This window comes from Lathamus discolor, chromosome 6 (genome assembly GCF_037157495.1).
Source record: "Lathamus discolor isolate bLatDis1 chromosome 6, bLatDis1.hap1, whole genome shotgun sequence".
Lineage (NCBI taxonomy): Eukaryota > Metazoa > Chordata > Aves > Psittaciformes > Psittacidae > Lathamus > Lathamus discolor.
In genome coordinates, this window is record NC_088889.1 from 64,013,720 (window position 1) to 64,085,808 (window position 72,089).

The 72,089-nt window shown below is 37.5% G+C and overlaps 1 protein-coding gene across 13 annotated transcripts; it reads left to right on the forward strand.

Moving 5' to 3' along the window:
- The first annotated feature begins 1,078 nt into the window (after positions 1 to 1,078).
- DCDC1 (doublecortin domain containing 1) lies at positions 1,079 to 34,313 on the forward strand. 13 transcript variants are annotated; one of them, XM_065685980.1, is made up of 7 exons: positions 2,398 to 2,491; positions 8,052 to 8,150; positions 17,351 to 17,503; positions 18,016 to 18,077; positions 31,356 to 31,514; positions 31,950 to 32,107; positions 33,940 to 34,313. In XM_065685980.1, the coding sequence occupies exons 4-7, from the start codon at positions 18,072 to 18,074 to the stop codon at positions 33,998 to 34,000; spliced, it is 384 nt and encodes a 127-aa protein (XP_065542052.1). In that variant the 5' UTR covers positions 2,398 to 2,491; positions 8,052 to 8,150; positions 17,351 to 17,503; positions 18,016 to 18,071; the 3' UTR covers positions 34,001 to 34,313. The 13 variants fall into 13 exon arrangements, 10 of the variants coding, with proteins under 10 accessions (XP_065542049.1, XP_065542046.1, XP_065542047.1 ...); XM_065685974.1 differs by lacking the exons at positions 2,398 to 2,491; positions 17,351 to 17,503; positions 18,016 to 18,077 and adding exons at positions 1,115 to 1,131; positions 7,626 to 7,748; XM_065685975.1 differs by lacking the exons at positions 2,398 to 2,491; positions 17,351 to 17,503; positions 18,016 to 18,077 and adding exons at positions 1,120 to 1,131; positions 7,630 to 7,748.
- Positions 34,314 to 72,089: the final 37,776 nt, after the last annotated feature.

Consider the following 72,089-nt stretch of genomic DNA (forward strand, 5'->3'; position numbering starts at 1 on the left):
ACAGAATAAGAAAATCAATACGAAGATATAACTCTTTGTATTACTCTGTGTACAATCTGTTCTGGTTATTTCTTCTAAGCCATTAAAACTAATGGTATATGTAATCTCATTTTCTTTCAGTTAGATGTGCAATCACATATGAAAAACGGATTTGGGAAAACAAATGGAGACAGCTGGAAGCATTGGCTCAAACATACTAAGGTCCCAGGATTTTATTTGTGCTTGTACATGTAAAGCTTAAATTTTAAGTATGATACGAAGTTTTCTGTTTCCATACTGAAAAATAACTCCATAATTGTAGTTCTCCGTTAAATTATATATCTGGTGTATGACTGATGAGACTTTGCAATTCTGAAACCTGAAATTTTTGAAATCAAGAGAGTTAAGAGAATTTGGACTGGGTTTTTGCAAGTATCCCTCTTTTGAACATCCTGCTGATATTAGCATCTTCTGAAGGCTAATTTCCTTAGCATTTCTAATGATTTACAGAATTTAACATTATGATGGTGATGATTATGTAGTTTATCTGATCGGCTATTTTTAGCAGCTCCAAGAATGTAAATTCTAAACTGTTATTGTGTGGAATATGAATATTTAACCACTGAAAAGGCTACCTTTTTTTTTTTTTCAAATGACATGTAAGTATGATCTTGATTTCTGAATGCATGGCAGGGATGATTATTACTTTATGTAGACCTCTTCTGTACTTTAGTGATATAAGACATACAAGGATATATACCTGGTTCTCATTTCCACTAGAGGTATAAAATCATACCTATACACCTGTATTAAAAACAGGCTGATGTGCAGAAGTGACACATCTATATTATACATCCTGTCCCATTTGGAACAGTAAACCCCCCCATACTTTCCATAAGTTTGTAAGGAAAAAGTCTGGTAGGTATGGCATCAACATTAGCTCTTTCTGGTAGCTATTGTAACTTAAGCTTTCAGTTGAGGAAAGTTGATTGATGAATTACAAGCATCTGTCCAAAGCTAGAGAGACCACCTCTCTAAACTTGCTCCACTATTATAGGCTAGTTAAGAATACGGGTGCCTTTTGTACTGGTGTATATATAACAGAGCTTCCTCTTAACAGAAACTTTTTTCAGAATCTGTGTGTGAAGCAAGGTATGTTTCATTAGTCTTTTATGGTCTAGTATCTTGATTAAAAAGATCTTGGTTTCTGCTTAGTGACATTGTGTATATGTATTAGATACATATTCTATGAGCTCTGAAATGCATTTGTACAAAGTTAGAGTGTGTTTCTCATCCTTTGGGGTATGGGCTTAGAGCTGGGTTGTAATAGCCTTTAATTTAAAGTTGTTATATACAAATTGTTATTCATTTTGCTAATTAGTTTTAGAAGTCACTAAGTAGACTATGTGTATATATGTGTATACCTAAACTCCTTTTTTGAATGTTAAATTCTATGAAACAAAACAGCAATTCCCAGCAGATTTTCCTGAAATGTTAAAAAGTTTGAGAGCTGCTTGAAGATCTATAGTGTTCCCTCGTCCCTGGCAGAGCATGAGACTCACAAAGTCCTTAGCCAGAATAAACATTACTTAGCAACAACTAAAACCAATCGGTGTTATCAGCTCTGTTCCCAGGCTGAAAGTCGAAACACAGTGCTGCACCAGCTACTAAGAAGGAGAAAAACTGACTGCTACTGCTAAACCCAGGACAATGAGAAAGGATACTAATTCATCTGGCAAAATACGCTTTAAGCTATAAACCTGTTCTAAGCTATTCTCAAGCTTACTTTAACAGACAAATATTCTAAACAATTCTGATCTTTGATCAGTAGTTTATCCACTTTAGATGTGGATATGTACATCCACTGTGACTAGTGGGTAGCCATGTGAGAACTAAAATAGTTTGGCATGGCTTTTACACAGTGAGGTTTGATTTACAGCATCTAAAAAAGCGTTAGGTTCCTGTTATGGAGTCTAACAGGGTCAAATGAAGAGAATAGGAGCACTTTGCTGGGTTTGAGTCGACTTTACGAATGGCTTAGCGGTACTTTTGGACGTTGCTGTTGTAACTTCTTTTTTTCATCTCAGCCTGTCCTTAGTTTTGAGGACTAGAGCTTGCAGTTGTTGCAAGTTAAATATCTTGTTATGTAGTTTGCCTTAGTTCTTCAAGTGCTTATGAAGTGATTGGACTCAGCACCTGGCAGATAAGAAAATATTTGCCTATCAACATACATGTACGTGGCTAACTTTTAAGTTTTTCTGAATTAAAAGTAAGAAAATAAATTCTGACCTTGTATTGCTCAGGTTTGTGCTATGCAAAAGCTTGATTTCCACAGCTGTTCCCAATGTCATGTGATCTAACCAGGCAAGAACCAGGGCACCTGAAGCCTCAGGAATTGCAGCACTTGTGAATGCTTACTGTAGGTGGGGCTCTAGGTGTTGTTGGGGGTTTGGTGAGGAGTTTGAGTTTGTGTATTGTTTTATACCATATGGGAAATTCTGGAACTTTTGAGGTAGGTTTGGATATTTTGGCTACTCCATTTGCTTAAGGTAGTATATTTTTTTAGGTAAGTCATAGTATAGCTAGTGAAAGTAAGCCCACTTTCCTGTTTGGTGGAACTTTATTCCACATGACTTGTAGGTGAGCATATAATCATACATGGCAAGCGTATGTTTACATAATTGTCAGTCAGTTGAGTTCTTGGGCTTTCTCAAGCTTTGATGCTGTTCCTAAATATTTGAAAAAAACAAACAACCTTTTTAGCACTTCCTGGCTATTTTTTTTTTTTTTTTTGCCTAATAACTTATATGGTTTTGAGAGTTACATAAATGCTTTTTACTAACTTGAAGTACATCAATAATTCACTGATAATAATTTTATTACATTAAAAGCAACACTAGCATGTATTGGAGTCTTGGGTATCTATTGCAAAGATAATTGCCAGCTTGTATAAGTCCCTTTAAAAGAAAAAAGGGACTTCCCCCTTCAGTGCATTTTGAACTTTGGAGTGACTGCTGTGTTCAGTGTATCTGAGTTCTGCCAGGGCTAAGTGTGTGGTGAACAGTTTTTTTTCTTTCTTTTTCCCAGAGGACTATTTGTTGTAATTTTAATCGCAAAATTGCAAAAGGAGATTAACTATCAGCAGGTAGATTCAGCAGGCAGAAGCCCTTTTCTTCCCTGGTTTGCTTCCATGAACTATTTTAGTCTTCAGAAAACTTGATGGTGTGTTTTTCTTATTGATCATTTCAAGCAACGTTTCTGATTTTTATTTTAGGATTGCACTCCAAGGTACTGTTGATAGATACGTGGTAATATGCTGAAATACATTTTCATGTTATGTTTAAACCCAGATTTAAACAAATACATTCCACACAAACATCAGCACTTCACTTGTGAAATTATTCATAGATGACAATAGTACTCTGTTAGTGACTTTATTATAAGCAGGAATAGGGCTTGAATAGCTTTTGTTTGAAACAATTGTGTATATGCTCATGTTCAATCAAAACTATACCTCAAATATGTATGTTATAAAAAATGTCTTCCAACAGACTTTTATATTGTAACAGCCTCACCATGAATTTTTTTCAACACTTGTTTTCTGATGAGATTTTTTTCACTTCTTCCATAGAAATTAAGAGCACTTCCTTACAGGTCCCATGTAAGGATTATTCAAGTAGTTAACAACTCACAGGGTCAACTGTTATTAAAAAAAGAGGGGCTGGGGGAAGAAATGTGGCTGCACAAAGAGCTGAGTCGCTAAGTGAGATGCTTATTTATTGGTTCTGATTCAATTTTGACCTCTGATTTATGGTTGCTTTTTATTACATTGTTCTCTAGTTCACAGTTATTTCTTATTACATTGCAAAACAGATACAAGGTAAAAAGTTTACTTGATTGTGCATTCCCCACCCACTCCTGCAGAACCCTGTAAATACCAGTCTAACCACTTAACACAATACCCATTTGGCTATCTATCTATCTATCATTAAATCTTGATATACACATACACATTGTATATGTGTAGACTTACTCTTAATTAAATCACATATGGCTAAATCATACTGTAGGAAAAGCAGCATATTCTGTGTTGGTTTGGGGTTTGTTTTGGTTTTTTTTGGTGGGGTATGTTATTTTTTTGTGGGGGTTTTTTGTTTGTTGGTTGGTTTTGTTTGTTTGGAAATGACTGAGGTAAATGAGGAGTACAACACAACGCGTTCTTGTCATAATTGCTGTGCAGCACAATCTGCCTTAATCCTTTTGTTCTTGCACTCACAGGTTAGATTATTCTGAAGTGCCACTGCTTATTTCTGAGGAATGCCAGGACATGATGTCATATGTCTAAACAGAATCATAGAATCATAGAACAGTTAGGGTTGGAAAGGACCTTAAGATCATTTAGTTCCACCCCCCCTGCCATGGGCAGGGACACCTCACACTAAACCATCTCACCCAAGGCTTCATCCAACCTGGCCTTGAACACCACCAGGGATGGAGCATTCACAACCTCCTTGGGCAATCCATGCCAGTGCCTCACAACCCTAACAGGAAAGAATTTCTTCCTTATATCCTATCTAAACTTCCCCTGTTTAAGTTTGAACCCATTGCCCCTTGTCCTGTCACTACAGTCCCTAATGAAGAGTCCCTCCCCAGCATCCATATAGGCCCCCTTCAGGTACTGGAAGGCTGCTATGAGGTCTCCACACAACCTTCTTTTCTCCAGGCTGAACAGCCCCAACTTTCTCAGCCTAACTTTATACGGCAGGTGCTCCAATCCCCTGAATATAGGCCATGGTTTGTAGACTATGGTTTAGCTTTAATTTGTGTACAAAGTATTTTCCTTTTTATGATATTAAAGGATAGTTATAGCTGCCTACATACTAAAAATGATGCATGTCAGTGTATTCTGCTGGTTTAGGTAAATTCCAAACACCCAGGTGTCACCTGATAAGCTAGTACCAAAACTTAGCTGCTTGTGTAGCAAGCTTGATGCTGGTTATCTGACATATTTCATCAAGAGGTGGCATTATTTCATTGATGGAATTATGCATTGACTGTACATTTTTATTAGTGTTTCTCACCAATGGCCTGATACTCCTCGTAGATTACAGGTGAAAAGTTCAACTTGGAGCTTACAGCTGAATGAATCTACACTTTCAGTTAACAGCAAAGTTCGGTTTCTCTATTTTTATATTTTTTTATTACATAGATAAGACAGGTATGTACAAACATTTGTGTGTACATGTTTGTGTGTGGTAGGTTCTCATTTAAAGCAACAAACTAGAAATTCTCTGCACCTCATTTTCATGCTTTCCATTTCTTAAATACGCTGGAAGTTTGTTAACTGCCCTTCAGGCTTGAATTTTCATTTTAGAGATATTCATCTCTAATTAACGGGTGGTGTGCATATCTGTTTTGTTATATTCCATCAAGTATAGAGACTTTCTGCTGCAGCACTGAGAATTGAATGAAGACCTGTAAGAACTGCAATCCATAGGTGGCAGCTTCCATATGGGTTCAGAACAATGAGATGAACTGGTTTACTTGAGCTAATTTAAGTTTATATGTCTTGGGGAAAAAAAAATACCCAAAAATGTATATTCTAAGGATTTGATCTTAAACTAGATGAGAGTTACACACAAACCTTTTTTAGCAAACTATCCCAATCTGCCCTTAAACAAGTTTTCAATTCGAACAAGTTTGTTCCGTAAGAATGGGATTAAAACACATAGTTGTACTCTGGATTAGGGATGTTTTAAACACTACATGAGGTATTTGAATTGACTTCTGAATCAAAAGGATACTAAAAAACCCTGAACTTTTGTTGTCCTTGTACTATGTGGTCATTAAAAAAAAAGAAAAAAAAAGTCTAAATCTGAATAGATTTAAGATCTGTCTAGCACTGATGGATTCATATTTAGCTAATTTTTTTCTGCCTGGATGTTGCAAAATGAAATTAAAATAGAGATGAAGAAAGAAAAGAGAAATTGGTGAGAATGGGCAAATATTTGTTTCCTCTGTCATAAAAGAATCATTAACTGAAATAATGAAGGTTGGACAGCTCTTTGTGAATTGTTGTAGCAATGACATAGTCAAATTTGACTCAAGTGTTTTGCTTCAAGCTCTCCAAAAGTCCTCTGCATCTAGTTTTTAAGAGCTTATCTTTGCATTTGTTATGCAAAGGGCAGTAAAATATAGGTTCATATTTTATTCCCTCCATCCTTTGAGCTGTTATATATCTCTCTGTTTTTCTGCAACTTGGTAAAGAATTGCCTCAGCTGTAATACAGGAAATGGGTACTTCTCCATTCCTCTTGGTGTGACACCTACTGTGAGACTTGACAGAACTTTTAACAGTTGGTTTAGTGGTGCTGGAAGGAACTACTGTGAACCATGTCGCAGCACTCACTGCCTTCAGGCTTGGCAGCTAGGAGATTGTAGCCGTGCATTATCTCCACTGCTTAGAATAAGAAAGAAAAATAAGTCTTTCTATTAACATTCTCTTTATAGGAGTATAAAATACAAACTGTTGTTACCTTCACTGTTAAGACCTGTGATTTCTATTTTCATTGTCCTTTACTCCTCTAAGAGTAAAAGGATTGGATCAAAAGGAAGTTCTTTTGGCTGTGGCAGACATTAAGAACTTCTGTCCTCTTTGCTTAGGTGTTTTGACAGGATTTCTTCCTTCCCTTTAGACTGTGTTCTTACTAAGCACATTACGGTACTGGCCACCTGCCGCTTTCTACCATCCACAGGTTGCAAAAGCCAGGATGAAAGATCCTTTTTAGTGAAACTAAACCTGTTCTGAGGAAAATATGTTCCCAGTCTCAGAAAAGAATGCTGTCCTTCATATTTTCTCCTTAGAAGGTGTCAGGGTCAGGTAGTTTGGCCAGAATCTTCCCTCTGGTGATGTTCCTTTGGGTTATTTGGTCTCAGCAGCAGAAGATCCTGGATAAGGGTAGTCTTAAGGCTGAGAACAATTGCTGCTTTTCAGCCAGACCACATTCAAGCTGTAAAAGATATGCTACACCAAGGTGTAGTTTTGACTATCTTTGGTACAGTGATGTAAAATAAAATCACTCTTGCGGGCCTAACAGGGTGCGGACAACTGAAATGTTCTATTTCCCGTTTTGGTAGGTTTTTTAAAATAAAGGGGCATAAGGTGAGTGAGCATTGCAGTCATGAAAGTCAGGGCTGTTCATAGTGGTAATCTTTACCTATAGAACATCGAAAAAGTTGCCAGCATTCATATGCTGATAGTTGAAGCTCAGTGCTTCTATAAAACTCTGAATCTTGTGTTGGCCTTACATTGTTTTTATTGTTTTACTGAAAACGCTATTCTGAAGTTCTTTCATACGAAAGAAATAGTTGCTCCGAGTCTATAATATGATGTACATGAGTTAAAATTTGCAAAATATCTGATGGATTTAAGGAATACTAGGCTTTATGTAACTGAGATACTTCAAGAAGTTTTATTCAAGGTTATAACTACCTTATAAATAAGAAGCCTCTTTATTTGGTACATTTTCATACAGCAGTACAGAACTTGGTAAGAGAACTAAATATTAAGAAAGTTTTTAATGTCACCTTTTGCCTTGAGTAGAAATAGCTATGGAATTTTCAAATCCTTCCTTCCTTTCTTCTAAGGCAGAAAGTGTCAAAGCAATGCCAGGAATTTTTTCAGACAATGTCTGTCTAGAAAATACTGTGACACAGGCTCTAGAGTCAGCAGAGGAGTGAATGATGATGGTTCTGCATCCATTCTAAATGGTAGGTTTTACTTCACTGACTCATACGCGGTCTGGACACAGAATGCTTTAGTTTTGATTGGAGAGCATCAGATGTTTTGCTGCAATGCAACATTCTGCTTAGCTTGATCCAAAAGGAATGCAGTTCCATGTTCCAAGGTTGTGGGGTGAAATGGACTCTTGAAAGTGGGGATGGCTGAGAAATCTACCTCCAAGGTGCCTCTCAAGATTTGAATCAAAATGTTAATGTAGATGCATCCAAATCATTAGAGTTGATTTGGTTTGTTTATTTTCCATCTTTAACTTGCATGTATTTGGTTTTCAGGTATATGAAGATGACAAAGGCACATAGGAAGAACTTTATTAATGAAAAATAACTGTGAAAATACTCTGAGAAACAGTCCAGAGTCCTATTATGAAAAGAGTAAGTAAATAACCACTTTGAATTCAAGCATTAGATTGTTCAGAATTAAATGATTTTAGGTTTTCACTCAGAAAAATTGTTTTTTTTTTTTTTTTTCTTGTGAGAGTGAAAAAGCAGCTGATTATCTCCTGCCATGTTCTTAGCTCATTCCTTACATAGCCAACTTTTTTTTTTTTTTTTTTTTTTTTGGGAAACTCACATGCACAAAATCTCTTTATTCTCTGAATTTTATCTAACCAGGTGGTTATCTGATATCACTGTTAGTTAATTTGAATTTTGTATCCAGATGAACATTTTCAGTTTTTAAAATTATTGCATTTTCTTTTGTGTCCCTTCTGGAAGCTGCTTGTAAAAAAGTGACAAATAATTTGCACTTTCATGAAAACTAGAATACTTTCTTCCAGTTTGATGGGAACATGAGCTTACAGGGTAGTTCCGATAGTACGTCCTATTCTGTAGCCCAGCTGTCATGCAGAGAGATCTTTAAACTACAGAGTCGTTGTCAAGATAGTCACAAAGCTGATCAGGCTGCAGTTTCTGTGTAAATCTAGTATTTTCTGTAAGAAGGTGTCTTTTTGTAATCTGGAGATCATTGTCATACCAATAAAATAGTCTGGCTCCAGGGAAGCCTCATAGAACCTACTATCAATCTGATGTATGCTCAAGTACGACTGCTGAAAAAAATAGATTTTATGGATCCATTACAGAATTAAAATGTGAATCAAATTGTTCTGGCATCACTGAGACATCATCACCCATAAAAGCTAGTGAGCATTCCTGTTATATGTTGAAAATTCATCTGCTTTGAAAGCAGCTGGGGGAAGCTGGCTCTATCCCTGGAGCTCTTGATTGAAAATATCTTTAAGCTAGCAACAAATTTATATTTTCTCTGAGAGACTTTTTCAATGGTGATAGCTTCCAGCAAACCACAAAATTTTGTGCAAGGTTTATTTCTAAATTGTATTTGCGGTTATGTGCAACTTCCTGTATAATCTAGCTTTGAATTTAATTTTTATCAGGTCAAAATACTAAGTTGGTACTCCAGCTGACAAAAAGCCTAGATAAAGTGAAAACTGACATGTGAGACTTCCTACATCAGTTATCATGAACAAACTACACTGAATGGAATCTGATGGGAGGGGAAAAACAATCTCATAAACGCATACTGTAAGATATTTGAAAGCAGCTTCTTGCTGAATTCAACAAATACACAGTAACATCGGAAAGAACACGTAGCTGTTACCCTTAAGATACTCTGATTTGGTGGTTTGTGCTCTCTTTTATTCCTCAGTGGGGTTTTTTATTTCATTCTGCTTGTCCCTTTGTTTTTGTTTATGGCAGAGCACTTCTACTTATTTAGACATCCAGGGGCAGATTAATATAGTGCTTTTGTGGAATAGTTGCTTAGTATTTCCATAATTGTTCTCGTAAACAAAGGTTCTTCTATCACATTACTGACTTCTGTAGTTTAATTTTATTTCTTGAAATTAATGCTCAAAAGCACCACCACAAGTGCTACATTTATGTCCAAAGTTGACATAAGAACCTTTCTGAGGTGAAATAATTCCATTCACAAATGATGACTTTTTATTTGTGAATAGGCTAATCCAAGAACTACTTCAAGGGATTATTCTGTGAAAACGCACATCTGTCAAATTCAAATTTGCCTAATTCAAAGTTGTTTCTTTCTGTCAGTGTTTCACCACTATTCAGTTTTGGTCACTGTTCTTTAGTTTGCAGCACAGTTTCTCCTACTCTATTTTACTAAGATTTTCACTAGAGAAATGCTTAAACTTTGCCACTGTTACTATAGCTCTGCCCTATCACTACTGGAAACAGTGAAAGTCTGTTCTTGGATCCCATTAGTGTCAGGTTTGTTTTAAGTAGATCTGTTCAAAGTCATGTTGCATGATGCATAACATTACATGCTGGGTAGCTACTGCTGTTGATTGCCAACAGCATCTGGGTTGGCTGGGGCTGGGGACAATGATGTGTGCTTAGACAAACCGGTTCCACGCTGAAGAGAAACCCACCAAGAGCTCTCAAGTATTTATATTGCAGCTGAAGGGCAGTGACAAATAGCTTAGAGACTATTAAATCTTTCGAGATGAAGGTTGTCACATACTCCATGTAGTCTGCCTCTAATGGGGAAATTCTTAAGGTGTGTTTACAACTAAAGATACCTTTCATATGAACATATTTAGATGCTTTAAGATACTGTTCATCATTCTTACATGCTCAGTTCTGAGACCAAAAACTAAGAAAGGTGGCTGTGCTTAGAGTTTTCCCCAGTGATTCCTATGTAAGTCTCAAAGTCTACTTGATGTACAATCCTCCCCTTGGAAAGGTACCAGTCACTTTGCAGCTTTTTGTGTATTAAAGAATCCATCATGTCACTATGTACTTATACTAAGGAAAAAAAAAAAAAAAGACCACACAAATGCATGCTGCTTTTAATAAAGAAAAAAAAACCCCAACCCAAATTATGCCTGATTTGTTCAACTTTTGTCTGATAGATGAAACATTTCTTTATATAGGGAGTCAATGCACCACTCAATGTAAATGAAACCCATGTTATTGTAGATTAATGATCCCACATTTTACTGCAGGGGTCTCTAGGGATGGAACACCTTGTTTCTCTTGTTGAAGCAACAGGGATTGTTACCTATAAGCCCTTTTGTTCTTGGAATCTAAGAGTTGATTAAAGTTCAAATGAAAGATTCTTTATTTATTTCCTCCACACATAAAAGGCACATAAAACAAGTTGCAAAAATGAAAAAGGACCCCTATGATCTTATTTACGCTTTGATCTTTTCTTGATGGTTTCTTGAAGTTCATGTCAGCTTCTTTACTATTCTGTGTGTAACATGCTCTATCTTTTCCTGTAAATTTCCTTGCCAGTGTATTTGCTTTTATTGACGTACCTTTGGTTTCCACTCACTCTGAAAATTCATCTTCCTCTTTCTAACATTTTAACATTTAGCATCTTCAATCCTGCGTTCACAGTGGAAAAAGTAATCTTTGTCTAATAGGCAGACAAGGGGGCACTCAGCAATCCCATACCCCCTCCTGTTGGGGAGTTACTTCTCCTCCCATATGTAGTATTGGGAAATCTTTTCTTTCTCCCTCCTCTTCAGCTCTTTTCAGTCGCTTTGTTCAGGAATACAATAATGAGTTGGATATGCCTCTGGAGGTTTAAGCAACCAGCTTGGCATTCCAGGCCTCCTCAGCTTAGGTCTCAGTGCCAGTCTTGGTGAGCTACCTAGCGGGGTTAAGGGAATACGATTTCTTTCCCAGCTCAGTCAAGTTATGTAAGGGTTGCAGACCTCTGCCCATAAACGCTGGCTGATAAGGCTTGTGTCCTCATACTTGATTGTTCCAAAATTCTGGAGAGGTTTGTTAAGATCTCTGTCTCTGTTACTGCTTAAACATGATGTCTGTGGCCCCCACTGGAGATGTTTGCCATTTTAGATGATAGCAAAAGGATTTTTTAGTTGGAATCCTGTTGATTGAGATGATGGAAGCAGTGTAGCTCTTATGTTGAATCTTATACAAGTGGGTTGGTTTTGTGTTTAGCACAAGGTAGTCTTATAGATACCATTTAGATTTCTCTCCTGCTTTCTTCTGGGCTTCATTTTAACATATAGAAAACTATCTGTTTTTCAATAAGCCTTGCATCTTTAAGAATTAATCTGTCAAAATTTTGACATGAGAAGGGGTATTTTTATGCCTTTTCCATTATTTCTTGAATAGTTTGTTGCTAAGACATCTGTAGGCAAGGCTATCATGCAAAATACATGTCAAAATGTGCTACAGGATGCATTAGAACCTGTTGTGAGTTTCCTGAGGGAGGACTTAAACAGTATCAGGTAAGCTCAGCTGGTGGAAAGATAAGGCACAAATGTGCCTTGCATGGGTACTTCAAAGACAAAAATTTCTTATTATTCAATAATGAGATGTATTGGCAACCATGATTTGTGGCATCTGTATTTAATGTCTGTCATACATATCTCAGAATTCTGAAGTTTTCATTATAATCAAACTACAATTAATATTTTTGCATTTAAATTCATGCTACAATTCTCCTTATTTAAGAGACTGTGATGTATGGTTGGGTTTTAGTCTCTGCTAGTAGTAATGAAGTCCATAAAATAAGCTAGTTGTCTAAGTTCTTTATGTTCTCGATGTGGGGAGAGAGGGAATGAGGCAAAAATGTCTTGTTTATCCTAAAATCAGTGTGACATGCTTCAGGTAGGAGCTTCTCTCATCCTAAGGAATATAGAAAAATCGTAAGTAATTAGTTTAGACTAAATGACTTAACTTTGCAAACCTCATTTCTTCTAAATGAAGCAAGAGCTCCTCTTAAACTTGTGGCTGAAATAGCTGTAGTGGTAACTGAAATTTAAATTGCCATGCCTCTATTCCGTAACTGGATGCAGGAAAATACACTATCACAGAATCACAGAATCCCAAGGGTTGGAAGGGACCTCAAAAGATCATCTAGTCCAACCCCCCCGCAAGAGCAGGGTAACCTACAGTACATCACACAGGAACTTGTCCAGGCGGGCCTTGAATATCTCCAGTGTAGGAGACTCCACAACCCCCCTGGGCAACCTGTTCCAGTGCTCTGTCACTCTTACAGTAAAGAAGTTCTTCCTGATGTTAACGTGGAACTTCTTATGCTCCAGTTTACACCCATTGCCCCTTGTCCTATCACTGGATATCACTGAAAAAAGCCTAGCTCCATCATCCTGACACCCACCCTTTACATATTTGTAAACATTGATGAGGTCACCCCTCAGTCTCCTCCAAGCTAAAGAGACCCAGCTCCCTCAGCCTCTCCTCATAAGGGAGATGTTCCACTCCCCTAATCATCTTTGTGGCTCTGCGCTGGACTCCTTCAAGTAATTCCCTGTCCTTCTTGAACAGAGGGGCCCAGAACTGGACGCAATATTCCAGATGCGGCCTCACCAAGGCTGAGTAGAGGGGGAGGAGAACCTCTCTTGACCTACTAACCACTCCCTTTCTAATGCACCCCAAGATGCCATTTGCCTTTTACTTCTATATATATATATGATATGTTAATTAAAAACATCTTCATAGAAAAACCTGTATTTCAAATAATAAAATGCATCTTTTCATATTGGTACAGACTTTTGAACAAGCATGCAAGATGAAGGGAACAATAAATGCTAGCTTCAGCTATTTAGGATGTTATCTTTACCTTCCCATGAGTAATAGATATTTCAAAGATTGTTTTGAACTGATTATTATTCATTAAGTCATAGGTATCAGAATACTAAGGCAATTGGTATAACAGTCAGGGAAACATTGTCTGGTGTTTACTCTTCACTTCCAATGTTTAATATTCCATCAACATGTAGCTGGATTCTTTAAAAGTATGGAAGCCCGTGCATGTGTGTCTATATATACTGTATGTATGTTTATCTATACTCCTCAGTTCTTGAGCTCCAATGAGATCTAATGTAAGTAATATATTAATTTTAATCTATTGTTCTACCTAATCATCCTTCTCCTTCGCTAGTATTTGTTCCTAATGTGCCTCAGCTAGCTGTGATTAGGTGGCAATTTAATGAAGTGGGAAAACGGAGTGCGAGTAGGAAAGTTGGGTTTGGTTACATACATGTGTTTACTCCAATAACAAATCTGTTTAAGTAGTCCCGGTCATCAGCACTTTGTCCATGTATCACTGCCTGGTTCTCTCTTACATTTTAAGAAAACAAAATAAAACCAACCAAAGGATCAGTTTTCTAGCCTGATTCATCAAATGGCTAAAGAAAGCAGTTATAAAGGTGGAGATGTGAAGGCTTTGGAGGAAAAAAGGAAATGCAGAGCAGAAGGCGAAATGACAGCTTGTCATGCCTCAAGAGTGAGTAGTGTTTGCAGAGAAACTGGTTTATTAGCCAGGAAAGAGTGGCCAAAGGGAGGTGACTTCAGATCCAGAATCATCTTTCCAGGTAGTGGAATGGCGAGTCGTGTGATAGTGCGAGGTGCCGCTACTGGAAGGGCGATGTCTACGAATGCAACACTGGCACATCATGCAGACGGAAACCCCGCCATGCCGAAGTCCCCCCGGAGTTCCAACGGGAAGTGCCCCGGGTGGAAACGGTTTAAACGACATTCGCGGCGACGTCATCAAACCATTGTCGGTCTAGTGCGGGCACGAGCCGAATCCGCACGTGGCGCGTGCTCCGCGCTCCGGGCCTCGGAGGCGGTCCTGCGGCGCCCCCTGCCGGCGAATGCCTGCACTCCGCTGCTGCCCCCGCCGCTTCTTTTGCACCGGAAGAAGCAGTCGCGCCTCTTGGAGAGTTCCGTTTCAGTTTAATTCCCGTTGGCTGCAGCTGCCTGGCTGTGGGTGTTCGCCTAAGTTGGTGTGTTTGTTGCTGTTTTCGTTGCTATCGGCGCGATTTGGCAAAGGCTTCGTTCGGGGCTTGCTGTGCTTCACACCTCAGTCTTCCTGCCCGGCTCTTCGGTGAGAAAGGATGAGAAAAATACTTTTATGGAAGCATGAGGGGAAAAAAAAAAAAATCTAAAAATCCCCAATTATTTTTTAAAAATGGGTTTGTTACAGTAGAGACGACATGTAGGAGCAAGTGTGGCCATCAGCAGCACCTTTGCTGTCAATCTAACACAAGGGGAAGTTTGATAAGCTCCAGGTAAAAGCCCTCTGATTTTTATCTTAAATTCCGATAAAATTTTAGAGGCCTCGCTTGAGGCAGGATTGTGGGATATGACATCCCTGTGTCTCTACTTTCTGTCTTAATGCCTTGTCATCGTTCTTGATGCCTGCCTGTCAGCACAGCAAGAGGGATTTTTTCATGTCTGAATAGTCACCTTAATGATAGCAGATGCAAACACCACAGGGGGTCCAAGCCCATCACACTGTCATTGTCGCAGACTGCCCTGACCTGTTTCCACTCCTCTATTTTTTTTTTTTTTGTCCCTTTTTAAAGGAGAAATGGATGGTAATTGAAAAGGATCTTAAGCAAGACTTAGGGAGCTGCAAACAACATGATTCCCAACTCTCTGGGTCTGTTTTCACAAATAAAGTCTTAACCTCTTAAGCACCAATAAGAGCAGAAAGCAAGCTAAACTGGTAAAGCTTTATAAAGATTGGCCTAGAAAAGCTTTTCCTTTTCGCTCCGCAGGATAGCTCCAAGCTGTGTTACATCCTCATCATGGTTAGTGGGTGTTTAATACCTTGGATATATCCTTTGCATAGAATAATTGATTTCCTAAAGAAACATGTATGTGCACTATCATTGCTGTGCTGTGTGTTTTGATCATGCTGTAGTGTCATAGTTATGCATATTGACAGGAAACTTCTAGACTCGTGTCTTAAACTAGTTGTGAAGGCTCATGAGTTTGCTGTTGTTTGCATTAGCATTTTAGGATATTTTTATTAAGCTTTATTAGATTTCTTAGTCTCTAATTTACAAAGATTGTGTTAAATTACAATCAGAATTTAGGTTTTGTAATTTTTATTGAAAAATCCTTAAAATAATTACAACTTTGAGAGTGATGTCAATGGATTAGTGAAAGAATTTTACTTATATACAGGCTTTTGTTTAATATCAGTATCTTTTGTTTAATATCAAATAATAACTAAAACATCCTTCATATCCCTAAAGAAAAAACAAAAGCTATGGGTAGTACTGGGTCATAACTACAGAAAGTTAAGACTGGTGTTTTTACAGTTGAGTTCCAAAGTATCAGGAAAGCTTTTACATGGATTTGAATGTCCTTTTTACCACATGGAAATAACATGCTTTTTTTGATTCTTAATGTTAGACTATGTTTAAACTATTAGCCGAAATGAATTTCATAATTCCGTTTTCGTAACTGTGTTTTGTCAGCCTCAAAGCTATTTTACTGCATTCTGGCTGGAATATATAAAATGCATTCTTAAGGTAAAATGGCTTCATATACTGATTATCCCCACTGTTACTCAGAAGCTAAGTAAAAATGAAATACAGCATCAAAGCTAAGTTAATTTCTTAAAATTTTGGGTGAAACCAAGTTCAGGATGAAGAAATAGTGAAGCAAATAATTTTGTAGAGTGTTCCATTTACATGGCACACTATGAGAACTGAAGGTTTTTAGGTGCTTCAAGGTGAGACACTCGCTGGCTTGCTGTTTTGTTTAGTTTTCAGAATCATCCTTGAAATGCTGATGTTTGCTTACAAGTGAAATATATTAAGTGACTATGCACCTTTGAAAAGGCTACTAGGCACCTGTCTAAACCCTTAGGCAACGAGTTACCTTTAAAAGCCTGGCTGCGATCTGGCTGTTTGCCTGCACCAGTGATAGAGCTAATTGATGTGTTTTTAAAATGCGGTGCTAAATCTGTGTTCAGTAATACTCTGGGTAAATTCTGCAACAATTCAGATCGGGAAGTAAGCTAAAAAAATTCTCAGTAGCAAACCTTCCTGTCACTCTTCAGAAAAGATTCTAACAGAAATGTGTTACTCCTTTTACTTTACTTTTTTGCCTTAAGTATACCTATTTGTATTTCATACAACAGAAAAGGACTGCTTTTGCTATGGTTACATCAATACTCCAATGACAGCTTTAAATCAAGGAAATATACTTGTTCATAATTTAATGGAAAATAAAAAGTAGACTAATAAATGGTTATTAATAATGAACAGTTATGGTAGTCTGATTACCAAGGCAGTTTTACTCTTCTCCCCTCCCTGTCAAACTATGATGGATTTCCTTAGAAGGACAGTTATTGTGCAAATAAGATGTTTTATTTTATACACCTTATAAAATTTAATTTTGCCTTTTTTTTTTTTTTTTACATTGTTACATTTCAGCCCATTAAATAATTTACTGTAATGTCAAACTGACAACTATACTGGCTAATTACACCAGAGTTGATTAAAAGCATTTTTGTTTGAGCTGCCTTCTCAATACCTCTGCAGTAAAACTCAAGCATACCTAATAAACCCAGGGGGAAAAGAAGACTTACAAACAAACAAAAAGCCTTCTCCCCCAAAAACCCAAGAAGCCCCCAAGCAGTTAACTTTGATTTCTGATTATCTGCCTGAAATACCAAAATTGACAGCAGGAAAATAAATGCCCGTGTAATGGAAACCATTTAGGCACAAAATACCATAAAATGTACACAGCAGAAAATGTTGAAGGAAAAGACTTAAGATTTATTTTTTTTCCAGATATCATAAATATCTGAATTTGATATTTATCCTGGCTGTGACTTGTATCTCAAAATAATCAATGGATTTTGAAGACATCGTTTAAAAAAATCGTTTAAAAAAAGAAGATACTTTGTTCCTACTTATGTTTTTCTAATGGCTGAATGCTTTCAGGTATGTAATCATATAATAGGTCATCTAACAGTAATAGGCTTTCATGGATATTTTTATCATTGTAGTTGAGGTAAGTAATAGTAAAATATGCATAATTTCCCAATATTTTATCTGAATATGTTTAGAATGCTTATGAATAGTAGCCAACCATTACCTTTATCACTATCCAAGTATCTTGCTTTGCAAATGGTTATGCAATACGTATTTAGTACTGAGCTACTAGTCACACTGAATTATTCCCTATAATCTATAGGTTAAAAAAATCTCAGAAGCTGGCTGCTGAGAGAGTTAGTATCTGAGTTGGAAGTACCTGAACTAATGCCATTAAGTGGCTGTTAGGTGCTTAGTTTTCTGTCCAACATGTAAAAATGCAATATAGGTGTTAATATTTCCTGTCTTAACTCACCCTGCTGCACATTCATTGCTATGTTTACTGGCTGTGTATATATAGTCTCATTACTGGCTGTTTGATTTTACTCAAAGATCAGCTTTGATGTTATTTCTATTTGTAGGTCTCCCTTAAATCATGTTCTGAGGTTGACCTTTGACAGAGTGACTGCAGCTGAAAATGGTGGTACAGTTTATTTATAAAATTTCTCTGAATTCTAATGCTTATCTGTTGATTAGATGTGACAAGTGCATTAATTCCTGCTTTGTCAAAGTTCTCTGATATAATAAAATAATTGGGCTTAGAGGAAGAGTGGGGGAAAGAGACTCAAATAAAAAAAAAAAAAAATAAACAATTGGAAAAACTGGCCTTGTGGATCTCCCTAGGAGTGTGATGACTGATAACAATGTAGTACAATATTACCTTATGACTTTTTTTTCATGGTTTCAATAGGTATAAATATTAGTTGATTTATTACATCCTCTTATCTAACAGGATGTGTCCTACAGTAAATAGGAAAACGATCTCCATTCCTGTCTGCAAAAGTTCAATAGGCTATTTCAATTCAGTTGCCCACTGGAACTGGAAAAAGGCACTTGTTTTGACATTTACTAAAATGTATCTCAAGTAAAAAAATGACAGTATGCTAACTCAGAAGCTGCTTAGGTTTCTTAATGCCTTATGTGCACTTTTGAACCTCACATAATGATGCTTAAGTGCTTGCACATCCACATTCCAAGCAGTCAACATTTAAGCACACAAGTAGCTTCATTCAGTTTCAGGAGGGTGTTTATGTGGTTAGAACAGGCAGACATAAAGGTATGTGTTTTGCAGAATTGGTATCTATATTTCCATTATTATATACATGTACTGGGTTTTTTTAAGTACTAGCCAAAAAAGTCAGTTATCTACAGCAATAACAGCCTAAACATATCCTTTTCAAGTCTTGCATTGCTATTGAACTCTATTGATGCTTATTTCTCATGATTGGCTGTAGAGCTGGCTTGGTTCAGATATAGATGTCTGAAATGTGCTGTGATGAACTCCACTTTTATGCCTGTTCCTGACTCAGCAATGGACAAGCCAGTTCATTTGTCTTAGAGGAATTTAAATAATTTTGGTTACAGGGTCTTTACACAGCAATTTGTTGTGCTGATCAATGCAACAAAATTGCTGTGGGATAAATTCCTGATCTGCTTCTGTTATTGTACACACCTCAGTAGACAGCACTGGAACTGTTCTCTTTCTTGGTGGGATACAGGAAGGGTGCATGCAGAAGAAGCTAGGAGGGATTAGTACTTTTCTGATCTGAAAATTTGAATTTTACCCAGCTTTGTTTTGGAAACAAAATAGTAATTTTCCTTTTTGCAGTGGCTTTATATTTTATCACAGCTTGCAGTGATCTCCTATCTCTCAAAGCCATTTTATGATCAGGAGCATTTGAATATTCCTAGTGCAGATGTGTTTATAAGCATAAAAGGAATAACTAATAAAAACAAAGCCAGAAATTTTGCTTCCATCTTGTGGCTTTGATATTAGAAAACAGGCTAAAAGAATCTGATAATTAGGTACCTGAAATGAACAACTATGTTACAAATTGTAATGTGGTATCTTCAAGAGAGACTCTTTAAAGCTAAATTCAGGGTAAAGGTGCCAGATTCAGTATTTTTATTTTCAGAATCTTAAAGCTCAGTGAGGTACAGAAAGCACTAAGAGGATTACACTCAGAGGGAAAAGGCTCAGACGCATGTTCTGAATATACATACTTTAAAAATGTCTTCAGGTTTAGGTATTAGAGCTGAACCCCTGGCTGTTACTTTCAATCTTTTATTCCCAAGTAAAACCTTTCCAGCAGAGGAGAATTCAAGATGTATAATCCTTGTGCATAAGCCTGGGATTGTAGCTAACCTTGACAATTACAGCCTGTTGTTCTTTTATCACTGAGAGTCATCCATAAACCAGCAAGTTGGGATAGACAACCATCAACTGATGTAATCTCTCAGCATTTTATCATACATTTTGGTTTTTCTGAGGGGGCTGGGAGAGACTGTTGTTGGGTTTTTTGACAAGTAAGTATCGCCCTCGTAGAGTTCAGCAGTCTTATTTCTGCTAAGAGTTTTGGAAGAGTTACTATGTACCCTTCTGTGGTCTGGGTTTTTTGCAAAATACAGAACAATTTAAATTTCTCTGTAAAGGTTACTAATTTCATTCGTAGTGAGCAATTTTCAGTGGTTTGCGGATAATTCAAGACTAACTTTCTATTACACTGTTGCATGTTATGTCTAACCATTTGGCCAAGGTATTTTGAAAAGAAGAAAGCGTAATAGATGAAGAGGCCTATTTATGGATTAATCACCATAAAGCTTTAGCCCTTTGCTGTGAATACTTTTTCAAACTGTAATTATTAGGATGAATTTAAAAATAAGAGGGAAAAGCCTTGTCTTTCACCTGTAGTATTGTTTTGACTGCAGTGGCATTCTTTATTGACATTTCCCCACCAATATCTTTTTAACATTACAGTTTCACTTGGGTAAAATGAGTGAACAAACCCTTATCTATTTAATCTTTTTATTATTTTTTGTTCTGTACGCTTTTATTAGATGCGTTGTACTCTTAACTGCATTTCAAAGTTTTATAATTTTATTAAAGGAGAATTTGGTAGTTTTCTTATGCTTAAAGAAAGCTCAAAATGCAATAAGAGCACCCTGTCTGTAATGTGTGATGTAACAGTTTTGTGTCATGATAAAACTTTTCTTGCTGTTTGCAAACATCACATGCTTTTTGAGCTTTGTTTGCAACTTTGACTAGCTCAGTTAATTCTCATGTGACTGACTCTTATGGGCTAGTAGTCTTGAAAAAAATGTAGAAGAAATTGAAAATTTTAAGTCCTTCAAAAGAAAGTTTAGCGTCATTTCTACAGATGCAGTTTCTTCTGGTTCTGCATTTTTAAGTGTTTCAAGTGGGATAAGAGGAGCATAATGTTGACATGTACTGTCACAACCATGATGCCTCCTTGTATTCCTGGGAATTGGCCCATGATAAACCACTAAATGAAATATCGAAAGGTTAAAGCTTTTAACCTAAAATCAATTAACTAACTATGCTTCACAGAACAGTTAAGATATTTGAAGTCATTCAAATCTCATGAAAATAAATTGGATCATAGAAAGAGTATAGCGTAAGTTAGTTTACTTGTTTTTGCCAGTGTAATGATAGTACAAGTCACCATGAGGACAAAAATTTTCTTAGAATGCTTCTAGTGTAAACAGGCCTCCCATTTTTCTTTTTGCAAGGAAATATATTATTATTTATATTATTATATACAATATATAATATATATATTATATATAATTATAATTCAAGGAAATCTGAGCCAGCTTTCCCAGGGGAGGGGCAGGGAAGTTGGCTTTTGTGTTTGGTTTTGGGTTTTTTTCCCCTAGACTCTGATCAAGTGGCAGAGGAAAGCTTTACTGTGCTTGGAAGGAATTGTGGTGTCTAAGCCTTGTGGTCGTGGAAGTATAAGCTGATGACAAAGTAGTCATAAGAAGAGTAAAGACACAACTGAAAACATTAATTTTGCCTTGAAAAAAGCATGGTTGAAAATAATAGTAGAATTTAATGCAACTAATTGTCTTTATGAATACCCTGTAAATACCATAAGGAATAGAAAAATAACTGAATATCAGATAATTCCTGAATAACAACCTCGTTGATATTGTTACCACTCTGATCTGCTTTTAAACTTTGTTCACTTAAAATATATTTTTCCAGCTATTCAGGTGTGCTGGTGAATTCCATAGGTCAGTAAGTTTGCCTAGAGAAAAGTGTAAGTCAGTGCAAAGTTCACTTGATTCTAGGCTTTTAATTCAACCTATCTCTTGTTCAAAATCAGGATTTGATGATTAGATTTCTAGTTTTTCCCTCTGATTCAGCTCTATGTTTCTCTCATTTAATCGGAAAACAAGATCACAGAATCACAGAATCCCAAGGGTTGGAAGGGACCTCAAAAGATCATCTAGTCCAACCCCCCCGCAAGAGCAGGGTAACCTACAGTACATCACACAGGAACTTGTCCAGGCGGGCCTTGAATATCTCCAGTGTAGGAGACTCCACAACCCCCCTGGGCAACCTGTTCCAGTGCTCTGTCACTCTTACAGTAAAGAAGTTCTTCCTGATGTTAACGTGGAACTTCCTATGCTTCAGTTTACACCCATTGCCCCTTGTCCTATCACTGGATATCACTGAAAAAAGCCTAGCTCCATCATCCTGACACCCACCCTTTACATATTTGTAAACATTGATGAGGTCACCCCTCAGTCTCCTCCAAGCTAAAGAGACCCAGCTCCCTCAGCCTCCCCTCATAAGGGAGATGTTCCACTCCCTTAATCATCTTTGTGGCTCTGCGCTGGACTCCTTCAAGCAATTCCCTGTCCTTCTTGAACAGAGGGGCCCAGAACTGGACGCAATATTCCAGATGTGGCCTCACCAAAATAAATAGGTTAGATTTAATTCTTTATTTTTTTTTATTTTTTTTTTTTACATTTTCACTTTATTTAGTAGCACTTTCTCTCATTTCCTAACTACCAAAGAGGTATTTTGAAACTCTAGTAACTTGTTTCCTTCTGAGAACAAATTATTCTCTGTGTAGTTTTAATAATTCATTTTTATAGTACAAGTATAAGCTAGTTAGAAGTTCATAGTATTTATTGCTATGAGGTTTATAAAAGTTTTAGAAAAATACAGTAGAGGCTATGTAGTTAATACCTGGAGTTCACTTAATTATATTTGTCTTAATTTTTTACTATACCTTTTCACTGCAGGGCTGTGTGGGATTTACTGTTTGTAGCTACTGCAATATATACACTTAGATTGACAAGAAAGAATGATATAAGGGAGAACTTGAATCCAGTAGAAGGCCACCAAAATGGACAAGAGCCTGGAGAGAGTGCAAAGAGGCTGTGGAAAGTGAACTTGGTCAGCCTCTGAAGTAGGGGAGACTTGGAGACACCTAACGCCAACCTTATACCTATCAAGGAGGTTACTAGTAAGATAAATCAAGACTCTTCATAGGTCCATGGTGGGAAAAGGAAAGACAACGGTCATAAATTGAAAGGAGAGGTTTCATGATATAAGATGGAGAATATTGCCTTTAAGGATGATTAAGCACTGGAACAAGATGTCGAGAAGGTTATGGAATCTCCATCCTTGGAGGTTTTCAAGATCTAAAAGGACAAAGCACTGAGCAGCTGGGTTTGTATTCAGTATTGACCCAGCTCCACAGAAGATTTTGGAGTAGAAGAACTCCTAAGGTCCCTTACAACCTGATTCTCTGTTTGTTGGTTGTTTTTTTTTTTAATCCCCTTCTCATTTGCCAGCAAAGCCTTATAAAAGCATTGTATTGGTGAAACTTTTTCTAGAAACATTGAATCTGATCCTGCCTTTCACTGGTCTTCCTGCTCAGCAGCAATGCATATGGGGTAAACCAGCTCCTTGTGATGTGCCTTTAGCTGAACTGCCTTCATGGCCAACGATTATTCCCAGTTTTCTGTTCCCCTGACAGCAGAGGGAGCATAGCCAAATGAGAGTTCAAATTCTGGAGAGAAGGGTTGCGACTGGGTCTTTGAAACCAAGTTACTGGTTATTTCTTGGAAGGGATCATGTTGGAAATGGGGCGGGGGGAGGGTAAGGGAGGGGAGGGACTGACTACTACTGCTGCCACCCTATTCTTGACTCGCCCTCACTGCCTATGATTGAATTTATGGTGCCATAAATTGCAAATGCTAAGAATCCAAAATTAATTCCTGAAGAAAATGAGAAAACTGTCTTTTGTCACTCTATTGTGCACTTTTTTTTAAAGCAAATGTATTTAACCTTTTAGAAAGCTTAGGAAAGTCTTAGAATGTGTCTTTTTTGAACATCAGTGCAGTTTGGATTAAATAAGTGTATATTTAAAAATATTTCTACACAAAAACTAGGTGATACGTCAGTATAAAATTAAAATGGGCTTGTGATACGGTTTTGTTTTGGTTTGTTTTTTTTCTTTTTTTCTCAAGCGTACATACCAGATATTATTAAAGATATCACTAAAGACTTGCTTAGCCCACAGTCAAATGCCAAAGGCCTATTATGGATGTTCTGAATACTAATTGCTTCCACCACATTATCTTTGTTGTGAAGCTTCACCTCTTGATGAATGTAACCAGTCACTGAATGCCAAATCAACCCTATTAAGATCAAGTCAAAGGTCTGGCAACAACAGAGCCTTTCCACACTTATCAAGTACATTAACATATTGCCAACTTTATTGTTAAATGTAAAGTACTTGTACTGCATGGGTGTATCTGAAAGGAGATGGTGATACTGTAAGTAGCACATCATTCAGTCAGCAGAAGGAGTATTTAAGCAATTAACTGGTTTAGCCTGGGATAGTGATAAACTATTATTTGGAGGTTTGATTTCTGTCAAGAATTACAGGAAAAATTATACAAATACCTCATTCTGGGGAGTATAACACTCTAAGTTTTGTGTCCAAGTGATTTACAGAGTTAAGTTAAACTACAGCTTAGTTATTCCTGCTATTCATAGATCTATTTTACTGAGAATTCCTAAATGGAAGCTACCTTCTTGTTCAATCCACATAACTGTGGCCATATGAAGTCCATTCCTGAAATCTCAGTGTATGGCTTTTCTAAGTCTACTGGGTTTAGTTGTATTTTTCATATGGCTTATGGGAGAGATTCACAATACATTTGACATGTAAAAGGAAATTTGTTTAGCTTTTAATAATCCTCAAGTCAATGTTGATGGACTTCTGAAGTGATCTAATCCAATCTCCTCCAAAGAAATAGGCACATGCTGAAGTATCTAATTCCGCTGTGTGGCAAAATGAGTTGAACACATTTTAATAGATTGTCCTGTCATATAAATTTGTCTGAGTAAGAGTTTGTCTTGCCACACAGGTCTTGTTATGGTTCCAAGATACATGATAGCATAATGCCTCAATTGATTCTCCAACTTTTGTTGTCCTTATCATATTTGAGTAAGGTCCAATGGTCTATGTGTAATGAAAATACTAATTGTGGTTTAATAGCCTTTTTGAGTTGTGGAAAGCAACCCATGTAGGAAGCATATAACTGGAAGCCAAAACTGAACACAGGACTTCTGGGACTTAGGTGAAGGAAACACAAGGCAAAAATGCCTGAAACTAGCATTTTAATGATTTCCAATGTTTTCTGTTGCAGTCAAGCCACCAGCTCAGAAAAAATTTCTCACAGGGTGTTCATTTCTGGCCTTAGGTAGCAGAAGGAGATGCAACACCTTTGAAAGTTCAGATACAAGACTTTATCAGAACTTACAAAATATTTGGTCCAGGTTTTGGATGTTCCTGGAATATTTCTTTTCATGCTTAATTGAACAAAATAAAGTTTTGCTGATATTCTACAGTACACAGGTAAATTTCAATTAGCATTTATTTATCTTCTGCTCTTCTGTAGCATAACATTGTCTGAAGCATTTCCAGGTATTAAGCTATGTTCATACAGCAGGGTTTTCTTAGAAAGGAAAACCCATCTTCGCAAACTGGTGTTTTTGTAATGTTCCCTCTTAATCAGTGGTTCAGAATGATTATTTGTGGGTTTGCAGAAAGATGTGCAAGCAGAAAGTGTTCATAGAAATACAATATTCCCAGTCTAGAACAGCTGTTAGTGGCATTTTCTGCTGTAACTTTTTAAAGACTGAGATTTGCTTTGATGACAGTCATTGTAACTGACCATCGTCAGAGAGCAATCCTCTCCATTCCTAACTTTTTCTTACCCTGTAGGCAGTGTAGTAAAATATTGAAACCTCCCCCCCCAAAAAAAACCCCAAAAACTTTAATCATATTCTTAATATAGCTGCTGCTATTGTAAAATGGATTTTAATGAAAAATATTTCTTTAGCCATTGATTTCTAGCAAAGCTTTAAGTGATCCACTTCTGTAGTAATTGTACACACTGGAAACAAAAGCAGTTCAGACTGGGCTATGTTTAACCAGCATTGTTTCAGACTTGGAGTAAAACTTTGTACTAGCTCAAAGACTGTAGATTTGTTGCAGTCTTTGCAGTTCACTGAACTTTTTTTTTCTGTGCATACATATTTCAAGTAAACTCTGTAGTTATAACAAGTGACACGTTATGGACCCTAAATCGTTGCACTGTGAAATATGCACAGAAAAAGGACAAATGAAGATATCAAGGGTCTGTTCCATTTTGCACTGAACTGTAAAATGCCACCCTTGTTGTACAGAAGATCACTGGTTCTGAGCAGGGCTCATTGACTGCTAAGTTGTGGATAGTGTTTCACTTTCTGCAACTGTTAATATCCTGAGTTATCCAGGCATAATGACCTCTCCATTTGTGACACATTGTTGAATTTTCTGGTTCTTTTAACTTATTCAACACCCCCCCCCCCTCCCCCTTTTTTTTCTTCTTTCTCCATTGACCGAAGGCTGGAAGGATGCTGAATTAAGCTGTGGTACAGAGCTGCCTCACTGTTGGTCAGCCAATTATATTTGAAATTGGTGGTGGCAGCGTCACATCTGTAGATGAATATAAGTAGAGTACCTTTCCTGTATACTTCAACATCTGCACGAGCTTTTCTGTGTATGAGACAACGCATGTGTCTTGGATAATCTTGGAATATCTGCAGTTTTGGTTTTGGTAGTTTTTAATTCTGATATAGTAAGCAATCTGTACTATAATAATACATATTATTTGATAGCTGCCACTGGATATTTAAATTCTGCTTGGAATTAAATTCTAATTTTATAACTAGTTGCAAAATTAAAATTGAATCATAATACATATTAAATACTTTAAGTGCTTTATATTTTTTAAGAACTTGGCCAGTTCAAAATATGGAAAGATAAATGGGTTACGTGTGGCATACAGCACTTGGCTTCCAGACCTGAATGCTTACTCTGATCTTGTAAGAATCTGAAGTCAATGGAAGGGTACCATTTTATCTTGGATTACGACCCATGCCCATATTTCTTCTTTGTTCCACACCAAAAGAGAGTGTTTAATCTGTTTTTGTTTGCATAATATATTCTGCATGGCTCAAAGTTTACTCTGACCCTACAGCGAGTAAGTTGTGTTTTGGTAGGGCTGCTTTAGGTGCCTCCAGCCTGGAATATGTCAGGTGCATAAATATTTTGCCTATCTTCAACACTACTCTCTCTTTTATACTATGTTTTATATGACTGTTTCCCTCCAAACATCTGCGAATCTTGCCAAATTTGCTGGCTTATAGAAGAAAAACTTTCAAATTTCAGAGGACTTTGAAACCCAGGTCCTGTATAGTGAATAACATGGTGGATCTAAAATTCAATATCAAAGCCTTTTCCCCTAGTATCAAGCCATATTTTTGCCTCAGTCATTGAGTTGTTCTTAAATTGTCTGTTGGTAACCTGAAATCTTGATGATGTTAAAAAAACCCAATAACATTTTAGGTTTAGATACCTTCTGTATCCTCCAAAAGTCTTAACAGAATCCACTTACTGTCTTTCTATGTGCCTTCTGTAAAAGCACCTGCAAAAAATCAAGGTTTGCTATAACCGGGCTTAGGCCACTGCAGAAGCACCAAGGAGAAAGTTTTCTTAATAGATTATACCTACTACCTTGTTAAGCATAGAGATCATTTGCTAAGATGGGTTTGTTCCCACTGGGGGTCACTGTGCCTTTTATGCCTGGACCTTACAGAAAAGAAATGAATGCATAAGATAGGATGAATGTTTTACTAGACCATTGGGCACATTGATTTTTATTTTCATGGATATGTAGATCAAATTGAAATAACCTAAAGGGGATGATGTGATACCCTGATGTCAAGATTTGTAGTAAGTCTGTATATTTCTACTTCTTGGTACTCCCTGTACAAAAATAGCATGGGGTGTCATTGACATCTGTCACTTGCTGACACTTAGGAGAAAAATAACCTCTGCCTCTGTGAGACATTCCCAAGACATATCCCAGATGCATAAGATTGTGTACTGAACCTCATTTTGATTTATTTACATTTTAAAGCAAGTGTTATGCAAGTCAGAAACACATGATTCTGGCTGGCTGATATATCCTTAAGCAACTGCCTGTATATTGGCATGTGAAGAATTCTTTCTTGTCTGATGTATGATGCTACTTTGGAAATGTGTTTTTTGTAAACACCCTGAAACTACAGAGCAGGAACAGTTTCTATTTCAAGACTTGTTAAAATTACATTCATTGAAGCAACAACTGTTCAATCACCACATTAGAAAGAAACTGTTTAGACCACCATACAATGTCAAAATTAATGAAGAATTAAGAAATTTGGAAAACTGAAATTAAGAAAAACAAACCAACATGAGCTAAGGCTTACTTGAAATTTGGACTTTTGAATTACCCAGGAATATTATGCATTCAGTAAATCTCAATATCTTTACTTGAATTTTTTTTTTACTAAGGCTCAAGGAAACTGTTACATAGGTTAATTAACTCTCAGAGAAAGTAGGAATGTGAACTGTATTTTAAGCAGCAGGGTCATATATACATATTTATTTCCACCCCACCCCCCCCACCCCCCCCCATATGTGTGCAGTGCCTTTTCTTTTTGAAGCCGGTTTTCAATTTCAAAAAACATTCTCAAACTTGGGTAAAAATTATCTTTGTGTGATACCACTTTAACAGTTCTAGGAACACAGATTGAAGTTTTGCGGCTATCTGTTCAGCTAATGTAGGGAAGAGAATTTAAAGCTTATCTAATGTTGTAGACCTTGTCAGATTGACAGACTGCAGTTTTCAGTTACAGGAATATAAAATTTTCCTTCCAGTAGGAAGTCAATACCAGATGTTCTTCTCTAGCACCAACCCTGCTTTTTCATCCTGTCATCTGGACTTTAGATCTTATTACTCACAGAACTCCAACAGTCTGATGAAATGGAGACAGTGTTCCCATTGTTTTGTCTGTTATCTGGAGTTATGCTAGAACAATTCAGATCATCAGTACTTAAAAATACAACTGTCAGCTGTACTATATTTTATTTTACACTGATTATTATTTATATAAAAATACTGCACATGAGGTGAGAGATTTCTAAAGTTTAGGGGAGTTTATAACACTGCTTCTAGATTGTATTTCTTTATCAGGGAAAAATACTGGTAAATAGAAGAACATCTCTGGAAAATGACATATTTCTCTCTATTTTCCATCATGTTCACTTTATCTGTAGTGTCATGTTAGTTTAAGGTGCAGCATATGTAGGCCAACAAAAGCTGACATAAAGGAAAGCAGCATAATACAGTCTAATGATACGTGACACATTCAGACTGAGAAGGAAACTCACTTCCTCGGAATTAATACCTACTACTTACTGTATTTGCCATTAACATACTCTTCTCTATGCATACCCTCTCCCCTATGCAATCAACATATGGCTTACTTATGTTGGAGAATACTAGCTTGTTCTGAAAACACAGTGAAATCATGAAGTATTTTCTAAGATGTAGATTTGTAATTCAGTCCTGATATTGCTTTCCTGATTCCTAAACTATTCCGATGCAGAAAGAACAAATAAATCTTGATATTTTCCCCTTTTCTAGTTGATAGACTACAATATAACAATATTTGTATTTGTGATAGGTCAAGTTATGTACCCATATTCACGTAACCTTATTGCTAACTTAAAAGTGTAAATTTATTAAAATTATATTTTAAACTCCCCTGTAAGTCAATTATCAATTCTAGAAAGTAAACAAGAGCATTTAATAATGCTATTTAACATAATTCACAGTAATTCAAAGTAGATTTCAGTGCAAGTAGTATGCACTGAAAGCAGAATGTGTCCTTAGACACAGTGGAACACATTTCAGACTAGAAACAAAGCTTTCCAAAGTATTATATTTGCTTGAGGGTTGACATAGCTGGGAAATTACTTTTCTTGGGAAAGTCTGAGGCTTTTGTCGCATTCTGCACTGGGAGTTTGTTCTGTTTCCTCACTTTCCTGAAGAAGAAAGGTTCCCTAGAATACCTGCAGAAGTTGTCCAGCATAAAGAAAATGCAGAGCTATAGCCCTTGAGCTGAATCAAGCAGAGACAGGGACTCCCACACCAGCTTCTGTGCTGCCTGGTGTTCTGGCACAAGTGTGCCACACAGTGAACTAGATTTAGAGTACAAATATCAGTCATGACTGTAATTTTACTGTGTTAATTTTAATTTAGGACAGTTCTCTGCTTGTATTCATTACATGGCTGCCAAATGCTTTCTTCTGGCACAGAAGCATGGGTGGATGGGGTCAGGCAAAAACAGTGAAAAGTGAAAGAAAAACCAGAATCACATTTCTTAGCAACACTAAGTAATGTGAATATGACATGCTTGTAGAGGAAGAATTTATTTTAAAAAGTGGAATCTTAGCTCATTATTTGTGCAGTCAAATATTAAAAAATGTACCAGCAATCTAAGTTAGTGTATTACGTTCAAATTAAAATGAGGAAGGAACTATGAAGCAGGAGAGAAAATTTTCATAGCGTATTGTCTATGCAAGATGATAGATGGCAGGTGAGTTAGGATTACTGATTGGTGAAGAATTCTTTTCATTAAGAAATAAAAACACCCCACTGTTTGTTGTACTCTTGCTGTCAAAGGGATTTATCCTAAAGTAAAATCTAAGTGGTCCTAAACTTTAAAGTACAATTTTCATTATAAATAAAAAAAATATTTCGTATAAAAGAAGGCTCTACCCATTTCATCATGAGGACAGTGGACTGACTACTGCTTGAATTGAAATAGCATCTGAGAAGCTACCATATTGTCATTTTACAGTCTGAGCCAAAGAATTATAATGGATTATGTAACTGTGGTACAAGATCTGGGTATTATAAGGTTAAGTAGCTGAGATATTTTGTCGTTTATTGGGGCATTTTGCTCTATGAGCAAGGATCAAGGGTATTAAGAAGAAAAACAAATTTTACTTCATTAATGAATTAAAGCAGTAACATTTTATTTGGTTTCAAAATCATCAGGAAGACTATGTGTGTACATGATGTGTCTTGGTTTCAGGATATGCTATTTTAAATTCTTTTAATATGTTACATGAAAATGCCTACCTAAAAGTCACCTATACTTAATTAAATATTGCCTAAAAACAGGGATACAAAATTTTGGTTTTTCCTATTTATAGGAACTTTCATTTTGAGAGGTTTTGTTCTTTATTCCTAAACTGATATATAATTTTCAAATATAATGTTTTTCACTTTAGTGCATACAAGAAGGTCACTAACACTGACTTTGAAAACTTTGTGAAATAGCAAGTTATTTACATGCGACAACTTTGGTGCCATTGCGCACATACACCAACCACTTTTCCCATTGTTCTCAGTGTTAAGACTGTTGTGATTCTGCTGATGTAGCCAGTGTTTTTCTTCATTATTCCTCTGCCTTTGTCCTTTCCTACAGGCTTACCCTGAGTTTGTCCTGACCTACCTAGAGGAACTAAATGAAAGAGAGGAGGTGACCCAGACAGAAAACTGCATCCACCATGGGGCCTGGTCTGCAGCTCATCAGCAGATAGACAGCAGCTCAGTGAAAGAGGTCACAGTATTAAGCCAGAGGCAGGTCAGAGACAGTCCTTTCAAAAACACGTTTTGAAGAGAGAAATATCAGTGTAGAAGTCAACTTACTTCCTTAAATAAATAACCTCATTTGATTTTTTAATACAATATTTTTATGTTAGACAGGTTATATACAGGATTTTAACAAATAAAAAAATGTTATGTATTTATGTCTCAGAACACTTTATGCTTATAGGACATGTAGGACAAATTTTTGAAATATCTTATTTCCATGTGGGTGAAAAAAAAAAATATCAGGGAAGGAAAGGAAATAAACAGAAACCACTAGATCTTCAGATTTGTGCTTCTTGATGCATCTTGACATAGCTATTTGTATTTCTGACATTTCCTGCTAATCAACAGCCTCACTTGAAAACGTAGACACACATTATTTTAATTAGTAATATATGAATTGCATGGTTGTACTTCCATCTCTTAGGTTCTGCAAAAAAATGTCAGCAACCCCAATCAGAAACAACTTTCAGGACCTTTGGACGCCCATTTAATGCCTGCAGATCCCCTGGGGGAGACTACACAGCTGACAGCGGCACTGGTGAGGAAACTAGAAGAGAAACATCCTAAGGCCTCAGCTCAAAGGTAAGCCACTGACAGAACTGATATTTATTGTTCAATGACATTAGATGTTTTCCTTCAGTTTCATGTAAGATTGATTTCCTGGATATTACTGAAATATCTCAGAAACCCTCTGGCTGATAAGCAAACAGGGGTTTTGACCAAAATTAATGAAAAAGGGTGACATTTATGTGCCCTTTCTTTATTATTTTGAAGATTGGTGTGGATAATGTTTGTTAGTAATTGCAAATTTACTTCTTAATTTTTATCTACAAACCTCACATCATGCAAATTACATAAAGAAACAGGACTTGGATCAACATTGTGGCCCATTTTGTGTTACGAGACTTAAGCTTAAATGGTGAAGGTTCTGTTAAAACCCTGAAACTCATGCTGAGCCGAAATACCAAGTGATGCAGTCACTTTCAATATGGGACTATTTTAATTTCGGTAAAAGATAAATAGTAGTGTTCTTAGTTGCTTCTACTTACAGCAGGCAAAAGACTTTGCCTTTCTTTAGATAACTTAAACTCTCTTTTACAAATGGCATTTGGCTAGTTGTTTTTGAGCTTTTTGGGTATTCTTAGAGCAGAAGTTTTTAAAAATTGACCTCCCATTCAGATGAAAGTCTACGAGACATCACTTTGAATGAAAATTGAATTTGGTAAAGTTGCTGTTACTGCTGGCAGTAAGTCAGTGACAGCAATTTACAGGTGACTGCAAACAACAAACAGATTCAGTTAATCCAGGTTATCGCAAATCTTCCCTTGGAAGTATTACCCCTAAAGAACTCATAATTTTGCTCTTCTGGTCCTCCTTCAAGGACTAGCATTTCTGATGTTTCATTTATTATATTATCTTACAAATATTTAGGCTTTGAGTATCCAAAATATTTCCTAAATGTGCTTGAAGACTATGACATGACCGAGGTAATGGCCATCAGTAGTTTTTGGGGAACTGCATAGGTAAAATTAGGTTACCTGTATTTTGGGTAACTTTGATTTTTGATAAATCAAATAACTTCAAAGCTTTTTTAAATGATTTAACTACTAGTAAATACTGTATTTAGTTTATGTCTATTTTGTTTATGTTGTATTACAGCATACACTGAAGTACCAAAGTTAACATTGATTATATCAGCTCTTTTCAAAAGACATCTTCTGCAATGTAAGGTGAAGGTTTATATACAAGATCATTTTTTCCATAGTGCTTTGGCTTTGAATTGTTATGCTCTAAAGATGCAATGTGATGTCAGGTTCACTACAAAGTTTTTCACTTCATTTAAGTAGAAGGGGATAAGTGAAATTTCCTCAAATAGATTTCCATGCTTTTAGCCTCAGATAGCAGTGTATAAATATTAAGCTTAAAAACAGTCTCTTGCAGAGAAGACTTTTGATTTAGAAAGCAGTCTGCAGTCAAGATAGACTTTAAGCACTGAATGCTTGACTTTTTATGTCTTTATGTATCTCTTCCCATTAAAAGTGGGAATCATTTTCCTGAACTAGAACTAAATATAGAAAAAATACATTTTAATACAAAAAAGACATTATTTTACTGTCAGAAATATTTGGCATTAAATAGTGATGGTAACTAATTCAAAACTTCTGCAGTTACCTCTGTTATGGAAGGTATTAGGTGGTTTAAACTCTCTTTTGCTGCAATTTCTCACTAGACTGTGGCAAATACTGATGTTTTCTGGTAAATAGCTGCCGCCTTCCACTCTGTAGTTTGTAGAATGCTTTCAATGCCTGAAAGGTGATGTATGAAATAGGAGAAAGGGTTTTACTTATTCTGTGTGATTTGAAAAGCTGTTCAATTTCTACATAGCAATAAATAAAATTTTCTTGCCTTTTCAGGAAAAAAAACCCAACAACAAAAACAACAGGAAAAACTGTCATAAGAGCAAATGAGGTGTAAATTGTCTGTTCAAAGGAAGCTATATCTCAGTGTCCTAGACTTTTATTTCAGGAGTTGGTCCAGTTTTGTGCGTCAATAAAGTGGAGGAGTGATGTGTCACTGCAGCATGGAGTCAGCCCCACATTGAAAGGAAACATTATTGTGTAGGATGTTGTGGGAAGACCCTTAAAAAAAGAGCTAAGTTTCAAATAATGTGGTTTATTAGATTGCAAGGTTGCCTGTGATAATTTTCATACAGTTAGTCTTTCTTTCCTTATGAATTTTTGCTGGTGGAAGGCTGCGGTCGGCCCCTTTCTTACCTGCACATTGTTTAGCCAGATGCTCATTATCCTGTGATATGTGATAGTAAAGCCAATAAGGAAATGAACTCGATGCTTGTGCGTGTGTGTCCTATCGTAGCAGTCTTGGTACATCCTTAGTATCTTTGGGTACATCTTATTCAGTGTTGTTGCCAATGTTGTTTTTTTTAGTGCATCTCATACTTTTAGAAATTTAGATGATGCCTGTAAGATACGAAAACTTGAACATCATCTCTGAACATCATCTCTGATTTATGTGATTGAATCCCTGATTTTCTATGTGAAAGATGGAAAACTTATCCATTCCAGCAACTATCATTGAGGTAAAAATCCTTTCTAAATTACTGGTATTGCCCCAAACAGACCAAAGTCAAATAATCAGCTAGTTGTTAGACATGGAATGTTGAAGTTGCTGAGATGATTTGGCTTTTAGGGTATGGATGAATAGAGAAGTGACCTGTATTGACTATAATTTATATAGATCCCTCAGTACATGAGAACTCATGACTTACCTAGGTAATTAATGGCCGCTAATATTCTTCCCATCCTTATTGTCATCCTCATTGTTCTTGTATGGGAAACAGCAAATCCATTGCCTCCTTTGACTCGGAGTTTTTTTATTGAGTGGAACTTGTAGTAAGAAATTAAATAGCATTATCTATGCCTGGGTCAAGATATAATGATGTTTGGGTGGTACCTTATGGAAATGTAGTCCCTGCAACTTCTGACAGCATTTTAAATAAGTTCTCTCATTCTTGTGATCTTACGTGTTGGGCCCAACTAGGAAAGTAAGAGAGTGCTCTTGTATGATCAGCTGTGACAGACTTGTACTGTCCTGGAAGTACTTTAACTTTGTGAATTGTCCCTTTAAAAGGCACTAGTTGCATTTATAAAATTGATCTTCTGTTTTAATGAAGCTTGGGTTTCAGGCATTATTGGATCATTTTGCTTCCATAAGTAAGCTTAATTTCAGAAGTTTCTTACTACTTTGTCTCTAATCCAGATATGCATTTAAGTATGCTCAAAATTAGGTGCATGCTAGGTACAAACATTCTTGGATCTGAGCCAGAAAGCTTATGAACTTGTCATATTTAATACTAAGACACATCTGGGACAGTTAAGTCAATTTTTAATTTTTCTGAATCACTAGGACAAATTCAGTTATTATGGGTTTTTTTTTTATTAGACCTACTAGTGTAGGAAAAATGACTAAGGAATATGCCTAAGGAGAAGGAAATTTTCTCCCATTTCCATCAGTGACACAGCTATGAATTCGTACAATTGTAACGACTAAGCAAATGCTTGACCTTGTTGTTTTTTACACTGTTCATTCATTTTAAATCCAAGTGGGCAAAACATAGGTAAAATTCATAATCTGTATTGTAAATTGATGATTCCATGTAGACAGATGAGAATGTATTAAACAAAAATAATTCACCACTAGATTATTTTTAAAATCTATTTGTACATGTTCCACTGGAAAAGTGCATTAGACTGTACTTTCTGCATATGAAAATCTGTTTTAATTTTAAATACCAACTCAAATTTTTATTTATGAAAACTCCTCTATAAAAAAAACCTCTTCTCACTAAGTTGCAATGATTTTCCATGATATATCTGCCATGTAAGTGCTTTAAAGGTTAAACCTTTGAATTAGTGACAAACTAGCTTTCATTAACTGCTTTCATCACATTTTGACAAAATTATTCTAATAGCTGTATCTGCCACAGATACAAATCCAGTTCTCCATTCATTACAGAGAGGAAATGTTATGTAGCTACTGAAAATGAAATGAAAATATAATAAATGTTTCATTCCCATTTGCAGGAAGCATTTGAAGATATTTTTTTATATTAGTACACCAGTTTGAGCAGCTTATGTTTATTTAAATGGAGTAAGAACTGGGGGGGACGAAGGGGTGTGGAGAAGACTGTGGCAGCCGACAAAGCATGGTGACCCAGCTTGTCACCCAGTGACCTGTGAGAAGGAAATAATGAACTGTGAGTAGCTGTCATCTTAACTGTTTCTGACAGTTTGGCTATGGGCACATCTGTGTTAGTTGCATGGAAAGGCCTTTGTTGTTTTCCCACTAGTGACTTTGCAGACCGCTGTGGGGTTTGCTGGCTGCCCTGCTCTTACACTTCCCCTCTTTTTTTAGTAGTAAGAGCAGCTGCCACTGATAGAGCTGACATTTCTTTTAATGATTTACTTGGCATTTATACCATTTAAAGCAAGATATTAAATTGAATTAGAACTTCTGGTTACTGTAAATGGAAATATTCTCTATATTCTAAGATCTGTTGTAAATATGCCTGTAATAATTCTTTCTTATCTACATAACTTGCAACAGTGTTCAATGTCCATTGGTTCCCTTTTTTCCTTTTATCTTGTGATACTTAACTATTTTGAGTGAATTGAGTCTACTGGTAATAACACTTTAATCCAGTGTATGATGAAACTTGGCAACTTTTCATGGTTTTTATGATATATTACAAAACAGTCCAACCCCCCAATGCACCCTGTCCCATTCCCCTCCCTTCCTCCCCCCGCCCCCCCCCCCCACTTTACTTAGTACTATTGTAAGCAATTGCTTGCTTTTCCAGACTGATTGAAGTGTGCATGTCTTTTCTGGTACAGGAGTGCTAAACCTTACATGACTTTGCTCACACTATTAATTTTCAGCTTGGAGAATGGTAAATAGAGGCATGCCTGCTCTCATAATAGAGTTCTTAGCTGATTTATGAAAGATGATTGTTAAGGAAAACTTGAGTTCATGACCTTTGAAAAATGACTAACACAATAACTTAGGAAGTGTAGAGCTATCTATTTTAACAAAGTGTAAAAATTTTACATGGTTGATATACCTTGCTGCTTTTATGTTATAATATACTTGGAGTAGGTTATTACAAATTGGTTTGCAGGAGTTGAATATTAGAGACTTCACTCACAAGGCTGAAAGTGCAGCATGCTGAAGCTGAAATTATTTTGATGCTAATTGTTTTCCTGCTGTAGGTTTTGATGACCTTAAATTTGTCTTCTCATATATATGCATTTTTGCTCATTCTCTTTAGCTGTTTCACATTCCAAGTTGAAGGTGTACTGGCTCCTAATTGTGTGGTGAAGGAACCATTAGATATACACAAAAATGGGTCCCATCACTCCATTTTTGCTATATCACTACTGCAATCCTCTGTCCTTACTTAAAAGTAGTGTAAAGATATGCTGTGGAGAGCAGGATGTGCAAATACAGCATAATTCTCTACTGTGTGGTATGTAGTTCAGAGAAGTGTTGTAGTTGACTTCTTCATCCATGTTACGTGTGTAATATGAAATAAAAAAACAAAACAAAACACAAAAAGCCCCAACCCCCCCCCAACACCAACCCCCAAACCAACCAACCAACCAAACCCCAAATCAAAAAAAACATCACAAATAACCCCCCCCCCAAAAAAAAAGCAACCAAAAAACCCAACCAAAAGAAACCTAACCAAAAACCACAAACCACCCAAACCCACCACTTTCTGAATGCCACTGCTGCTGTTCTAATCACAGTGAGATCCTACTTTCCTGAGGATGTAGAAAAAGGTGTATTACCTGAGAAGATATGCAGTCTCTCTTCATATACATAAGCATGCTGAGAGGATGTGATCTGCCTGGGTTTGTTCATCAGCGACTAGTGTAGTCAGGGTGCTCTGGAAGGATGCTCCAGTTCCCTGTCTGGTACCTGCTGGATTAGTGCATCTTGGCTGTTAACAATTCTCTCATGCCTCTATGTAGTATGTGACTTCTGGTGAAAGGGTCAGTTTGGCTTGTACCCCGTCCCAGTTGTTAAAGTCTCACCAGGGCAGCATGTGTCACAAACTGGGAAGTGCAGCAGCACTTGCAATTAAACTAATGATTTAATACCATTATTTATTGTGGTTAGGTAAACGTGCAGGCCAGTCCCCTTGTGATCTATGGCATTTCTCTATATTGTACAAAACAGTTAATCAGTTCTGTGCCTCTGCATTAAGCTATTCAGTTCTAAAAACGTTTGTGAAAGGAATGTGAATGTATTGAGAAAAATCTGAAATTACGCATAACTCCTGGTGGAAGTAAATGAGCTGGGCTACTAAGAGCTTTTGCAAACTCAGTGAAGTCTGTTATTTCTCTTAGCACATGTTAATGCCATAGAGGAACTTCAATATTGATTGAAGCCATGGAGTTTCAGAGAAATAGCCATCAAATTCCAGAAGCTGCTTATTCTTACAGAAACATTGCCCTGCTACCATGTTTATGTATATCTCTATGCATTTAAGACAGCTTTGTTAGGTTAAAGGCATTATTTTTCTCACTAAACTATTGTTAGGGAAACAAAATGTATTTTAATATGGTGTCTTAACATGAGCAATAAATTGTTATATAAATAATGAATTTGAAGGGAAAACAAATGGAACTTTTGTTTTCTAGATAGATGGACGCTCATAACTTTTGTTGCTTGCAATCATTGTTTTTACAGGAAACTCATAATTAACCACCAGTTATAAAAATTAACCATTTGAAAAGTGATAAATTGCTCTTAAATTCCAAAGACTGTGCAATAACAACCTCTTTAATCAGTTAATTTTGAAGGATTTAAGGAAAATTTAAATGTTCAAAGAAAAAATCTACAAAGATTGGCTTGTAGATACAGTAGGCAAATTTCTACATTGTATGTACACACATGTTTTTATATAAAATGCTAGCTTTAAATTTTTCCTGCATTTTAAAGAAAATAATGAAGGTGGTAAATCTGAGGTTATATAAATGCTTGGAGAATGAAATAATGGAAAAGTTTGTAATGTTTAAAAAAATTGAATGTCTTGAGGAAGCATTTTATTATATTCTTATGGGATACAATTTACCCATGGATAAGTGTATAAGTCTACATAAATTAAAATATTACTTGATTAAATAACAGTCCAATTGTTTAAACCTTCAAAATATTTTTCACCACAGTACTGTACAGAGCTCAGTCATGGTCACAATTGCTAGTTAAGTGTCATTTACTTTCAAATTAGCTTAACACCAGCAAAGAAATTCTTCAAAAAACAACTCAGTTTTTATAGGTAGATTATGCTTGAAAGTATGCACCTCTTCATCTAGGTTCAGGTATTTATCAAGTGCTTATTATGAACTGATAATAAAAACAAACTGAATGAGTTAATGAACTTGAATGAGCAAGACCACAGCAGGAACTGGTTTACTGACAACGTAACTATGGTTAGCATAGGTTGCTGCTTTTTTAATGCTTAACATATTGGCACAAGAGACAAAGGGGAAAAGAAGGGTTTCTAGACAGTCAAGATGTGTTGGGTAGAAACCTACAATGTTGTAATCATTTCTCATTTGTCAGAATTGAAAATGATGTGCTATTTTTCCTTTGGTGATTATGGAGTAGAAATAAACTCACAATCTAACCATGGTCTAGTCTTGTCTTCTGTGAGTTATGGCCTCTCAGCCCATGCTAGTCAGGTTTCACAATTTCTGTTTTCTTTCTTCACCTCTTTCTTGGTTTTGAAATGCTTCATTAACCAGTAACAGTAATATTAAGTTATTTAGTTGTGTTTAAAGGAATACCGCTTTTCAAAAAAAACCCTCTTCCAAACATATAAAAAATGCATAGTAAATACTGGAGAAATTTAATCATGAAGAAAGATGGGGCATAGAGAATACAAAATAACTAAATAAATATTTGTCCTGGGTTGAGCAGCAGCAGTCATTTTTCTCCTTCTTAGGAGCTAGTACAGTGCTGTGTTTTGATCTTTTGGCCTTGGAACAGTGGTGATAACGCCGATGTTTTCAGTTGCTGCTCGAATGTTTGGTCTGGCCAAGGACTTTCTGAGCCTCATGCTCTGCCAGGGAGGAGGGGAGGCCGGGAGGAAGCAGAGACAGGACACCTGACCCAAACTAGCCAAAGAGGTATTCCATACCACAGCACGTCATGCCCAGGATGTAACTTGGAGGGACCCGGAAGGGGTAGAGGGACTGCAGGGTTGGAGGAGGTATCGGTCGGTGCTTGGCTGGGGGGAGTGGGGTGAGTTATTGGTCGGCTGGTGTTGAGGTGTTGTATTCTTTCCTCTTGTTATTTCCTTTATCATTATTATCATTGGTGGTAGCAGTAGTGATCTGTGTTATACCTTAGTTACTAAACTGTTCTTATCTCAACCCGTGGGAGTTGCATTCTTTTTGATTCTCTTCACCGTCCCTCAAGAAGCAGGGGGAGGGCAAGAAGGGGGGGGAGTGAGTAAACGAGGTTTGTGGTTGGGTTTAAACCATGACAGTTCTTTTTGGCGCCCAACGTGGGGCACGAAGGGTTGAGATAACGACGGAGATGATCGGATTAATAGTCGTCACAGTGCTGATTTATTGGCTCTCAAAGTTGTTTCTCTTGCTCTCAGAGCTTCAGAATGTAGTACATTACTTAGAGCCGGTATTCCCTGTGTTAGTGTTTATCAAGTGTGGGGCTTGGGCTAAGGTTTTTGTTTCACTGTACTTTATGGCAATGGCTTGTAATACGGGTGGGCTCCAGCAGCAGGGAGAGATGGACGTGGCCGTGGACTTGTACCCGGCCGCCCCGCTGCTCTTCACCGCCCTGGCCCTTGTCCTCGCCTCCGTCTTCGTGAGGCTGCGGGGAGCCGAGGGGGAGCGGCCCCGGGAGCCGGCGGCGGCCGAAGCGGCCCGGGAGAGCGGCCCCGGGGACCAGGCGGCGGCGGGAGCGGGGCCCGAGCCCGGGAGGAAGGCGGCTGCCGAGCAGCGGGAGGAGGCGGCGAAGGAGCCGAGCCCCGTGGAGGAGCCGAGCCCAGCGGAGGAGCCGAGCCTCGTGGCGGCCGAGAGCGTTCCCCGGCAGCCGCCCGCAGATCCGCAGGAGGATGCAGGAGCCCAGACAGCATTTCCCAGCAAGGCAGAGGAGGAAGAGCTGCACCCAGGGAAAGAGAAGCTGGTGGTGGGAGAGCCGGCAAGCACGGCAGCTACACCAGCCCCAGGGACAAGTACAGCAGCATCACTGGAGAGTTCTGAAGGGTTTGAATGGCCTGTGGGTACCCTTGGGACCTGCCTGCTGATTGTGATGGGGATCAGCATGGTGGCACACACACAGAGCGTGTTCTACCCACGGCCATTTTGTCTGATCTCAGAAGTCAAGCAGAGTCGGGTTTGCTTCTTGTCTGGGGTTAGACAACAATATGGGAGGACCAAGAGATCTTCCCCAAGGCTGGACAGCCATGAGTGGCAGGGTGTGTGGGACAGTATGAGCGAGTATCTGGTCCACTGGGCCCCTCCAGTGCTTTGGAAGCATCGGAGATGGAAGGCAGCTGTATGGAGTCCCCAGCAACAAGCTGCAGAAACTACTGAAGGGGACAGTGAATTATTCGAGCCTGGTGGGCCATGACACTTCAGGCCATCAGGGCAGAGATGCAACATAGAGATGGACTCATGATCGAGGGGTGGACTTAGCAATGGACACTATTGCCCAGGTTATTCATGAGTGTGAACACTGCACACAGCCTCTCCTGCTCTGAGAGACTGTAACAAGAGATGGAGCCTGACATCATGGACCAGATGGACTCAGCAGCTTTATAGGTCCATGCACTAAGAAATGATGTTTTTCTCTGTGTATATGTAGATGTATATATATATGTAAGAGTGATGGCATATTGAAGATGTGGGATCTGAGCATGACGTGAATGGTATGGAATAAGGGGTGGATAATGTCCTGGGTTGAGCAGCAGCAGTCATTTTTCTCCTTCTTAGGAGCTAGTACAGTGCTGTGTTTTGATCTTTTGGCCTTGGAACAGTGGTGATAACGCCGATGTTTTCAGTTGCTGCTCGAATGTTTGGTCTGGCCAAGGACTTTCTGAGCCTCATGCTCTGCCAGGGAGGAGGGGAGGCCGGGAGGAAGCAGAGACAGGACACCTGACCCAAACTAGCCAAAGAGGTATTCCATACCACAGCACGTCATGCCCAGGATGTAACTTGGAGGGACCCGGAAGGGGTAGAGGGACTGCAGGGTTGGAGGAGGTATCGGTCGGTGCTTGGCTGGGGGGAGTGGGGTGAGTTATTGGTCGGCCGGTGTTGAGGTGTTGTATTCTTTCCTCTTGTTATTTCCTTTATCATTATTATCATTGGTGGTAGCAGTAGTGATCTGTGTTATACCTTAGTTACTAAACTGTTCTTATCTCAACCCGTGGGAGTTGCATTCTTTTTGATTCTCTTCTCCGTCCCTCCAGAAGCAGGGGGAGGGCAAGAAGGGGGGGGAGTGAGTGGACGAGGTTTGTGGTTGGGTTTAAACCACGACAATATTAAAGAAACTTAAGAGCAGTGCACCCTCTCCTGGGGGGCTTTTTTTTCCCCTCTGTTTTCTTTTTTCAAGTAGTAGTTTGTGAGAGATTTTTATTTTTGTTGGTGGGATGTGTTATGAGGTTGGTTTTGCAGTTTTCGTGTGATTTGATGGGGTTGTTTGGGGTGTTCTGTGGTTGGTTTGGGGATATTTTTAAAGATCTAGGTTTTTCACAAGAATGAAGAGAGAAAAGGAATTGTGTTTTTTCTCAGTTTATGTTTGGAAATAATCATATTTCACAATCCAAATAGAATTTAACTAACAGATAAGATAAAAGATGACCGTTTATACTAAGTTACAGAGCAAAGTAATTGATATTAGGTTGAATAGTAGTTACATAATCCTTGGTTCCTGCTGAAAGTAGGTATATCTGGGAGCCACAGTGAAATTGCTGTAGCTGAGGAATTGGGATGAATTTCTTTAGTGATCAGCTTTTAAATGCAACAGATGACAGATGGGGTTCTGTTTTTTTGGTTGGTTTGGGTGAAAATCCTGAAACTTAAGGTTAAGAAAGGTTAAAAATGTATCAGTCACTGAAATAGAGAGAATTTGGTAGATTTGTGATATCGTATCTGCCAATAGAATTTTATAAGAAAGCTTCATGCCAGTAATCCTCATGTCAGTGAAAAGTCTTAGGGCATTAAAACTGAGCAATGTTTTACTTATCTCATTATACTGAGGATACACACCTCCACCAACAAAGATAAAACTGACAAATGCACAACCCATCTCCCTATTCCCAAAGACAAGAAAATTAACTCTGTGCTGTTGAAGTGCAACTCCAGGCTTTGCAACAATAATAGAGATTAATTTGTAATTGTTTGTTGCCCCCTGCTCCTGTAGCCATCTGTAGATAATGGAAATGGTTGTGAATGGCAAGAAACAGCAAAGCTAGCAAGGAGGAAAACCAATGACAGACTGAGATTTCCCTCCTTGCTGTGCGTGGTCTATTCTCTTCCATTCATATGCATAAAATGATAGAAATTAGAGATGAGAAGGATGTAATAGGACATATTAAAAGTCTTTCACCGCGGATAGGTTCATTTCCTTAAAGTATCTTTCTTCTCATTTATTAGCTAATTCATTTTTGAAGGATTGAATGAATGAGACTTCTATCACTTCCCTTGGGGGTGTCTTTTCTACACTATAATAGTAATTCTCTCAAATATTTTTTCTGACATTCAGCCAAAAAATATTGTCTGCTCAATTTACTCCCATTACTCTCTTTGTACTATATAGGTTTGTACCTTTTCCATATTTCTGATAGAAATTTATCCCACTTGATTCAATGGTGAAGCTTAGTTAAGTCAATCATCATTACGTTGCCAGCTTATTTAAATGAGAAATGTATCTTTCTAAGTTCCTCGCATTATTTTGACTCACCTCAGTTCTAGAGGAATCTTATATTTCATTGCTAGGATGCTTACCAAAAAAAAGTTTTTTCTGAAATATTGTAACCATTTATTTTTCTGAACTCCAGCTCACAGGCCTTTCTTTAAGCTGTTTTCTCCTATAAGTCCACTGGAAAGGCAGTTCTGGCATTTAAGAGCCTTGACCACAAGTGCTTTACTTATTAAGCTTATGCTTAAATTTTCAGAAGTGCCTTAAATGTTAGTAGACTGAGGACCATAAAGAAAGACTACAGAGCCCTGGGAGAGGTGGTTAGGGGCTCCGGTGCTCAGATAGTCTTTTCGTCAATTCTCCAGGACACAGGGGAGGACCAAGAAAAAGCTAGGAGGATTGGCCAGGTCAATAGATGGTTAAAAGGGTGGTGTCATAGTCAGGGGTTTGGGTGTCTTGAACATAAGACTGAAGTTAGTAGGCCAGATCTACTGGGGGCTGGTGGAGCTGCTCTGGTAAAGAAGGGGAAGAACAGTTGTGGTAGGAGGCTTGCCAGACTGGTCAAGGAGGCTTTAAACTAGATGTGTTGGGGGAGGGGGGCATCATTCCATCCCAACACACCCAATCAGTTGCCAGCACCTATAATAAATGCTCGGAACAATGTAGATATATTCCAGCCGCTCCAGCCAATGAGCCGGCTTCAATTGGAGCTCGTCTCAGATGCCTCTATACAAATGCCTGTAGCATGGGGAACAAACAAGAGGAATTGGAGATGTGTGCACATCTACGGGGGTATGATATAATAGGCATCACAGAAACATGGTGGGATGGCTCCTATGACTGGAGTGTTGGAATGGAAGGTTACAGGCTCTTTAGAAAGGACAGGCCTGGCAGGCGGGGAGGGGGAGTTGCCCCTTATGTTAGGGATAAGCTGGAGAGTATGGAACTCTGTCTGGGGGCAGGTGAGCAGTTTACAGAGAGTTTGTGGGTCAGGGTTAAAGGGAAAACAGCGATGGGAGACATTACTGTGGGAATCTGTTACAGGCCACCTGATCAAGGAGAACCTGTGGATGAAGCACTCTACAGACAGATAGGAAAAGCCTCACGCTCGCAGGCCCTTGTTCTCATGGGTGATTTCAACCACCCTGACATCTGTTGGAACGATGGCACTGCACGGTACAAGCAATCCAGGAGGTTCCTCGATTGTGTGGAAGACAACTTCCTTCTGCAAGTAATAGAGGAGCCGACAAGGAGAGGTGCCATGCTTGACCTTGTGCTCACCAACAGGGAAGGGCTCGTTGAGAATGTGGTACTCCAGGGCAGCCTTGGATGCAGCGATCACGAGATGGTCGAATTTGAGATCCCCAGGAGAGTGAGAAGAGCGTGTAGCAAGCTCACTGCCCTGGACTTCAAAAGAGCAGACTTTGGCCTCTTCAGGAGCGTGCTTAGTAAGGTTCCATGGGATATAGCCCTGGAGGGCAGTGGGGCCCAAGACTGTTGGTTGATATTCAAGGATCACCTGCTACAAGCTCAGGAGTGCTGCATCCCAACTAGAAGGAAGTGCAGCAGGAAGGCCAGGAGACCTCCTTGGATGGATAAGGAGCTGCTGAGGAAAATTCTAAGGAAAAAAGAGGCTTATAAAAAATGGAAGCAAGGACAGGCAGCCTGGGTAGAGTACAGGGATGTTGTCCGGGAAGCTAGGGACCAGGTTAGGAAGGCTAAGGCCCAGTTAGAATTAAACCTAGCCAGGGATGTTAAGGATAATAGGAAGGGATTCTGCAGGTACGTAGCAAACAAAAACCAGACTAGGGACAAAATAGGCCCCCTGAGGAAGCTTTTGGGAGAACTGGCTATGCAGGATTTGGAGAAGGCTGAGGTTCTGAATGACTTCTTTGCCTCGGTCTTCACTGGCAAAGGCTCTGACTGCACCACCCAGTTCTTAGAAAGTAGATGCAGGGACTGTGAGAATGAAGACCTTGGGCCCACTACAGGAGAGGATCTGGTTCGAGGCCATCTTAAAAATCTGAACATGCACAAGTCGGTGGGACCTGATGGAATCCATCCACGGGTCCTGAAGGAGCTTGCGAATGAAGTTGCTAAGCCACTGGCCATCATATTTGAAAAATCATGGCAGTCAGGTGAAGTTCCCGACGACTGGAAAAAGGGAAATATAACCCCCATTTTCAAGAAGGGGAAAATGGAAGACCTGGGGAATTACAGAGCAGTCAGTCTCACCTCTGTGCCTGGTAAAATCTTGGAGCACATTCTCCTGGACAACATGCTAAGGCACATGAAAAACAACAAGGTGCTTGGTGACAGCCAGCATGGCTTCACTAAGGGGAAATCCTGCCTGACCAATTTGGTGGCCTTCTATGATGGGGCTACAGAATTGATGGATAAGGGTAAAGCAGTTGATGTCATCTACCTGGTCTTGTGCAAAGCGTTTGACACTGTCCCACACGACATCCTTGTCTCTAAATTGGAGAGATATCAATTTGATGGATGGACCACTCGGTGGATAAAGAACTGACTGGACGGCCGCACACAAAGAGTTGTGGTCAATGGCTTGATGTCTGGCTGGAGACTGATAACGAGTGGTGTCCCTCAGGGATCGGTGTTGGGACCGGTCTTGTTTAACATCTTCGTCGCTGACATGGACAGTGGGATTGAGTGCACCCTGAGCAAGTTTGCTGATGACACCAAGCTGTGTGGTCCGGTTGATACGTTGGAGGGAAGGGATGCCATCCAGAGGGACCTTGACACGCTTGTAAGGTGGGCTGATGCCAACCTTATGAAGTTCAACCACGACAAGTGCAAGGTCCTACCCCTGGGTCGGAGCAATCCCAGACACAGCTACAGACTGGGCAAAGAAGAGATTCAGAGCAGCCCTGCGGAGAAGGACTTGGGGGTGCTGGTCGATGAGAAAATGAACGTGAGCCGGCAGTGTGTGCTCGCAGCCCAGAAAGCCAACCGTATCCTGGGCTGCATCAAAAGGAGCGTGACCAACAGGTTGAAGGAGGTGATCCTGCCCCTCTGCTCTCGTGAGACCTCACCTGGAGTATTGTGTGCAGTTCTGGGGTCCTCACCATAAAAAGGACATGGAACTGTTGGAACAAGTCCAGAGGAGGGCCACGAGGATGATCAGGGGACTGGAGCACCTCCTGTATAAAGACAGGCTGAGGAAGTTGGGGCTGTTCAGCCTGGAGAAGAGAAGGCTGCGTGGAGACCTCATAGCAGCCTTCCAGTACCTGAAGGGGGCCTATAGGGATGCTGGGGAGGGACTCTTTGTCAGGGACTGTAGTGACAGGACAAGGGGTAATGGGTTAAAACTTAAACAGGGGAAGTTTAAATTGGCTATAAGGAGGAAATTCTTTCCTGTTAGGGTGGTGAGGCACTGGAGTGGGTTGCCCAGGGAGGTTTTGAGTGCTCCATCGCTGGCGGTGTTCAAGGCCAGGTTGGATGAAGCCTTGTGTGGGATGGTTTCGTGAGAGGTGTCCCTGTCCATGGCAGGGGGGTTGGAACTAGATGATCTTGAGGTCCTTTCCAACCCTAACTATTCTATGATTCTATGATACTCTATTCAGAGCAAAGGGTAAATGATAAACACTGGCAAATACTTGTACCACCACCAATATATTATTCTTCTAATGCTGTTTAAAAATATCCTTATGATAACAGAAAAAAAATCTTGTTAATCTAAGGTTTGTTCTAAACACATTGTGGTTTTCTACCAATACTGCTTCATGGTACTATGCCTACTGAGACAGTATTCCTAGTGCAAAAACATTTGTATCAACTAAATAAAGATTTGTGTCAGCTTAGTAGTGTTTTTTAATATTCCCCTCCCACCCTGAATTAAAAAGTTATACCAATGAAAGTCTATTTTCTGTTTTAATTTCAATATTGCTGTGTTTATAAAAGGTTCTGCCTCTTCTCATTTTTGAGTGATTGGCTATGCTGGTAGAACTTTGTTGGGCAGATGAAGTCAGGGATCACTATTCTTTTATAGTGCATAGAGAAATCCAAACAGTGCTTGTTGGATGGTGACCACATATTGAGTCATGGTATTACTCATAAGCTAGGGCTTTTTTTCCCCACACAAAACCACTGAGAAATCATAAAGTGAGTAGATAGATTTTGTTTTTCAGAACTCTTAAAATCTGCCTGAACTATATGGAATAAAATTGTGAGTTTCTTCTCAGTCTGTAAAATTTCACTTACTTTTTTTATTGTTTTCAATATTTCTTTCTTTTGTTGTTGACTAACACCATTACAGCTGTTTATAAATGTATTAAAGGTTCAGCTGTGCTTAGATGCACATTTATTTGACTTTTAGAATATGGAATTGTATTTGAAAGTTAGTGTGGTATTTTTAGAAATAAAAATATAAAAGCCCAGTGTGACATTAGCAATTAAAATGGGTGTGCTTGTGTTGGCATTTCTGAATGTGTGGATGTGTGTTCCAATATAAAAGTGCCTGTGAATGTTTGTCACCATAGGTGACATCACTGGAGAATAACACAAAACCAAAAAACCTCCCTGGTGATGCTCAGAATCCTGCAGGATCTGATCCTTCAGCTGCTAATTCCCTGTATGCGACTTCACATGCAATAACATAGGGACTAGGTTTTTCAAGTCTATACAAAAGGAATATGCATCTGCCGACTCATATCTTTATATTCAACCAAGGGTTTGTGAGTTTAACTTCTCTTCTATTCCAGATTTTTCGGTCTGGTTACTCACTTCCAAGATTTTCTAGGATGTATAGGGAAGTGCACATTTCACAGAATATAATTTCTGTTTTTGTCTTTGAAACATTTTGCACTTGAAAAAAAACAACAAACAAACCATGAAATGTCTCATTATAGACAGAGAGTAGAGAATTTGCAAATGGCATTATAGCATCGAAGAGGAATTTTTGGGGAAATTTTTGGGAAGCAAAGAAAATACACTCAAATTAAAGACTTATCCCCTTATAAGTGGCATATATCTCTGTTTCTCTTGATCAGATTTTGTTCTGACATCTTCCTTGTTGACATTTTATCTCCTAAAACAAGTTATTGAAGTCCTCCCTGAACTGTCGTGTGCTGCTCCATATTCTCTTTGCTGCATATCTTTCCCAAAATATACCAGCAAAAGGATTACTGGTGTATTTTTATTTCATTCAGCATTATTCTTCTTAAGCTTAATATTGTGGACTTGAAATTAATGCTGGTTTCAGATAAGCTTTGTTCTTAATTTAGTGCTCACTGACTTAATTTTTAGATGTCTTTCACCTTACTTCTAAAATAATTCTTACAAACTGAAACACTTGTTCACTAGTAACCCACTGCCAACATGAAGACAGTTAAAAATTCTGAACTGTGACAACTAAGAGTCTCTTTTAACCTGATTCCAAGGAAGCAAAACCAAATGCTGTTTAATTTTTTAATTCAGTTATAATCTTGATTTTCATTAAACAAAGCCACATGATTTAAAATAAGTTAGATTTTTATATTCTAATTATTGTAATATGAATAATGAGATATGAAAGTAAATATTTTTCCAGACCTCCATAGATTTAGATGGAGGTAAAACAATTTTTTTTTTTTTTTGCTAAAGAACAAAACTGTCAGAACTTTACCTTTCTTTCTGAACTCTATGGCAGTAATTTTTAAAATGCAGTTTTCATAGTGGAGCTTCTATTCCTTTTTCATTTGACTTTGCCAGTAGGGACCACTGTTCAGTGTTTCATCCAAAGAGGACACCTTTGACAGTATGGTTGCTCTTCCCCTACGAGCACTGTGCCTCCGTGTCATCGCTGAATTAGTTTTTATGTTGTCCTTCAACTTCTGACCTTCTGGCCTGAAGGCAGGAATATGACTAGCACAGATATGCTAAAACAGAAAGCAGAGAGCATGCAAAGATGAAACAGCGTAGAACCAGTAAAACCTATCTCTGTACGTTTTCCTCTTCTGAAAAAAGTGGGGGGGGATACACCATATTTCTCTTCTCTTAAAGCTTGAGTCTGACTTTAGGCAGCTTTGGCTTGTTCACTGACCTGATGATGGTACTGCAAGTACCATCATCCTATTAGTACCCTGAATGTGAGATAACCATACCATGACAATCTCTTGAACTACAGCGTATACATATGTTTGGAGGCAGATGAAGATAATGTATTTGGATTTTTGAGGGGGTGGTGGTGTTTATTCATGGTGACAGTTATGATTATTCCAGTCCATTAAAAGAATTAAAAAGCCCAAAAAAATCTTGTGGTGTACATAATGAATCCACAGTAGAAGTAATTAAAACGAATATTACAGTAGTATGTTTTAGAGCGTATATGTTTCAATTTGCTTTATATTATTAGAATGAACCATTTCAAGATTTATCAACATGGACTTTTAAAAGACCAAGAAAAGTTCTACTCCATGACTTTGTTCCAAAAGTATAATCCTTTGATAGATACAACATTATATGTCAGGCTATTCCGGAGATTCATTAGGCATTTGTTAAGAAGTGTGCCTTTCTTTATTCTGCAACGTGTAATGGCTTGCTCAATCAGGTGACCTCCTGCTTCTCATATTGAACAGTCAATCTTCCTTTAGTCTCTTCTCCATGCTTATCATCTAGATTTCCATCATGCTCTCTGCCTTCTCTTTCCAAACTGAAGAATCGTATTCTGCCCTGTTCTTTGCTGTAGAAACTGCTACACATCTTTGATCACGACTGCTGTGCCTCTTCACGCTTTTTTCTGATTTTCTCTGCATTGTTTTTATATGACAAGAACCAGAACTGCTCATGGGTTTTTTTTGCAAGATACTGATTCTTCCTAGATTCAGCAGTGGCGTAGGCATGTTTTCATTTTTGTTCAATATTCCTTTTCTAATAATTCTGAAAATATGATCTGCTGTCCTGACACTGATCTGCTGTGCAGGTTGGATTTCCATAGAGGTTTGTTTTATTGTAATATCTTGTTCTTCTGAAGGCAACTGGAGTTAAATAATTTCAAAAGGTGTAGAGATAATAGTAAGGTAATTCCACAGAAGAATAAGCCTCAGCAAAATAAAAACCAAAACAACAACAAAATCCAAACCACCACTCTTATTTTGTTGATTTTTCTTTTTTTTTTTTTTCACCCTTCATATACAAAGATTTGGTCTGATAAGGATGATAAAGTTTGGTAAGCACTGCAGAAAGAGGTATTATCTCTGTACTATCTAGTTAAACTAAAGTTGTCGTGGCTATGAAATGCAGAGGTGTGCTAATGGAAGCTAGAAAGGGGTAGTATGAAATATTGCTGTGAGTATTCCTTTCTATTTGAAGCCTCTCAGAGTGGCTGTCCCAATATTTAATATTTTGTAAATACTTCAGTTGGATGAGCAGTAGCAAATATACAGGACTAGCAGGGCAATCTCCTGGAATCCAAACACTCCAGTGTATCTAAAATGCCAGAAAAATATTAAGATATGTATTAAGGAAAAAGTATTTAAGTTATCAAAATTTCTAGATTAAACTTACCACTGGTATCTTTCAACTGATTTTAGTATAATTTAATAAGGTTAAAATCAGTTGTATAAAACAAAGGAACTGAAGGTTGGAATTCAGACTCAGCCTTGGCAAATTACTAATTGTGTTCTATTTTCAAAAAGAATATTTTTTTTCCTAGATTGTACGTGGCATTTTACATCAACATATGAATCTGCAAGAACTTCTTGTTGTCCTAATAAAATTAAATTCAAGACGTCTGTTTCTTTCTGGTCTAGCCTTGCCTGGTGCTGCAAAACAGTTGTAAAGCTGGTGAATTTGGTTCCTGGGGGCTCCCACTGTTACTGCAAATCTGGATGGTTGCTCTGGCACTTTAGATTTGTTCTGTGGTGTATATACTTGTGTGTGAATTCAAGGGACTGGACATAGTTCCTGACTGAAACTGAGAAGTGGCAGTGAGATGGGGAAGGCCATTTTTAATTTCCATTCTAACTCTTTGTTTCCTTTTCAGTATCAAGCAACAGTAAGCCAGCTAACGACACAGCGCTTAAACACTCCGTGTAGCTTTAAGTTAGGGTTAATGTAAGAAGACATTTTCTTCAAATTCTTTGGAAAGATTCAATTCCTGGAGCATTCTCTTCCTTATTCCTTGATTTTGGAATTAAGTGTACTTATCTTGGACTTTGTAGTATATTTGTGGTAGAGCAAGTGTATTCTTAGAATGCTTATTTCATAATCTGAAAGAATTTTTACTTATCTGCACTCTAATGCCATCACTTTGGGGAATGGGAGGTTGGGATGAAAGAGGAGCAGCGGAAAGGAGTGGTTCCTCCATTTCACAGGGTCTTGGTTTTCAATATAGAGAGAATTTCCATCCCCCACCCCCCAAAAAACCCGAAACCCTCCCTTGATTCCTTGCTAGATTATGTAACTTCAAAACTGAGATCCATCAGTCATTTAATAAAGTCATCTGTCAAAGATCTTATTAAGCATTCTATTAATTAGAGGTGAAAGAACACCGTAACAGGAAAACAAGAAATGTTTCTCTTCAGATATGTTCGTATAGTAAAGATCAGAACAATGTAATAATCTGAGGAAGAAAACCAGTATATTTAGTACTCTGTAGTATTTGTACCTAGCTACATAAATATGCAATCAAGAGTGAATTTATTGTAATTTCAAATTCTTATTAATTTATTTATTTCTGAGAAGACTTTAATTTAGCTTGAATGTGCTTTTTAAAGAATCCTATTAGATTTGTATTTAAAAAAAAAATCAAATACATTCAAAAATCCTGAGTTTAGGGCTTGAATAGATTCAGGGCTTGTACCTGAAATGAAACAGTTGTGTGTGTTTGCTTTTTTTTTTTAATTCTGAGACAATGAAACAAAAAAAGACTCTAATGCATTTCTTTACTTGCTTTATATTCAAAGAGCTGCTCTATTTTCTACTGTAGTGTTTTCTTCATTTAGACAATTTCCTGGAATGCCACAATACCTTGCATATATTCTGTTCAGCTAGTCTAAATGAAAATTCTATGTATCATATAATCTTATTTAAAATGTTGATGGAAATGGTTTGCTCAACTGTTATGACCTTCATCCTTGTGAAATGTATAGTGTCTAAATGACTAATCTGAAGCCACATCCATTCTGCATATTTTCTGCTGTACATCGTAGCGACATAAATACCTGAAGAGAGATGAGCATTCCTCTACCAATCATAATTTTTAATGTAAAATATATAATGTCCACAGTGTAAGATCACTTTTATGTAGGTAGTCTTTATTTTTCTAGGAAAAAAAATATAGAAAAACATCAGCTCCTTGCTGCATTTTCCTTAAGAGCTCAGTAAAACCCTAGTACTTTCAAGATTATTTAGAGAAAATGTGTAGCCAAAGTATGGGCATATTATTTTTGTGCAGAACAGAAAAATTAAATAGGCTAGAAGAAAAATTACCTAGGAAATACTCCATGTTAATTTTGTTGCAGTGTGGTTGAATATTTAGATTACAATGATAATTCAGGGCTTAATGGAGACCTCATCAAAATAATCTTGCAGATAGGTTAGATTCTAAGAAAATCCTGGGTTTAATATGAGCGGGTAATCTTGCATTTGAAAAAATCTTAATAGCCCTACTATTGATTTCTGGGTTTACCTTGCAAGATTCTCATGGTTTAATTTTTCATTTTTTTCAAATACAGTAAAGCCATTATGCATCTGGTTAACTGAATGGCATTAATGTTTGATTTTTAGGGAGTCTTTTCAGATGCACACATTTGCTTTGCTTAATGATGCCTCTTTGCTCAGTATCAAGCTCTCACTGTGGGACTACTATCTGTGATTGGTCAGAGTACAGAACTGTAGTGTAGAAGTCCCCTGGTTTTTGAGTCTCTTTCTAAGTGCAGGAAACATCTGATTCTTCTGTCCTTCATTTGCCTTTGCCCATGCACCTTCATCTGCCTAACCTAGTGGAGCCCCAGGTTACTGCTTTTGTTGTATTCCTAATGTATCTTTTAATTTTGGAATGTTAGAATTCTTGGATCACACTTCTGCATATGAAATATTTCTCTCTTTGCTAATTAAGCAAGTTTTTATATATTTCTGTTGGATGTTTGATTGATTTAACTCTATTCATAGCAATGTCAGCTGTATGCCTATTGTAGGACTGAGAGTATCCTAACTTTTGATTTCAAAGAGCAAGCTTAAAACCTGCTTTTTTTTTCCCTAAGTACTGCTAGAATGAAACAGTTCTTGATATGTCCGTAAAGAAAGCTAGCTACAGCTTTTCTGTTAACATATGACAAATACGATCAGTAATCCTTTTCCTAAGAGAGATTGTCCCAATATTTTCTTTGTTCCTAATGGGCTCATTGGTATGTCAAATGAATATTGAAGTAGGAGGGAATTGTGCTTTACATTTTTAATACATAATAACTCATCATACTGTGTTATAATTTTGTTTTGCTTAAGCTTGTAAGAACCCGGGTAAAAATAACTGCCTTCAGAAGTAGTTTCCTCTGCTTAAGAGGCTCCAAGGGAGGAATCTCAAAATTAGTTTCTTCCCTCCAAGCAAACACACAGCCCTTTATGTTAGTCCCATTAATGTTTGGTAATAAGTTAATCTTCAAATATCAATATGATGATGTGGTCTTGATGGAAGTTAAATGTCCCTAAATCCTATGAATTGATCTACAGGAGCTGTTTTCCACATGAGTGGTGCCTTCACCCAGGCATACATCCGCAGAGCAGCGGAGGTCAGGGTGAGGAAGGAGGAGTGGGCTTGGCAGCACACATGCACTCTATTCCTGACAGTGTCTTGCTTCAGCAAAGGGAAGTGAAGCGCGTATACCATGCTCAGTGGCATTTCCAAATGCAGCTCAGCTGGGGGCCTCTGCTTATTGCATCAGTGGCACACACTGAGAAAAAAAGGAAATACATAATTTTGTCAAAGTAGTAGATCACAATCTCTCCCTCCTCCTTCAAAATCATCACCAGCACACACTAATAGCTCTAATAGATACAGATTTTATGCATATTTCAGTCACAGCAGTATTTCTAATGCATATGTGAAAGGGTCCTTAATTTATGTCTACCAACTGTGTGGTGCCCTTCTTTTGGGTAATGTCATCATCCTAATGGTGTTTCTATTATACTCAAAGGTAGCAAATGAGGCTTATTGCAGGAAGGTAATTGATTTTCACAGAGTGAAAATGTAAATAGCCATAAGAAATCCTATGAAAGACAAGCAGTTCAGAATTGTCAGGAAAAAAACCCCAATTATTCATATACATTACTTATTGGTGTTAGTACCTGTAAAATGTTTCTTATTATAAGCAACCTGCAATGACTGTATTTCACATTATTTTATTTCAGATTGAAGTAAAAATTGGAGAATTTAGATGATTTTGTCTTTATCAGTTTGACTATGCCTTTTATGAAAATTACCATCCTATTCAGTAAGGGTGCTTCATTTTGTCAGGTTTCTCTCAAGTGGAAGTGAATTAAATTCCTGATATAGATGTGCGAAGAAAAATGGTTCTTTGGGATTTCAGTTGTAAGAAGTAGTAGTCATTTCACACACCCTCTCTGTGGATTGTCAGTGTGAGCTTTTCTTTGCATCTTGAAGGGTTATTTGGGATTTACTCAGACCCCAGGATTACAGAAGAATGCATGAGTTAAAAAGAAAACATGGCCTTCATGCTCTGGCTGCATCACAGCCACCATTTTAGGGAATTGTTTTAGGTCAGCAAAAATAGCCACCTGTGGTTACAGTCTTTCTGAGTATTGTGCAAAGTGTGTGGGGTTTTTTTCCACTCGGAATACTGTCTTACCATTATTTTTGCTGTCTACAGTGTGCTCCTGATTTGCCTGAGGGGCAAAGCTGATTAAATGCACATTTATCTCCTTTCAGTATTGCATTGAGAGCATAAAGTTCTGTGTTTTATGATCAAGGACACAAAGATGGCAAGAGGTTATTTTTTTCCCATGAATAAACTGATTTTCAAATCTTCCAGTGAGTAAATGACCAGGAAATCCTGCACATTTTAATCCCTGCTGGCTCTATCCATTATCTCCTAAGTCTTAGCTTTGTCCCAGCATAATTGTTTGGAGGTTTTTGCCATGTAATTATTATTTTCATAACAAAACCTCACTCTGCAAATAATTTATTGTGTTTAGAATCAGAACACTTTTGGCTTCCTAACTAATGAGTATTTATCCTTCCACAGTTTGCTTGGAGGAAAATAAAAAGCCCAATAGAGATTTCACTTAAACCATGGAGTAGAGAATGCTGTTAATTTGGAATAACAATACTGGTGTTAAAGATGACTATTAAAGATAAATGTTAAAGTTCTTACATTCAAAAGGTCCTAAAGTTACATATGTTGTTATTTCCTTTAGCTTTAGTTGACCTCTGCATTTTTAGTATTTTTCTGTACATCTATCTTATATATTCTGTCTGGTATATATAAACACAGGTCAAGCTTTGGAACATGTATAAGTGCAAAGCAAATCAGAAAGCTCTCTTGTTTCACAGTAACAGAAAACCAAAATTGCATGTCGTTTTTTAATGTCAGGTACCTGCCTCCAGTTTTATGCAACCCATTGATTGCTTCACTCTTACTGGTACCTACAGGGTTTTAAGAAATAAATCCATTATTCTTGCAAACAACTTTTCACCTTCTAATAAAATAATTCATTTTGACATTCAGAAAACCTGTAGAATTCACAGTTTTGCACTCTTAACTCTGTATAGATTCAAACTGTACTTTAACATCTTGGATGTTCAGAGTACATGTGTATTATTGATGGATTTTATATTAATCTATGAAGGTTGAAAACAAAATGAAAACATTTTCCATGAATGTTGCTTAAATCTTCATATTTCCTGCTACCAAAGCAGTGGGTCTAGTGCTTTTTGGAAGTATATTTACACTGTCTATTTTTATCTCAGAAATATATCTGCAGGTTGTCCAATACACTTGTTTATGGTGCATTTGATAATCTTTTAATTTTTGGGTCTTCAGATTAGAAAGTAAAAAAGCTTTTTATGAAAATAAATAAAAGGACATGGGGAAACAAATCCAAATTCTTTCATCTCCATAGTTTTGGTAGCATGGCCTATTCAGGCAGTTCTGTAATAATAAAGCTAGAGAGGGATCAATTACAGAACAAAAGGAAAACTTCCATGCAGAAACATCCCAGTGTTCAGAGAAAAATTACTCAGATAAGTAAACATTTAGCAAAATGCTACATCTGTCCAGTCATTACCGGACAAATATGGCTGTATTATATAGCCATAGATTTAATTACTCTAATTATTGCAATATGAACAATAGCGTTCAACATCCTGTGTATTTTTTCTTAAAACTGAAAAAATAGCTGGTGGCGTGTGGGTCTATAGGAGATGTTTTAATCTGGAAACTTGAATACTGGTTAATTGAGAATATTTGAAACTTGAATCCAAATGCTTTTAAAAAATCATGCCATTTTGTTGTTTGACACTAATTTTCTACCCAGCATGTATTAGCAGTGACTGAAATTAGCTCCCAGAGAATTGCAGTTAAGCTATTTTATGCCATCTGCAAGGAGTTTCTGATGGCAGCGCTATCTGTTGTAGGGGGGTGGGTTTTTTTCCTCTTTTGGAACTTGACAGCCTTGTAGAGTTCCAGCTTCACAATACTGATACAGCTTTATTAGTGGAGTTTCCACTGTTACAGGTCTTAGCCCTGACCTAGAGATACAGACTTAGACTATTACAGTTTCACTGCACTCTACTGATTCAGTGAACTGGCAGTTTATACCAGGTGAGGGTTTGGTCTTCAAAGTGCAGTTGGGCTTTTACAGGGTCATGAGTGAAGTCACAACCAGACCAAGACTGATGTGGGTTAGTTAGCCTTGACTTTTGTGGGACCAGGATTTTACACTTCAAGGCCTTCTATGAACTGTTAGCATTAACAAGAATGTCAATACTGCCAGGTCTTGTGATATAAGTCTTCACTAGAAATTGCACTGAATCTCATTATCTCGCCAGATCTATTCTTTATACCTAACTGAGTTTTCTCAGGTAGTATCAAGATACTACTTACTAAAGCATTAAAGGGTACATGAAAAAAAAATAACCAGAACAAGACTGCTGCTCGGTTGGTAGCTACGTGCTTACCTTCTGCAATTTTGTTAATTTTAGCCTTAGGCTTCAGAGTTTAACACTTCTAGAAAATCTGTATGTGCTAAATTGTCATGTACTAGATGATACTTAGTGTACACATGTTCTTAACCATATTGCATACTATGATCTAATAATTCTGTAATGGATATGGAAAATATCCATGTCTCCTAGAAAAAAGGGATGATTCTGTGACCTTTGGACATGCTGGGGTTCATCTCAGGAATTTGAATATGAAACATTACAGTATAAAATTACAAAAGTATGTTTTCAGATCACACCTTTATCAGGCAAGAAAATTTGCGATGGTAAGATAAGAGCTGTATTTGATTTTCTCCACCATTCTCCACCTCTTATAAAGAAAATAAATGATGGTGGCTAGTTAGTATTCATAAAAAGTCATCAAAGAGATGATTTGCCTTAGAATGAATATGATTGAATTAGAAATGCACAGAACTGATACCCTGACCTCAAGTGAATGGGTTCCTTGTTTATAAAAATGTATTTAGATGTATTTCTCTGGAAGCCTGTTAATTGTGTCTGTATAGTAAGTAAATATGTAATTCCGTTCCAAACATAATTCAAAGGGTTTATATAGGAAGATGAAAGGGGAATGACAGTTCATTCAGACTTTGGAAGAAACTAATCAGAATACTCTGGAAATTGATACATATTGGAATTTTGAATTGTAAAATGTGTCTGCTTTTTATAGAGTAGATCTATGATTTTTAGGGCTTTAATTAAAAATTGATTGCAGATTATTTTAAACTTTTGTGTGGCACTAACATGAAGCTTTGGCAACACTGTTTCTTTAATATTGTTCTGCAGTCAACATTTCTAAGCTCTGAAACAACTGATAAAGTAGTTGAAGTAAGTAAATAAGTAATAAAAACCACATCAAAGTAGTTATGATGAGACAGCCAGATGGCAGAGAATTGCAGTTCTTGCTGTAATTTTATCAAAATTACTATTGTCATGGCATGTTAGTTTTCATAAGAATTTGTACAGTCACTGATCTTACACAGACAAATTAATTTCAGGTTCTCTCATGTGTAGTCACATAACAGCTATACTTGAGCACGCACAAAGGAAAATTAAATAATCATAGTCACATAAACTTGAAAAGTGGCACAATTTAAGTTTACTATTCCATAACGTCTTGGGATCAGTGATCATTTTTCTTGTGGTAGACTCAATTTGATCTACAGCAGTTCTGCTGTTATATAGTTTCTGCTGCATTTAATCTTCATTATGAAAAGATATAGTATCATCTAATAGGGTGGAATTAGTAGTAATGCACAAGCATTGTAATAATTCCTGGGAGTTATATAATTTCGTGAGGTTTCTAGCTTTTTCCCCCTCTCATAAAGCTACTGTGATAAAAATAATCCAACCATTTAACATTTCATAAGGGTGTTATCATTACATGTTCTCTTCTTTGGTAAAGGATACCCTGTTTCCTACAAATGCTTGCAGAGAAGAAAAGATAGAGACTTGCATACACTGAACATATGATCTTATTTTGATCTGGCAGGTTTGAACCTGTTTCCCTAACATCATGCAGCCCAAGAGGGGCAGCCCTGTGACAGACCACGAGGCAACTCCTCTCCTGAAGCTGGGCTTTTTAGCCAACCAGTTTTTCGTACTGTTTCTACTGCTGCGTGGTTCCATATGAATCCCCCTCTGTTAAGAAATTATGAGTAAAATATAAGTATAGGCTTCTAACATTTAATATGGTGTTAAAGATTTGTGTAGCCTGGCTGCAGTAGAAGTCTATCCTTAGTCAATTTAAGGCAGTGTAAGACTACCAATTTTTTGAGTTGCTGGTCCTGGGGCTTTGAGTACTAACTTTTTATAGACTCTGTTTCTCTGTTGCAACATTCTCCTCAATTAAAAGAAATGAAAAATCTAATGGAAGAATAACCAGGCTGCTGTTGATTACAGCACCATTATGGTGCTGGGAGCTTGTCAGCCTTCTTAGTAATGCCAAGAAAAACAAGAGGTAGACAAAACTGAAATCTGTCATGTTTTCACTTTAGTGAAATTGCATTTACTACAATTATTCCTGTGTTGTAAATAAATGGTCTAATATATATTCTTCCTGTAGTGGAATTAGTGAATTAAGACTTTTAACTGTTTGGTTTTTTTTAAACATTTGTGCCTAAATTAGGTTTTTATGCATATGCTCCTTATTTTTATCATTTTTTAAGGAGTATAAAAGCATCTCAGCACAAAAATCAGTTGTTCAATGTGATGGTCTTGGCATTTGGCCCAAATAGTAGTACAGATGAATTAAAATAGTGGGTGTGTCCATATAGATTACAGTATGCTGAGAGTATGGAGGTACCAATGCGTCTGCCTCAGAAATCAAACATGGTATTTCTGCTGGCTTTTTTTAGTTGTGTTTTAGGCTAACTCTTATTTTTGTTGCTTCAGAGATATTCTTTCTCTGCAGACATTATTGGTTTGTTGAGGCCTTACTGTACAAAGGGAAATGATTAAGAGCATTGGCAGATCTAGAGAATGATAATTTAAAAAACCAAACAAATTAAACCAACAAAATCCAGCACTCCAAGTATGAAAAAATAGCTAAAACCAAAATGTGGTTATCAAGACATTACTATTCATGGTATTAACATTTGAAATATTTAAGAAACATCTCTAGATGTAGATATAACAGCAGATACATTTAAAGGCATAAGAATATACATGTGTATATGTTACTTACTTTTAAAATTCACAAATATATAAATGTGAAAATATGCTGTTACTCTAAGTCTAAAATCAGTGTAAGGACGCAAATTTAATGCACTCATTAATCAGGTTTCTTTTTTCATCCCTGTGCAACTCCCCAGCTATAAAAACTTCTATATATGTGAACAGTCAAATTCATTCTGAGATTTGTGCCTGTGGTTCTCACTGATGTCAAAATACTCTAAGATGACATTTTAATCACTGAAATTTTGGAGTTCTAATGGCTGTTTACTCCATGCAGAAAAAAATACAATGGAAGAATATCAGAAAATCAGTTTATTTCTACAAAGAATAAACTACAAACATTTTGTTAATGACTTGTCTAAGGGAGTTTAGCATGGGAAATAATTATTTGTATAATTCCAAGAGCAGTTGCAGTTTGGTGGGAAGATTGTTTCACTTCAATTTATGACTGAATTCACTTGTAAAACTAAGTGACAGAAATTCTCCTAGACCACTGTAATGCTACAGAACTGGAACTTACTGCTCTCTAGAGTACCAAGCTTCAGGAAGTTTCCACGAGTAGGCTTAGACTGAAGATAAAGAATTCGCTGCTGAATGGATTTTCACACGGCTACAGGATGAAATAGTTTTTATAGAAAGCAGCTTTGTCACATACCTTCTGCAGCTTGTGGCATTTATTTAATGTGAATATGGCTTCCAGTCTGCAGCTCACCTGCAACTTACATGTACAGAGAGAGAAAAATTATTTGCCACCATTTTTACAGTACACAAACTCATTCTGAGAGTGAATGTTAATGTAATTATTCTTGAATATAAGTTCCAACAATACACAGATTTTGATGAGCTGATGGTATGTTTTCTTGAGATTGTAACCAGTAAGTAGAAAGCTGAAATTATACTGTAAAATGAATCTGTGTTCAGTCACACATTAATCTCATGTATATTTATGCAAAAAAACCACCCCACCCCCCCAAATCGCTCCATCAGGAGTGACTATGATCTGATAAGATTATTTTAATTTAAAATAGCAACAATAAATACACAAAACCTACTGACATGACGGAAACAATTCCTGCTTGAGAAATCTACCACAAAATAGAATAGTTGAAAACCAGCCTTGTAACACCTGGAGGGAAGGAAGATAGAAAGAGAAAAAGGAAAAATTAAGCAAGTAATAACATGAGCAGCTGGCGACAGAAGGAGAAACAAAATAGCGGTTGAGAGAAGGAAAAAAGAAAAAAAAAAAAGAAAAAAAGGCTTTTGTTGAAAACCTGTTATTACCAAGAAACAATTTTCAGTGTGGCTAAAAATCACATTTAACTACAAAACCAAGACTTAATTCATTAAATACCCAAAAGCAATGAACTGCTTGTCTAGGAGGTTAGTGCAAACATTTTTGATCCTATACTTTCTTTGTGTTAAGTTCTGTAAAATTGAAATAACATTTATTTCAAACATTTGCTTATTTTATCTTTATTGGTAATAATGGAAAATAAGCAACAGTGAACAATCAATCTTAATATATGGACAGAATGTTCCTGGATACTGATTCAATAAACTATTACTTGTATAGTCAAGGCAAATATACAATGTGTTTTACTCTGATTTAGTTATATTTTGAACTTCCTAATTATAAATTTTATTAAAAAAAAAATTAGACATAGGACCTGTAACATGACAGGTTTTTAGCTTATTCAAAGAATCCTGGAAAAGGCAAGGTCAATCCACATTTATTAGTTCACCTATAGGACATGGATTACAGGATTGTGGTTTACGTATGCCTCCTTTGTACCAGTATATGTATTTAGTAGCTTGAGTACTTACTATTACTAAAGCTTGGTAATATTACCGTCATATTGATTCCACTTCTCTACACCTCCATGCTGTTTCTTTGAGATTGTGTGTACTTACAGGTTTGCCTTCTTTGTGTGTAACTTTGCAGTGCATTGCAATTCCATTTGAAATTAGTTGAAGCAAACTTAGCAATAGGGTAGATCACAGGTTATGTACTTTAGGAGATTTGAAGCAGACATTTCCTGCTATTTTTGTATCGAGTGGCTCCTCATGGAGAATCCATATCCAGTTTTGAAGACTTCTCAGGGAAACATATTGGTGATTCTTGTAATTTGATTTATTTAAAAACAAAAAAAACAACACTTTTCTGGGTTTTCTCCTTTTAGAAGTAATTTTGAATCCTAATTATAGCTCAGGGTGAGTGGAATGTATCTTTCAGTTATAACTGAAGCATCTTTATGGAATTCTAGTTATCAGCTTATTTATGTTTGATTTTAGTTGCACACAGTGTCTCCTCAACAAGTAGGGGGAACTGGGTTTTTGCAAATACCTGACCAGGTGCAGTCTGAATAGCAGGAATGAATAGTCAGGTGAAGTTCCCGATGATTGGAAAAAGGGAAATATAACCCCCATTTTCAAGAAGGGGGAAATAGATGACACAGGGAATTATAGTCCAGTCAGTCCACCTCTGTGACTGGCAAAATCTTGGAGCAGATTCTCCTGGAAAGCATGCTAAGGCACATGAAATACAATGAGGTGGATAGTGACAGACAGCATGGCTTCACTAAGGGGAAAACCTATCTGACCAATTCGGTGGCCTTCTATGTTGGGGCTACGGAACTGATGAGCAGGGGTAGAGCAGCTGATGTCATCTACCTGGACTTGTACAAAGCATTCAACACTGTCCCACACAACATCCTTGTCTCTAAATTGGAGAGACAGCAATTTGATAGGTGGACCACTCAGTGGATAAAGAACTGGCTGGATGGCTGCATGCAAAGAGTTGTGGTCAATGGCTCAATGTCCAGCTGGAGACCAGTAATCCTCAGGGATTGGTGTTGGGACTGGTCTTGTTTAACATCTTTGAGTGCACTCTCAGCAAGTTTGCTGATGACACCAAGCTCTGTGGTTTGGTTGGTCTGCTGGAGGGAAGGAATGCCATCCAGAGGGACCTCAACACACTTGTGAGGTAGGCTGATGCCAACCTTATGAAGTTTAACCATGACAAGTGCAAGGTCCTACACCTGGGTTGGAACAATCCCAGGCACGGGTACAGGCTGGGCAAAGAAGAGATTCAGAGCAGCCCTGCAGAGAAGACTTGGGGGTGTTGGTTGATGAGAAAATGAACATGAGCCGGCTTCAGTGTGCGCTTGCAGCCCAGAAAGCCAACTGTATCCTGGGCTGCATTGAAAGGAGCATGACAAGCAGGTCGAAGGAGTAGATCCTGCCCCTCTACTCTGCTCTCATGAGACCTCACCTGGAGTATTGTGTGCAGTTCTGGTATCCTCAACATAAAAAGGACATGGAACTGCTGGAACAAGCCCAGAGGAGGGCCACAAGGATGATCAGGGGACTGGAGCACCTCCTGTATGAAGATAGGCTGAGGAAGTTGGGGCTGTTCAGCCTGGAGAAGAGAAGGCTTCGTGGAGACCTCAGAGCAGCCTTCCAGTATCTGAAGGGGACCTATAGGGATGCTGGGGACCGACTGTTCATCAGAGACTGTAGTGATAGGACAAGGGGTAATAGGTTAAAACTTAAACAGGGGAAGTTTAGATTGGATATTACAAAGAAATTCTTTACTGGTGGTGAGGCACTGCAATGGTTTGCCCAGGGAAGCTGTGGATGTTCCATCCCTGGTGGTGTTCAAGGCCAGGCTGGACAGAGCCTTGGGTGACATGGTTTAGTGTGAGGTGTCCCTGCCCATGGCAGGGGGGTTGGAACTAGATGATCTTAAAGCCTTTCCAACCCTAACTATTCTATGAATCTGTGAAAATTTCTCCTAGAAAGCATGTGGTTTAAACAGGGAGAACTGTTTCAAAATGTGCGTTTAAAAAAACCCAACTAAACAAAAATCCTACCCCCCAAAAAAAAGCACCAACCAAACCACCACCAGTCACAAAAAAAATCTGGTGAATTTCTAACAAAAGCAATTGAGATGCAAAATTTATTATATGCAAGCACATGTTGTCTTCCTCATCCAAAAGCTGTGTTTCTTCTGTAAATATTGCCCTGCTCATGTGTTTCTAGAGAGGCAGGGTTTGTGGCTGTCATTTATGGAAATAACTTGGTATCTGTAAGTTGTCTGCCCCTCAGCTCTTCCTCCTGGCGTTTCTGAGAGCAGCAGGGCAGCTGTTAATGGTAATCAAACTTCCTTCAGGAGAGGCTGTACAGAGAATCTTATACTCATGAAAGGAGCAGCCTGCTTCTGTCAAGGGATGGGGCCCTGGAGAAGAACATGGGAAGGAGCAGCAAGTAATGCCGGTGATAAAAGCAAAGAAGCTAAGTTATGTTTTAACAGTACTGCTTTCTGGCATGTTTTGTGTCAGAAAAGTATATAAACAGTTATCTTTATACACAACATATACTTCTTTGATTTTTATTTTTCTTTTCCTTCTATATTCAAATATGTATTTATTTTACCAAGTTGAGGACTAAAAAATCTGAACAAGTTTCTTTTTCCTTCTATTTTCTTTTCTTTTTTTTTTTTTTTAGTGGAGGATCTCTTCTAAAAAGCCAAGTTAAATAGGTATTTTGTGTCATAGTGACTACTGCTTTGTCTAGATGGACATAGTCACTGCAGACGATACTAATTATTAATTCCCAGAATTACCAGTTCCCAATTTGGTAGACTTTAAGCAGGAGACAGAGATCATAGCAATGGACAGTGAGATGCAGAGAGACAATTCTCAGTGTCTCTATGGATTAGACTTTATTGGCTTTGTGGCCAGCTACAGAGGGCCTGCTTGCTGTTCTTGGGAAAAATATTTTTAGACATGTTAAATGAAGCATACTAGTGTTGTTTATTATTTTTAAGAACCAGAAGTACACATAGCACTTTACAAATGTGCACCAAAGCAAAGTTGCTGCCCTTATAAGCACCCAGTGCACAAAATATCTTTTAACTGTGTGGACTAGCTAGCAACAACTACCTGGAAACAGCGGAGAGAGGAAAAAAAGCCATTTCATTTTCTTTCATTAGCTATACTAAAATAACACAATTCCACTATGTGTATATTTGTCATGCTACTTATCTGTAGCAGGACCAAAAGAGACTCTTCTGGCCCTTGTTCTGTTTTTTTTTTTTTTTCCTCACAAATAATAATATTAAAAGCTCCTTCTGTAAGCTACACAAGAAATTAGTTATTATATACCTTGCAACAAGATTTTAGCACCAAATTGGATTTCCATCTGTAGAGACAACACCCTGAATGAATCATATTTACGGAAGCACATGCCCTCCTTAAACAAGATCTTAATGCACAGATATGCTCTTCAGAGTACATATAGAGTGCACTTTTAAATTGTGTTTCAGACTCTCGTGAGTACCTGTGCTGACCCAGTTCTTTGCCTTTATGGCTTGTAGGACAACACAGCTTTTGGCTGCTTAGGAAATTCAGAGAGAGAATTCAGACAACTCTTTATCCTTAATTCACTGTCAACAGGGTCTGTTTCCAAAGAAGTCCCCAAACAGTTGTTTAGGCTCTTGGATTCTAAAGTTTAGTATTTCTAACTTTAAAAGTATGGCGTGGGGTTTTTTTGAGAGTGCTAGAGGCATGTTAGCTTCTGAGTAGAGTGCTCCATGATGATGTTCAGTGCGCTCTTCATTTGGAGACATGAGATAGCTAAAACAAAGCACTCCTACTGCTGTGATGGTGCGCAGTAATGTCAGTACCTAAGGAGTCCCTCAGAAATATTCCAGTCATCCTCCAGAATCTGTACCATATATTTTTCTCCATGCTTGCAAATTGTGGGGGTTTTTTTTAAGTCTTTTACTCCATTATTTTTATAAAGTAATCATATTTTATCAGTAGAAAGTATCTATCATTTCTTCCAATGCTTTCTTCCTGATTTTGCAGTGAACACTAATTGTTTCATTAGGTGCTTTAATTAAGAAAAGAAAATATGCAACTCCTCTTTCTACAGAATTTAGTATAAACAGATTCCAGAAAGCTTATTTTATGCTTTTTAGCCTCCTGGGGTCAATAAAAGAGGCAAAATATCAGGAAAGTGGAGGAACATTACAATCAAAATATTGTTGAAGTAGCTAGAATTTTATGCAGGCACTAAATAGAAATAATGGTAATGAGACTACAATTTCTGAAGTATTTTAAAAACAGCGAATTATCAAGACTACATGCATGTTCATCCTGTAAATGGGAAATTTCTTCCAAACCCAACCTACTTTTTATTTTATTAGCAAAGTTATAAAGCCATTAAGTTGTTTATTAAAACTCTTCTATTTCTGTTTTGGTAAAGATGACTATTAAAATATACATCTTCTTTTTTTGGTTTCTCTTAAAATTCCCAGTAGCATTAACAATCATATAAAAATAGGCTTTGTAGTGTATACATATATTGCAAGTCAACTTAAAAAATAAACTTTAAAGTGGAAATTCTTTTCAGGCTTCATCACAGCTTTTGTTTGTTGCACATGAGAACAGAGAAGGCTGCATGCAGAGAAGGCTCTTCTTGGAGATCAGTTTTGAACATCTTGATTCTGATTTTGTAGTTCAGAGAACTGAATCTGACAGAGGAAAAGGTCCATGGATCTCATAAAATAATCTTAATACAGAGATTCCAGTTAACCTGTTGTCCTCTGATTAAAAACTGCTGAGTTTATGGGGACTGTAATCAGTGAGCATTAGGAAATTTTTCAGAAGGAGGTATTCATATAATGCTGTCGTCCCAAACTTGGAGATGCCCTTTCTGAAATGCATAAGGAGTGCTTAAGTACAACTGCCCAATGCTTCTTAAAACAACTGGTCACATGCCTAAGGAGGGATGAACTAGCTTTTGTTCCAAGAAGCAAGAAGAAAAAGTAGAAAAGGTGATGTTTGAGGTAGATTTTTCATCCTACTGTATGTCTGGAGTAATCTCAGAGTAACTGAGTCACTGGGCTATGTTAGTCACTTTCTTTTGTAATCTCTGCAATTTTCACTTCTTGTAATTTTCATCCTTCTGTGAACATTGCTTTCCTGGCTAGCCACATTAATCAAGAAGAACTCATGATGTTCAGGCGCTCATGATATAATGATTTCACAGAGACCAGGCAGCTCATTTGATTATAGAAAGAGCTTATTATTATTATTAAGTCATCCAACCATTCATTTAATCTGAAAGGTTCCAAGCCTAAGTACTGTCAAGTTCGGGGTCTGCCTGAATGAATGAAGCTGCATACCAAGTTTGAGGTTCTGGAGTCATCAGTGTTTTGGTTAATTTTTTTAGGTTTGATTTTTCTTGGTCACTTTTAATACAAAATCTGTTCTTCCCAGTCTCTTCTGTTAAAGCCACATCACCCCCCATCTTTCAAATGCTTGATCACTTCCCTAACAGAGATCAAAAGAATCTGTCAGGAAAAATGTGGAAATAATGTGCCAGAATATATTGCTGTCATAAATGATGCTTTGTCTCTTGTTGGATCTTCAGAATTCTTTTAAAGAAAGAGAAGTAGGCTGTACATCTTTTGTAACCTCAGGCAGGACGCTCAGATCTACACATGATGTGCATGACTGGCCTCAAAGTCTAACTGCTTTTAAATTGTTCATAAACTGTATGACATTCCTGTTACTGTATCAGTGAGCAAAGACATTAACTTTGAAGGAGTTGACTGAAGCAGCCATAATATGATAAACCTGCATATAATAAATCCAGTCCTGATAACTAGACTTTTAAGTACGAATTATTACTGCTAACAAGGAATTTGATTTTCTATAAAATACTTGAGGTTAGAACAGTAAAACATTCCAACAATAAAAATTAATTTCTCTTTGTGATATGAAGACTAATAAACTAAATTCTAGAACTCTATACTTGGGGGCTGATAGTGGTAATATAATTCTAATAGCTTTAATACCTAGAAATATCTACCACACGCTTGTAAAAACTAAGTAATTTAGAAAATTATGTAAGTTATATTACTGCTCCAGAGTGGAAGGTACTGCATCCCAAGCCACACAAATTTAATTGACTAAAGCCAATACCTTACTCAGAAATCAGTGTGCTGCACAGTAGGGAATGCTATAAAATTGCCTGACTGCAACAATAAGATGCTCAAGCATATATTCCATGCCACTAGTTTTCTAGCATAATGTCAAGTAAAATGTGTTGCAAGAGTCATTTGAGTAATTGTAGAGATCAATGCTGCAAATCCACAGTATTAACGATCCTTAATGCCTTTCTAAAAATTTTAGAAGATGGAAATGTAAAAGAGATCTGGAGTAAAAATAACTTTAACATAAGATGAACATTCTCTGTCTATAATGGTTGATATTTCTTTACTTGCTTCTCCTGTTTACAGTCCTCTCTCTCATCTGCAGTAATTATCAGTGTGTGTATTCCATTGAGCTAAAAGGAATATCTAGAAATCAATGCCTAATTCACCTTTAGTGTCTTAATGATACCACAGGGTAAGCAAGAATGCTTCATGTTCTCTGTTTAATTTTAAAGGATGGAAAATACTCATCTTCAGCAAAAGAAAGTGGTATTTGTCATTCTAGTCAGTAAAGCCCCAAAACTTCCCCTAGGGTTTTCACGGGCCATTGGGAGCAAATGCCCAACTTGCAGGTCAAAATCTACAGTACTGCTAGAACCTGTGTACATAAAATCTGATGTGCTCCATTGAACACTGTATTTCTCCTGTCTTGTTTTGACATTACTCACAGTGAAACAGCCAACTCAATCTAGATCAGTTCAATTGTTTCTGGGTGGAAAGCAAGAAAACTGTTCAAATCTGTTACTTTGCAGAGATTTGCAACACTCAGAAAGTGCATATTATTTCCTTTAACTTGGAGATCATGATTATGTAGTGGAAGGTCAAAAATTATCTTTCAAAGCTAATAACCAAATTCCATGCTAGGATTCAGCTAGGAAATTTTGTCTGTCTTGCAGTAGAAATTATATTGGCAATTATAACCAGGTTTTATCTTTTTGCCAACTTTACTTTTCAGGGTGATGCAACTTCTCTAAAGCTTCCACATAGTCACATGAAGTTTGTTCACACCACAGTTATAAGTTGTGAAACATACTTCACTTCTATAAGCAAGTTGGAAGTGTTTAGGAAACAAAGAATGATTAGAAAAATGTCAGGCAATCTTCTACTACCCCACAGATAAGCAGTATCTAATGTCTATCCTAATACCTCCAAAGAGAAAGCAAGCGTAGGAGAACTTGCTAACCATTGTGCATGGAGCTGTCACCTTCAATGTACCTTTGAAATACTGGCTGTTTCTTAAAGGGGAAGATGGGAAACAGAAAGTGTATAGTTTCATTCGCATAGACTTTGTCAGAAAGTGTGGCTGTGATATGATTTCTGTCAGAAACAATCTGCTTGAAATTTTTCTGTCTTTACTTCTGAACACAGAGTTGCTTGCCTGTATTCTAACCCTAGGTGATGGGATCTGCTGCCTTGTCAGATAACATTTGAGTTCACTCACTACCTGCTTGTTGAATAGCACACAGACTCAGTGTGGTGGCAGGGAAAGCCTTAAGGCTACTCAGCATCTGTCTCTTCTTGTAATTAGTTGCAGCCTTGTGTACAGAGCAAAACAGAGATTTTTTTTTCCATTTTTTTCTTTTTTTTTATTCTGTGGAAGAGTAAGTGCGCAGACAGGAGTTTTTAAACTGCAAAAGAGTTTGCTAGTATTTGTTGTTCTTCTTTTTCAAGATAAAATAGCTTTTTACCTACTGAGAATAAAGCGTTGACATCTTCTTTTCAAATCACAACAAGGACACAGATTTTTGGGAAAGCTAGCCCCAGTTGTAAATCTGAATAACCAGTATTTCTGCTCTTACATCTGACGGAGCCCAGGTTCATGGGAGAGTACTGGTGATTATGTTTCCTTAAGCTCCTGCTCAAGTGATTTTGTTGCCCCATGTAAGGGTATGCTTTGCCAGTAGAGTGAGGGTTTGCTTACTTTAAGCAACCACCTCATGCTGTCACCACTGAATGCTCCTCAGAGAGGCAAGCTTCAAGAAAAAACTACTATAAGAAAAAGGTGGTTTTGAATATCTGGATACCTGTTTCCCATATTATGACAGCAATTTGATAAAATTAGCAAGTAAATATGTGCGTGTATTCCTAGGATTGATTTTGATCTTCATATAGTGTCACAGTTCCTCACAGAGCTGTTACTTGTGGTAGTTTGGTGCAAGCGCAGGAGACAGACTGAATTTTTAGAACAATTTGATGTATTGCTGTAGATCTGAATCTCTTGCAGTATCATATATTCTTTTTTTAATGTAAAAAAATCATCAAGAAAAAAGCTGCACATCCTGATAATATTTATACTTTACAAAAAAAGATGACCAGTAAGTTAGTGTAGCACACACAAATTATCATTCAACCTCCCCTAACTAATAAAGGTGGGAACAAACATTCTGTAGAGATAGATCATTCCCTTGTTACTTGTATCTGAATTTCTCCTGCAGCAACCACCGTCAGCCACAGGCCTTGATGGAGCTAAGTGCTTCTATGGCAGTCTCAAAATGTCAGAATTTTAAAGACCTTATCTTCATCATTAACATTAATGAGCTTTATGACATAAAAAAGAAAATTGCATTTCTTTCCTATTACAGTGTTTCCCTCTTTCAGATTAATCCTGTGTGAGTCATAATATGGATGCTTTCTTTCTCTTATTTGAATGACATAATGCCATTGGGTTTGTACAAGAAATGCCAAAAAATCCCTGCATTGTTTTAAATATTTGTTTTCTAGATTAAAATACATTATTAAGATATTTCTAACTTTATTACCTAGTAGTCCTTTTTTATCTGAGCTGAGCTCAGCTAGACTTTCAACTTAGAATTTGAGGCGAGTGAAGCTAGTTTTTAATATGCTGCATTAAAAACATACATATTGGATCTCTAGGTGGCATTATGTAGATAACAGATTAAGTAATTATTTGAAAATAATAAAATTATTTTTTTAATGTCCTTTAAGAATGATAGGTGACATTTATTAAGTTCCTTGGAACTTAATGAGTGTTTTCAACTGGTGTCTTAAGAATATGGGAGCAAAGACTTAAGTCAGTGGGAAACTTGGTAGAGTTTTAATCTGTACTGATTTACTGTGTTCTGAATTGTGACACTAGTAGCAGACTGGTTAGGCAAACATGGCTTTATGATTAGACAAATAAGATGCCAAATAACTAATGGTGATCCCTTGCCTCTCTTATACTGCTAAATGGACATGAGATTCAGAATAGGTGTGGAACCCTGACAGTTACT

What these genes read in the sequence shown, in the direction of transcription:
- DCDC1 (XM_065685977.1), top strand. An exon ending in CAGTATTAAGCCAGAGGCAG is followed by an intron (nt 31,515 to 31,949) that starts GTCAGAGACAGT and finishes TCCATCTCTTAG; the next exon opens with GTTCTGCAAAAAAATGTCAG. An exon ending in CCTAAGGCCTCAGCTCAAAG is followed by an intron (nt 32,108 to 33,939) that starts GTAAGCCACTGA and finishes TTGCCTTTTCAG; the next exon opens with GAAAAAAAACCCAACAACAA.